The 72,089-nt window shown below is 33.1% G+C and overlaps 1 protein-coding gene across 1 annotated transcript; it reads left to right on the top strand.

Annotated features, from left to right (window-relative positions):
* The first annotated feature begins 19,416 nt into the window (after positions 1–19,416).
* Positions 19,417–59,457, top strand: LOC137924260 (5-hydroxytryptamine receptor 1A-alpha-like). Its single transcript, XM_068767641.1, has 2 exons — positions 19,417–19,725; positions 58,098–59,457. Exons 1-2 carry the CDS (start codon positions 19,547–19,549, stop codon positions 59,323–59,325), a joined length of 1,407 nt encoding a protein of 468 aa, XP_068623742.1. The 5' UTR covers positions 19,417–19,546; the 3' UTR covers positions 59,326–59,457.
* Positions 59,458–72,089: the final 12,632 nt, after the last annotated feature.

Raw genomic sequence — 72,089 nt, 5'->3', positions numbered from 1 at the left:
ATATTGTATTCACAATTTTCCATAACGTGAAATGTGTTTAATAGAACTAAATCTTCTAGTGATTAGAATTTATTTATTTTTGTCCGTAATGAAGTAAAATAATAAAAGATAAAAGATTTGGAACTGTATTACCAAAACGGTTGTTTTGAAAATCTACGGGGGAGGCCTAGGTCCATCAGAGGACGCACTATAGATGAAATGATGATGTAATCTGCAAGTCAGTTGTGTATGTGCCGACAGATGGAGGCAAGGATCTTAGAGTGAGAGCCACGTATAAGGTAAACTCGTGTAGGACCTTCTCCTCTCAGATGGACTAAGTGTAAAGGTTGGAGTTAATGACAGAAGAAAGAAGAGAAAGTCAATTAAGATTTTATGTTCCTCTTCTATATTTGCAGCAATTTATAAGAAAAAAATAGACAGCTAGCCACCTTTATTTTAATACAAAGAGAAAAAATAAGCTTGTAACAACCAGTTTTCGTTTACATAAAGTTCATTCGTCTATTTTGAGTAAGGCGATTGCTTTTGCATAAGAATCCTTTAAGCAATTTTACATTTAGTCGCAAAAAAATCCAAGTTTATGTTAAAGCAAGATTGACTAAAAAAATATATTATGTTATTGCTGATTATATAGGAGGTAAACGTGCCTGGAATTAATATTATGCTGATTTTCATGAAACAAATAGAAGATTCACGAACAAATTTTAAATATTACTTACTAATATTATACTACGTATAAAAGACTGTAGTGTGTGTGTGTGTGTAGAATGATATAATTAAATGCATTTAACGTGTTATATCATTTTAGGGTGCTTAGCAAAGCTTGAAAGAATTAACATATGTTTCATTGTTAGTTGTTTAATTTCGGACACGATCGAGTCACGCTCGAGTCTTATAAAGATTTGATAAAGGTAAGTTCGTTTCTGAAACGTGTGAAGTGTCTCGTTTAAAATTATTACAGTTTCGCAATGGTTAGGCATTCGCGCGTTTACCGTCGTAGAGATGCTTGCGAAACGCAAACGCCCGCACCTTGTGTGGCCAGGAAGCGCGTGTCGATACAAATGGTGTAAGTCAAGAGCGGAACGAGATAGATTTCTTATTTGTAAATAAATTTATTTTCATCATACTTCATATTAATCTAAAGTATATACATAAAATGTACTTAATATCATTGAGCATTCTTTTTTATGTACCATAGGCCTATGACAAATGTCATGTGGTACCATGAAAAAAAAATACAAAAATCAAAAATAAGAATAAAAGATGCAGATAGCTTGTTAGTTAATAAGTATAGAAATACATATTTTTAAACTTAATAAAAGTATGATTTATATTATGATCCCGAGAAAAAACATCAACCGTTAACTATATTTTTATCTTAATAAACTGTTACAATCTTACAGATTTGTGAATTATCTTTTATGATTTCATGACATGACTCATCTTTCTGTCTAGTCAATACTATTATATTACATAAGCCTGAGTTGGACCCGCTCAAGTTAGTCTTATTTAAATCTCCTTGTAGTTGGCCACTATAGGCTGAAAAGAAAAAGTCCTGAAGTCAATTTCAATTTGACAGACAAGTAATTTTTTAACAATGTCAACATTGGTCATCGTTATACATTTCACTTCTATGGTATTTTTCAGTTGATGACAATATCTTTATACTGTTGAAAAATTTTGCACGGTTCCGTATAAAAGAATCGTTTTACCTTTTAACGTAACACGGATGAGTATAATTTGAAAAAAAAAAACTCTGCAGTGATTCGTCCAAACATAGCCTAGTGTGCGTGGTCCAGGCATAAATTTCCAGTAAAATCTTACATTTATTTAAAAAAAAATCAGTTCATGTTGTATTTTCGTACTTATTAAAAAATCTATACATTACATGCAACAGAGTTTTAGTTTAAAACATGTTTTTAAACACGTTTTAAAAAGTATACTTTTCCAGCTATGCAGCATGTTTTGCTTTGTTTTTGTATTTTCATGTTTTTTGATTAAATATAAAATAAAAATGCTAGTTAATAATTCTGTTTGAAAATTACAGTAAATCGCTTACAACTTGGACCATCACGTCGGCCTTCTACAAAGATAATTACACACTTATTAACACATGCAACGCACGCCGCTTGTCTTTGTTTCTATAATCGTTACTACGTCCAGTTTAATGTTACTATTATACATAAAATGTTAATATTACACTATTAATTTGAATTAATTGGTTTGAATTGAATAATTCACACTTAGATTTATTAAGTCCTTGGTATACTTAGAAATACGAATATTTTAAATGCTGTTTTAAATAATAAAACAAATTCTGTGTTATTTTATGAATGCAATGAATGATCATCATAATCATTTCGGCCATTGGATATCTGTTCCGTAAGACTGGTTTTAAACTGCCTGTATCTAGTGTCTTCTGAAGACATTATCAAGATGGTTTCCAGGACAATAAGGCCCCATCAGTTCTGCGGTCTAAGAAGTCTGGCCACTGCTACTTTAACATATCAATCCGCTGGGCTGTATCGGTTTCTTTCATTTGCCTATGGATCTTATCATCACGATAAATTCCGAGCATAGTTCAACAAGCTCGTAGCAATGCTGCTGGGAGTGAGAAACCATGGTAAACAATAGCAATAGGGTATTAGTCTAATATAAAACGTAACCCCGTGAACGAATATTTAAAGCATAAACACAATTTTATCATTATGCTAATATAAAAACATCATCCCTGTGAACGAATACTTAAAACATATACAGTTTTACCCCTGTCCATTTTTTTTTATTTACGTTGTAATATTTCCATTGGTAACAAGTGCCTTCTATAGCAATATTCACACGGCTTGTGTGATATCTTCCTTGCTAAGAACAAAAGTAAGATTTAAAATAAAATCGGGTTACAAGAATTGTAAATAAAGAAAGCAAGTAAATATATGCTGCGAAATGAGAACCAATTTAATTAATAATGTAGACGAGGTAAAAAAGGCGATGAAAGAAGATCAGAATGTGAGGAAAAGAGATAAATAATTTGTGAGGAAAGAAAGAAGAAAGAACAAAAAATATGTACATCTGCATTGTAACGTCCCTGCCCCAAACAAAGTAAGAGGTATCTAAAAAAATGTCTTCCTTGTAAAGTAAAATTAGACATTATCGTATATGTTTACGAATAAATGTTATTTTCAATTAAATAACTATTACGTTATTGTTAAAAACAATTAATATGCATTATAATTTGTACACTGTTACCAAGGCTTAAGAATCTGCTCTATCAGCTGTCTATCGCTTGGTATAATATACTTTCAGTAATTAATAGAGTGATTTTTTACTGTTTCTTTTGCTAAACCTATATGGTGCTTATTAACGAACTAAGAAACACTCTTTATCGGGTTGATATCAGAAAGCTGAAGCCAAGATCACTTTAAAGTAACTTAGTCCGGGCTCAAGTGGTTATATATCATTTCTTTATTCACATTAATATTAGTTATAAGGATCAATTATAATGACTATTTTTGGACCTCATGACAATATAGTCCGAAATGAAGCAACTACTAAATTCAATTCTTCTATGATGCCGTCCATCAACTAAAGGGACGAGAATTCCAAACGTGTCCTGATCTAAGAACACTATTATTTAATATCAAATCATTGAAAACTAGAAATATTTGCCAATATTATCAGTTTCTAGTGCTAAAATAATAAATCAAAGCTCGAAAGAGTCTGTACAAAGTCTAGAATGTCGATATCGTTACTCACTTATCGACAAATTCCCAATAATTACCGTCTGAAGATTGTTATCGATCTTTAAGTAGGCATTGTAATTATCAGCGATAAGAAATTTTCTGTTTCGTTGTTTATGTCAATCCATCAAAAATTATTAAATTGTAGTTTAGTAATCGAATTAAAACGCAATACATAACAATGAGCATTTTTATACATAGTTTTTACTGCTAGAAGTTCGCATTCTATTAGAGAAAATAAATGAATGTGGAGAAAATATATAAATGAGGCGACTTTATTTATTGATAAATTTGTGATATAAATAATTAAAATTCGCAATCGATAAATACTGCCCGAGCTGTGGTAGTCTAGCGGCAGAGGACTGAGACTTCGGCCAATTTCCAGAATTCAATCTTATATAATTCACGCTGTCAAATACGTTTCAATGGTCATAATATTTGCTGAAAATTTTTAAATTTCTGCACAATATTCTTATTTTTCCCCCTAAGAATCTACTGCAAAGTATTTAAAAATTAATAAAAAAAATTATAGAATCGAGGGGAGCTTAATTTTCATTATATAGATTCATTATTTTTACTAGTTTGTAAGTTCTTGCATCTTATTTTTACGTCGCTTGTCGGCTAGTAAAATCGATAAGTAAAGAAGTAAAAAAAAAACGAAAACGTCACCTTAATAACTTCGTCGTCGGAATGACCGTGGGAATACACTGTACGGTCTTGTCAGCTTTTGATATATCTCTCTCTAAATGCCACGACGTCAACGATACTATATTTTTTTATTATTTTGAGTCGGCTATGCACTCTGTAAATTTAATTATGTAAAAATGTATTTATTTTATTTTCTGGTGGAGACCGGCTGTGTGCAGTGTAAGGACCTCCTTTCTCTAGGTAGACGATTTGATTCTAGATGTAGACTGTTTCCAACTGGTCTTACAGGAAATCTATGAGCGTCCAACGGCAGTTTTCAGTTCGAAGGTTTTCTGTCAGGTTTTCTCTCAGGTCATCTAGATAGGTTGCGTCTAAGCACCTTGCGTCTTTGTATGCCGTTAAACAATAGTGCGTAGGCATTATGGTATTTGTGTTTGAGGATGCAGTTATCGATATGTTTCTCAGATATAGGTGTAGGATTCTAATTCCAAAGTAAATGATGAGTATTAAGTTACATAAAAAATTTTGAATAACATCATAACTAATGTTCATGTTAAAATCTTTGCTCTTTATGTACTTTTTCAATATTCAACATCCTCAGCTTTTCAGGCTGTTTAAACATAATGACATTTATTTACTCGCGTCAAAAGTGGACTATGAAAGACAGTAATTTCATTGTAGTAATTTGTAATCCAACATTTGTACAGATTCAATTTTGTTTAAAAAATTATTTCGTTTGGTTAATTTTAAATCTTTAATGGAATCAGGCGTTACCTCGCGGAAGTCCATCCTTAGTAAGAAAAGGACCAATATTTAGCCACTTCCGCACATGCAGTGGTAGTCGTGCAATAAAATGCACCGCCCGCCAGCCCGCTGATAAATGCGTATGAGACAAACAATGCGAATCACACAACCGCCACCGCCAAATTACTCAACACGTGTTTCATCCCTCCACGGGGCATCTTCAAGAGTTACGTTACACCGATTAGTGCCAAACACAGAGTCAATATAATTTTAAATCAGCTTCATTATACATTCACTAGAGGGCGACTACATTCAATAGAGGGCGACTACAAGGCATAGGCCTTTCTTGAAATTCGCCACGATGACTGAAAAGGCGCTGATTATGTTGTCGGTCAACCTAGTGGAGGCCTATGAACTTTTCGGCCCCAACAGCAGTGATATACCCCGACCACTGCCACTACACACGAGCAATTCTTCGAGCTACGAAGCCTCATATTCAAAATAGTCACTTATAGAAAGTTCGATTTTCAATTTCTTTGAATCACGTGGTTAAGGATGTTATAACGAATCGTGTATGCATAACGTAAATGTTTAATAAACATCTGATATAATGATAACACGTGGGATATTTTCAATAACAAAAGAGTGTTCGTGTAACGGAAGAGAAGAATAACTCTATTGCATACAATAACTGGATTGTATAAAGTACGGTGTACACGTCGTCATGTTTCGGATAATATTTTTAATACACCTGCTGCCATATGACGATGTTCCGGTATGTCTGCGCTTTCAATATGGTTTAGCGAAGTTGGCAGATGTTCTGTGAAACTTTTTTCTTTAACTTTACGTAACTGGTAGCATCACAGATCGTGGAGTTGTTTATTTTTTTAAATTTGGAAAGCTTTAAAAAATCATAAGAAATTTTCCGAGGGACTTTGTTACTGTGAAAAGGCTAACCTTCAACAGTCTACTATCTCAAACGAGCAAAACCTGTAAATACAAATCAGCATTTGTAAATGACATTAAAAGTTACTGGCAACCGAGTATTTTTTTTGTAATCGTTTGTGCTAATTTCACAGATAACATATTATCTTAAAAATGTATTATGTTTTATCTGCAGCAATACAGACAGGGGCATCCCTGGCAATTTCATATTTTCACGATATCTATTTATATAACACATTAACTAAAAATGCTATTATTATTTATAATTGTATTTATTATGACATCCAGACATTAATTCATATGAAGGATTTTACAGGGTACATAATGAAGGTGACATCGACATTATGTCTTGAATAAAAACATGGAATATTCTTGGAAATATGTCTTCGCAATAAAATCATATTTCATTTATGAAATATTTATCTTAGTCTATTTTATATTACGTATAGCTCGTAGAAAAGTTTATCTAAACATTGTGCGATGAACGTGAAATCAAAAGTAAAAAAAAAATTACATTCACGTAGTGCTGTCGGAGATTTTTACCATGCCGAGGAAACCAGAGCATGAGTGCGGCAATTTAAGACTGTTTTAATTGATCAATTTATTTATAAATAATTAGCGAAAAGCAACAGTAATCTAGCAGTAGAGGCTTGCGATCATAGATCACGGGTTCGATTCTTGGGATACAATCTTATATAATTCACACTTTGTATATTAATTATTGCCACTGCTCATAAATAAATTTCCAGAGAATTGGCAGCAGCGTTGTCTGCGTACCTTAATACCACACTGCGATGGCCAACTCGCCTGCCACGCGTGGCGATTATGGTGTATTCCTCCATAGATATCTTCAGGAGAGGCCTGTGCCGTGTCATGGGCATCTAGCGGTTGAAACAAGGAAGTAGTCAAAACAGTCTTCTATAACTTAATAAAAACAACATTAATAATAATAAAAAAAACTAAAGGAAGTGAATAACTAGGAGCGACTTTTTTCTTCTCGACTTTGGATTCTTTTTAATTTTTTTCTCGCTGTACTGCGATTGTGATTGCTTCTTATACGGCTACCTAGGAAATGATTTTCAGCGATTATATAATTTTTGCAATAGGAATTTAAGTGTGTTTTAGGTTCTGGAGTAAAGACTAAGAAGCGGATAGCTCATGGTAGGAAGATCGTCCACCCATAAGGCGGACAGACTATCTAGTTAAGGTTCGTCACATGACACTGGATGCATTTAACTATTCCTTATTGAAATTAATGGAGGAGGCGTATCTTCAATTGTAGACGACATACGTCTGAAATTATGATGTGTTTATTGTTAATTTCTTTTTAATGTAAGCGGTGTAAACTAAACTTGGAAGCAATAGATGAAATAAAAGATGAATTCTTTTACGTCCGAAATCTAACGAATTTTTTTTAAATAAAAAAGTAGAGCTCAATTAAATAATAATATGTGATATAAAAGTAACGTATAAAACACCACATGGGTCAACTTTGGATTAACATAGTTACATTAATCCCCTGACATACATTTAAGACCCCGCAAGGATTACCCGGCCTGGATATAAAACCGAGAGCCGTGTACGGTTTATATTTTGAGGTTATCGTATCGGGTGTATGTTAATATTTCATCTCAAAACAGGTCGCCATTTGGTGAAAGCGATAAATTTTCCAGTGCGGACCCTCTCTAATGGGTAATAAGAATTTTTATAACGACAAGAGGGTTAAATATGTAGGTATATGGCCGCACGATATAAGACAAAGAATTTTAATTCGAAACTTCTAGAATTTATTTACTAGAATTCCGCATACATCACTTCAATCGCTATAGGAAAATTTACTGTCGCTCAACGAGCTATGGAGAAGGCTCGGGATTAAATGAGGATATCCTTAGACGAATGAAAGTAACCACATAACGCAACGGTTTTGCAAGTTGAAGTGACAATGGGCAGGTAGCATAGGGTGTAAAGTATATAGTTTTTCGAGTCTTAAAGTTCTGAAATTGAGACTAGAAAGTGCAGCAGGGTACGTCCACCTACAGGATGGACATACAACCTTGTTATGGTTGTTGGAAGATGCTGGATCCAAGACGCTTCGAACCGGTTCTTTAAGAAATCTATGGAGAGGTCTATGTCCAATGATAATCAAATAATGTATCGTGCGGGACATACAAATTGAGATTTTCATGAATTGTCATTTTTCGTATTGGCCATTTATTCCCATGTACGTTACTAACATATGTAATTTGAAAAAAGTAGTGACTGATAAATATTTCACTAACAATTCTCATGTATTTTTAGCTGTTAAATCCGTTAGCGGTACAGTAAAAAATATATTATCAAGTATATTTTTTTTTAATTGGTCACCATTATACACACATTTGACACACTTAGCGGCCTTAGAGAAGACAATGACCATTCATCATCATCATATCAACCGATAGATGTCCACTGGAAGGCTTATGCCTCTCTTAAAGACAGAACCGGTCTTGCGCTTTGCGTATCCAGGGACTTCTCTCGATCTATATCCTCGTTCTACCTAGTGGAGGGCTTCCTCACGCCGTGTCTAAAACGCAGCACTAGTTCACGCTATTTTGGTAATTAACGTTTTAATATGATAAATAAATCATGTTTTATTTAATATTATTGGTACGAAGATAAATTAATTAATAAAACTGGCCTCACGAATATTTGTTTTCATAAAAGTTTTGAATTAGTACGGGGGCGTGTTTACCTATGCCTTCGTTACATAGCAAGCGCGTAATAATTATTTATTAATTTCTAAAATGTTTACCCAATAACCCCCTTGAGCCTTCTCTCTATTCTCCGAACCGAGTTTTTAGTTAGAAAAATTGAATATAGCATCATTATGAAAATACTTTTATGTACAGTAATCTTAATGAGCTATGTAGAATGAAAGAGAGTGCGTCCTCAAATTCTTTAAGAAAGTTGCACAATATGCAATAGACAGGAACAAAACATAGGTGTATAAAACATAAAGTTATTAAAATAGATTCATTGATATTAAAAAAAAAAACAATTACAAAATAGATCCGTGATCAAATTGATGTACACGAGAAAATAATTAAACCAATTAAAACTGTGATACTGTAATAGAAATATATATAACTAAAGTGTTTGAGGATGTACGAAAGGAATAGAATGATTGAGAAAGGAAGATGGAATTGTAGAATGGTAGAAGGAGGAAAAAAGATATTGTGTATGGAATGAACTATGGAAGACGAGAACGAAAATAAAAATTCTAGTGAAAAAAAATATTAAGAAATACAAAACCTTGTTCCCAATTAAATAGGGGGTGGAAGGAGAGATCCCCAATAGCGGGGGCCATTAAAAAAAAGAAAAAAAAATGAGCTAGGTAGTAACGAAGGTGAACCATTTAGCCTGGGTTCATTAAAATAGAGCTAAGGCATCCTCTGACTGTCGTAAGAGGCGGGTAACAGTGCGGGAGCTTTCATCGTCCACTCAGAACGAAACCGAGAATAGCAGCAATGCCAAGTGGTCTCATCTTGCTGCGGCTCGGCGAGGATCCCGGGGAAGGCATAACTTCCTTCGGGGATGTATATTAGCATAATACTGAGGAGCACCTGTAAGTTACGTAAACGTTGGGCTGGTTCTCTCCATAGGTACCAAGGTTACCCACCAAGAGGAATTTAGAATAGGAATCTCCCCCAGAAACCAGGGTATATTGTGTCCATCCAGAAGATTTTCTCCTCTTAATAAAAAAAAAGAAGTAATGAAGGTCAACGATGTAACTCGAAGAATCGCTTGACTCATTGGCAGTGGTCGGAGTTCATCACTCGTGCAAACTACGGTCGTTGAAGCAGATATGTTCTCGTGTGACAACCGCGATCTTGTAGACGAGGCGTGGACAGGCCCTTCACTAGGTGAACCGAAGAAGAAGCCGCTGGTTGCGGGTGGCGCAAGATCAGTCTTCGTGACGATTTTTGGAGGAGGTCTACGCCTTCCAGCGGGCATCTAACGGCTGATACGATGATAATAAATCTTATTTACAATAAACTTAGTATTGTGAAATCACTGTCTATAGCATTTACTCGTCTAATAACCGCCATTCCATAACATAGTGGCAAATCCCCAGTCTAGACGTTTTTGTAGAAGAAAGAGAATTTCAAGTTATTTTCGTAAGTTAGTTGGAATTACCAGTGTCTAAGATATGTATTATATAATATAGTATTATAACCTATTTAAAACAGTAAAATAACAAATAGGTATATCACAGGAAAATTAATTTAATATGTAAAATAAGTAAAAATGTTTGAACAATGTGTGCATAAATGTGTGCAATGTGTGCATAATTAATATAATGTATGTAAGTATATATATTATAATAATATTATTAATAAAACGTATTTATATATTTATATATATATATATATATATATATATATATATATATATGAATTTCACGCGTTTGATAGTTTAGGTTCTGCAACTTTATATTGAGCTTCGGTGACAAAATTAATTTATTTATGTTATATTTAATCAATAAATAAAGTTAATCCATTAATGCACTTTTTCTACTGGAACGTGAATGTCTAATAAATTTTGATAGTATAAAGTCTGCCGGTACAGATAGTAACTAATAAAAATCTTTACTCACATTTTCGACACTACGCACTTCCGTGGCACGCCTTATCTGCGGAGAGTCATTAAAATGCCGCTGGCTCGATGCACTTTCGTCACAATTTTGGAATAGCTTAAAATGTTTTCGTTTCTCTTAACAGCATTTAAAATAAATGGGAATTGTCTCGACTACGAAATATTATCATTGCCCTCTCCAAAGAAATTTAAGTGAAAGATTTAATATAATAGTATATTTAGATTATGTTTGGTCATGAATGTCGATAATTTCAAGTCATGAATATACGATTTTGGTGATTGGCACGGGGCCAGTTTGCTTATTCAGTGCATTAGTTGTACGTAATGATAAAATCTCTATTGGTTTTGAGAAATTGTATGATTCTCTAGTGTGTTAAAATATTAAAATTTGCAATTATGTACATCTTAGCCAACTTTTTTATATTAATTAGGCTTTAGAACTCCCTCGGTGATCGCAGCTCGGGCCACCAATGTGGCTTAACGAACGCTTTGTGAAGTAACTGGACATAAAAACCTTGGAGAGAAACCTCCGCTTTACGCGTTTAGAATTCCTATTCGAACGTACCTAACGACAGTCGAATCACGGCTCAATCAATAGCTATTTTTGGATTGTAATTACTTACAATCTTAACATGGAGACCACTTCTGTCTACGCTATTTATTAGACATTAATTTATGTTGATATTGATATACGATTTTTTTGCAATAAACATTTGCATGTATTATGAGAAGAATACTCGGGGTGTCCATAGAAACCAGCATCAGATTGGTCTCCCTTATAAAGGCACCTCAAATTAAAGCTACGCAGATTTTAAATACGCCCTTTAAAAACATCCTTAATACATAATTAGAGTAATTAATTCACAAATTTTATTATTACTTTAAAATTCTTAACACCAAAAAAAAATTTTTGTATGTTTTTTGTTATAAATCCTTAAGTTTATTACACGATTATTCACAAATATTAAACAGAAATATAGCACAGAAGTTACCCACTTAAATTATTACGCATCGGTTTAACACTTCGTAATTTTACAAAAAAGGTTCTAATGTCGATTAATATTACAATATGCTAAATCCATATAATAGCCAATAAAGCGTTCAATTAATAAAATTAATGAAAGCATTTTGAATTTTTTCACTTCATATTTCTATTTACTTCATAACATATCGTTTGTTTTGTAATTTTGCTTTAAATTAATATCCATTATGTGTAATAAAGCTTTATTCACACCAATTAATAAACTCTGTCATATTGAAAATTACGAATTCTAAAAAAAAATATAAAGATTAAAAAATATTTGAATATCTATTTAAAAAAATGTAAGGCTAAATTTTAAGTTTCGTAAAAAGGTTTCATTCCAATGTCATGTTAGAAGGCCGAACACATTTATGAATAGAGAAAAGAAAAGTAAATAGCAGTTTCAAGGGAAAATCGTTTTGAAATTTCGCTTTTACGATTTTGTGAACATGCATGGTCATGTTGTCAATTATAATAATATAGTGAAAAGAATTTTAAAAATTCAAATAACTACATTTTAAAATTAATTATTGTTTACTATCTGTCCCTTTAGACTTTGTACAACCAAAAGTTATTTATCTGTCGTAATAAATTAGAAAAAAATAAAGTAACTTATTTCAGAGTCACTTTATACAGGGTGATTATGAATAGGTGTATAAGCTTGAAAGTTTTTGCTTAAAATTTAGCTATATATCCGCCCCTAATAAATAATAGAATGTTGACGTTCATCTAAATTATTTGTTTTATTATGATTTGAAAAATATATTTCTTGTTAATAACATTTATGAAACACAAAATATTCATATTTTTTCTCTCATATTCCCACAGGCATGCGGGCTCATGTTATTCAAGTATATCTTTGATATATAGCCACGTTGCTAATATTGGATGACCTGTTTTATATGCAACGTAAGTAGGTCGAACAAACCTGAGTACCGGACCGTCAATATACATAACGATTCGTATGGTAAATAAGAGCTCTGAAGACAATTGCTTCCAGAAAATCTTTCTCACACTCAAGACAAACAAGTTTACTATCCATATATTGTTAAGATACTATAATACAGGCATCCAATCATATATTATGTACACTTTTAACTTCAACGTACCGTCCAGTTTTCTATCGTATACTACAATGTTGCTAATTGTTCAACTCCTGAGAATTTGCGAAAATTGCATTCTTGCATTTAAACTTTCCATTTTAATTTGTTTTATTTCCGAACACGATCTTAAATTACGGTTGCGAGTATTAAATGCAAATCTTAATTATGCAAATACAAATTACTGGACCCCTTACTGAAAATCAGCGCTGTAAAACGGGTTTATCTATAATACACTACATAGCTGAGGAAGGGTCCCCATTGTCGGTACTCTTATGATAGTTTTAATTCGCATACAATTATTCCGAGTTACAATGAAGATATGAGAAACTCCTAAATAATTAAAAAAATGTATATTTATAAGGTCTTCATTGGCGTAAACTGAGAGGTCATTTAGTCGCTTCTTAATTAATGTTGCGACCGTAATCTTTAATCATAAAAAACTATGTCATGTGGCTTTCACAGAATAATGTACTGTGAAATATTTATTATGACGATACACAGTCGATACATATAAATAATGACAATCTGGTATATTTGCAGAAAAGATATATATATTTAAGTGAAATAGTGATGTACTAGACATAAATATAACCTTGTTATACGTTCTCTAGGCTTCATCGAATGTGTAACTCTTTTGTATGCAAATATGTACGGTATTACATTATTTCCCTCTGTCTTCTTCTTGTTTTCCGTCGATGGACGCCCACTGTAAGGCATAAGCCTTTACATAAGATCGTCACGATGACCAATCCTGCTCTCTCTTTAGGAATGGACTTTTCGCGATCTTATTTGTGTCATCGGTCTCCTGTGTAGAGGGACTATCCACGCCGCGTCTATCGGTTTGTGGCCACCACTCGAAAACCTTTCGACCCCAAAGGCAATCGGTTACACGAGCAATGTGTCTCGTCCACTGCCATTTTAGACGGGCAATTCTTCGAGTTACGTAGGTGATCTAGGTTCTCCTGCGGATTTTTTTATTCCGGATTCGATCTACTCCTATCTAAAGTCTTTAAATAACAAGTTTATCGCACAATAATTTGTAAAAAAATTCTTTTACAATGTAAAGCTTAGTAATGAAATATACAAATACTGTATTAATCTAGTTGTTGATTGTTCTCAGATCATGGCTCGGTTTGAACTTTCGTATATTTAACTTGCAGGATCCCTTAAAAGGGATTTCAATATGATTCTAGTTTGAATCAAATTGACCACTTCGGGTATTTTTATCGTATTCAGCTTGCCACTGTAAATGATCCTGTGTGAATAATTTATCATATCTTAATTGCGTCATGCCTCCTCTGATATGTTTATATTTTTAGGTATTTTTTTAGCCAAGCATGTACGTGTATCATCGTAAACTTCGACATCGCTTAACATCAGAAGTGACATAGGTCAAATGTTTAGCCTTTGAATAATAAAAAAAATAATACCATCATCATTAACACATGTTGTAAATACTATATAGCCTATTATGAGAGCGACCTATATGAGTCTAAACATCGAATATATTTTAAGCAGTAAAACATAACATCAATCTAATTCAAACAAATTTGAATCTTATCGAACGACCGCCGTTAGTTCTAAAACAATATCGTTCAATGCAAAACTACAGAACAATGATTAAAGTTCAAAATCGCACATCGGTTCGTATCTACATTACACGTGGTAGTGGCATGTCATTGAAGCGGCGTTTTCAGTTCCACGAGGTAGAAAGATAAACATTATTTTAATTAAAAGAAACATGTATAAAAACGTGTATAAAAGAAAGTACATCACGCTTTCTTTGAGTGACGATGAATGTCATACGCATTTACTTATAGCGTTGTAAACTTAGAGGTTGACTGCGACATTAGGTCGAAGGCTGCGAGTTCGAATCCCTACCGTTGGAATTCTACAGGACGACATATAAAGGTAAAATATTAAGGGGTAAATGTATAGCTCATGTATCAGCAAAAGGCTTTAATGCTTTACACCTATTTTCATTCATCCTGTATTTAATAATAATTCTGAAATATAATAAATTATTTTTTTTTCCTTAAGAATGCGACAGAAGACTTGTCTAATCCTTTACAAGCCTTAGGCCTTCCATAAACATATCTATGGGATGATGCACTTATAATCGACAAGCTTGGCAGGCGCGTTGGTGATCGCAGTGCGGTATTATGGTACGCAGAGGACGCTGTTACCCATCATCTGGAAACTTGTTTCTGAGCAGTGGCAATCGTATATAATTAAAGCACAAAGTGTGAATTGTATAAGATCGTATCCCGTAAATCAAACCCCCACATGCGATCACAAGTCTCAGTCCTCTGTCGCTGGGCTATTACTGATCCAATAATAAACAATCAATTTAATTTCAATAATTAATAATTAGAATCTTGAAAACTATTTTTTTCATTACATTATTTATTACGGCAGTCTCCTCGGGTGCTCTTGAATCGGAAAGCTAAACACGTATTGATAGTCATCCCAATCTGAGGTTTGCTTTCGAATGTCCTTGCGCTGAAGCCTCTATCAAGCGATCTTAAATCTCGGCGGTTGGTAATATTGCATGTGACATAGCGGTCCGAGCCGCGATCCTGAAGTAAACTGTCAGATAAGTTACATAAATGAGGTTTAGGTTAAGTTTCTTCTGCGATCTGTCTCCCCAAAGTCCACGGTATCTGCAAACGTCAATAGCCAATAATCTAGATTTAGACCGTAAAAAAATCCTATGTATGAATATTAAAAATAAATAAATAAATATTGATATTTAATATATTCAATCCTAAGCAAAGTCTTTTTCCTATGAATGATTTTGCCAAACGGATTGTCACTATCCAAATGGCATTTGCAGATACCGTGGGATTGTAATAGCAGCGCACAGATAGCATCTAGCCTGAGACCTCTTTTACAGTAGTGAAGATCAAAGCCTCTGTGTAAAGCCTTCGTTCGGGTCGCCACATACTACTACTTCATCGGATTGGGAAGACATCGAGCCTGACTTGGGTAGATGCTTCATGCAGTAACTAGGTAGCCTAGATCCCCCACGAGGGAACCTCGGCTTGGGCTATATTTTGTTCATAATATCCGTTTAGCATTTCAACACAAGCGCCCGAAAGAGTCTAATCTCGGCTTAGTCGGCTACTATTGCCTGGCTAATATCACTACAACCTCTTTGGAAAGCGTGAGAACTGTGAGAAATAGCAGAAGAAACTCCACAACGCTTCTACCTAGTATGACCGAGGGTTGTCGTTCCCTGTTATATACTAACGGACTTCGATTCCAAGAAGATCGGTTGGCTATCGAATGGCGTATGTGAGTGAACAAGAAAACGGAAGGAATGTAGTAGTGTTTATAAATTGTATTTGTTTTTTAAGATTCGAACTCGCGATTTTTGTAGTTCACTAATCTATCACTGCTCTAAAAGAAGTTTACATGATAAAACTTCTAATTAGTAGTTATTACATGTCTAAATATTTACTCTGTGGTATGTGGTATGGCGTACGGTTTTAAAACGCTAGGCGATAACCGCTGCATGAGATCATACTTTTAGTACGATCAGTCTTTTGACCAGCATTTGTCATCGTCCTCATTACACCTACGTATGTTAAAGACGAGTATATTTATCTATAAATTACACTTACAAATTTATATATGCGATATCAAAGGAACTTAAAAAATATATATATATTATAATTTTTTACTACGTATATAAATACTACGGGTAATGACAACCATTAGCATTTCTGCAAGAAAAATTTGATTAGTAAAAACTTTCAATTTTAACATCGAATCGGCACAAATAACTTGGAGTGATGAAAGTGAATTCGAAATCCGAGTCCGAATCCGAAAAAAAGAATGAGAGTAATTTCTGGCAGTGATAAAGGATAATAAAACACCTTTGGTTTTATTGTTGGTTCTTCTGTTTAATGTGTTGTAATTAAATAAAAAAAAAGTGTTTCCGTAATATATTAAATATTTTAACTTGTCAATGCATTTTATTTTTATTTCTGTGTACACCTAAAAAAATTGAAAAAAATCACAACTGTTAAATATCAAAATTATGCATTTTCTGCAAGCTTTTCGATTTACACGGTTTTGTCTTGAAAATTTTTAATTTTCGATTTACACGATTTTCTCAGGAACGTATCTACCGTGTAAATCGGGGGACAGGTGTATATGGAAATGTTAACCAAAAAAATATACTGAAAAAATTGAAAAATTCGCCGTGTAGACGTCAGTTCAATAAAAAACATAACATCACGTTGCAGCAACGTGTCGTTTCAACGCATCAACGTTCACCGCAAGACAAAGGTCTCCTACGAAATATATCTAAGTGGTGATATACTACAATCGCCTCACTTGGCAAGCGGGTTTGCGATTGCAGTGTGGTATTATGGTACGCCGAGAACGCTGTTTCCCATACTCTTGAAACTTGTTAGTGGCAACCCTATATAATTGTCTGTGAATTATGTAAGATTCTGTTTCGAGTATAATTTTTAATTCTACTGTTATATGATAATTAATATTTTTTTTATTGTTCCATTAAACATTGTCTGTTTTAAGATATATTCAATCTATAGTTAATTAAATAAAGTATAACTGTCTGCTAATTTATGTATGTAATTATTATTATTTTTAAGTTTTAAGTCTTATAATTACAAAATCTAATTAATTTGCATAACATTAAATACGCATGGATTATAATTTATTTATCTATTTAAAGTACTTGACATTTAAATGAAAAAGTAATTTATTATTTAACGATCTATTATTACGAAAAATAATTATTTATTATAATTGCCGATTTAGTACGTGTAAAAGAAATGCTAAGTTAAGATTGACATTTATTTTGAAACAGATATATTCTGTGTTATACACCATTTTAAAGTACATGGGAACGGATCATCTATTTAAGGGCTTTATTTATCACCTGCCAGTATTTACGTTTGACAGCTGACTCTTGTGATAGATGAACGCATTATAAAATGTCGAATGAACTGTGCATTGTTTGACCATATGTTATTTAAAATGGACAAATTAAATAGAATGATAAAATAATTTTGGTTAAATTAACACTGACCACTAGAAGGTCCTTATTTATTATTTTTATTTATATTATTCACATAAAATAATTTACAGTGACCACTTGTATACGTCCTGAGAAAAAACCTATAAGAGCACTATTTGATAAAAAAAAAAACTATAATCAAATTGAGATCCTATATAATGATCCTATATATCACGCCCTGATCAGAGAAACAATAAACTCAGATGTGTTTTTTTGGTAGTCAATTTTATAGTTTCCTTAATACAGTAGTAAATCAATTCATTTTCAAGCTTTTTTATCACATAAAAATTGTATACACTGTTACAGAAGTTTGTTAAAAAAATATTTTAAATGTAATATACAATAATTCTTATATATGTATTGTTATATTGTACACGGCTCCTACAAAACAGAAACTAATTTGATAAAACGTAGAGAAAGGTATTACAAGTTTATCTTTATTTATAATGCCGACATTACGTATACTCCCTTTGTTCGAACTAATTGTAGTAAGCAAAGTTTATTGTAAAACACCTAGAGTTCGTTAAAAACCCCAGAAAATTTTTAACTGTCAAAGAATTTATGGGAATTCCAGCTACGCACGCTCTACAATAGGCGGAAGACGTGGTGTAGGGCGGCGTGGAAGCAGCTCGTCAGTTTCGTAACCAAGGCTTACCTCACCTGGTACTTACTGTATGTCGCGTGCCAGTCGTAACCGGAAGTAATAAAGAAGACCAAAAGAAATAGGATCAGTCCAATATAAACAATAAAGAAATAACACGTACGATAGTAAACAATGGCTTCCAAAAATATATTTTTTAATTCGCACACTGTAAGACTCACGTAGTAAAGTGATTTCTCCGTCATAAGGTTTTAAAGTACATATTGTTTGGGTATGATTAACGCCAAATCTTTGACAGGATAAAATTTTTCTGTGGTATATACGGGAAAAGAAAGCTTTGTAAAAAAACTTTTTCTCGACAAATTTATGTATTTTTTTTTTTCATAAGAACCTTCCTAGTATTATAACAAAGATGTGAAAAATTTGCCAAATATATTTATTTATTTAGAAATATAATAATAAAGACAGCTTATAGACTAATAACAAAACATAAAAATAATTAAATCGCTTAGTTAAATAATTAATTACAAGCCTCGATTGATAAATAATTGGTAAAGTTTCTCCCGAGCTTAACAACACGATTGACGTTTCATTATTATTCATATAGATATCTGTATTATTAAGTATAAACACAAATCCGCAGGAAGTAGTTGAGTAGGTTTCCATGGACACAGGAATACCGTAAGCGTTTCGTGTGTAACGAACGGCGGTCAATTTCGTTTCGTATGTCGTCAAGTGAGAGTGGCAATGTGACAAGGGAAGTTTGCGTTCGCAGCGTTCGTAAGTCGGTTGTGCGATGGCTGGGGTTGCCTCAGCTCGGCAGCGTTGCTCGTCGGCAGACGACCGGCGGCAAAGTGGGGACGACGGCCACGCTTCCAGCGAGCCAGCGCCGCGGCTCACAGTAATCAGTTGTCACTCGACAGCGCTACGAGAAAGACGCGGCCTATCCGACCGGCGTGTTCTCAAAACTTTACGCGAACTAAACTGCAGTTGGACAATAACGAACTGAGAGTGTTAGATTGCGTGCGAAGTGTTTTCGAGTGGTACAGTGATGACTTTTGAATGGAACAGTCGGCCTTCTTGTCTCCTGGACGCGCGTTGATGTCAGAGGGGATGGAAGCAAAGGACCGACTCGTCGAGGAGATCGTACTCCTCGCCTTATTTCTGGTGTCGACAGCCGCCAACTCCCTGGCGCTGCTGGTATTCTGTAGGCGGCCGGGCCTGAGGACTATTTCCAATCGGTGAGTTAACTTTTACAACTTGTTCTTATTCGATCTGATAACTTTTAACCGTATTTATTATAAGGTCGCGTGCAGGATATGGAAGTGGAGCCGTCGCTACCAAGGCGAACGGGCTTCTAAATTCGATGCGAAATTTTATTGTAGAATCATCTGTCTGTTCGATGTGTTACAAGTGAGAGGATCGAGTCTAACGGGGGCCGATTAAGTTAACGATAATCTAGACGCGTGCAAGTAAAAATCAATTTTATTGGAAAAGTGTTAAAGTTTAAGATCGATATATTGTTATTTGCTTAAGCCGCACTTTCGTTAAATAAAGCAACGGCTGGTGGAAAAGCACAGCACTATTAATAGCCATTTGTCCGCTGCTCATTAGTGAAAATGTATGTATAGAAAAGCGAAATATTGGAAGATGACGACAAAAGCGATATTTGTTTCTCAATTTTTTACTGAAGTACATACACAGTTCGGGCTGGGAGCCAATACTAGTATTATTATTAGAGCATTAGTGTCGGACAGTCCATCTACCTGGTACACTTGCGTCAATTTTTTTTTTGTTCTATTGATTATACCTAAAAAGAAATTACATCCATAATCCATCATGATCTGTGTAAAATAAGCATAAATAATTAAAATAAAATCAGGAAATACCAAAAAATAGTCCTTTATGTTGTTCGATTACAAAAACAACAGACTCGAACTAGACTCTAATGTCTAGTGAACTGTAAGAAATTTAGAATAAACCACAATTATTCAGGGATACGAAATAATAAAATCGCTTGCTCATATAACGGTATTATACTACGTGTGTGATAAGACCAAAAAAGGATTTCCTTTTGCAAATCGACGCATTACCAAGTCGATAAAACGAAAAAAAAGGAAATTTGTTAAAATGAAAAAAAAAACCAAAACTGGTTATTATACTCATAAACTCATAAGTCGTCATGACCAGGTAATTATTGCATTTCAAAAATTGTAATACAATATTTTTATCAGAGTTTGTAATAAATAGATACTGCGTTAACTATACTCTAGATCCTCTACATGTACAGAATGCATAGTCATCCGGTAATTTGAGAAAATTACTTAATAACTTTGATAATAAAGTCGAGAATTCATATAAAACCTTAAAATATATATTGAGCAATCAAAAGATATCACTTCTTTAGAGAACTTTTAGCATTTTAATGGTCGTAACATTTTTAGTGTTATTTTAATTACAGTTTACACTTGGATGTTGCACTTAAAGCGCTTACACGTGTCTGCATTATATATAATTATATATACATATATATTTTCATATGAATCACCCACTTTGAAACCTAAAAAATTTTAACACTCAACATTATTTATTTTTAAAAATTAAAAAGTGAGGTTATAAAAATAGATTAAAGTTAGCTTCCACTATTGATATCTACTTGAACAATAAAATAATATTGTAGAATTTAATTGCCATTTGGAATGAACTCATTAACAGTTTGGGAGCCATTGAATCTCTTATTTATTTATATTTTGTTGTGATAACAAATTTGATATTTATTGTTATTAATTTACCAACACATTATTTGAAATTGCTTGTAACTTTTTCATCATTATTTTAAATATTATAGAAGTAATACTTAATATATGTATATAATTAAAGATAACGTACAAATAATTATAATGCTCAATTTTATTATTGTGTGCAAAAATAATTTTTAAATGAAGTTTAATCAAATTTTTAATTAACATTATTTTGTAAAAAAAATTGTCGTCTTCATCCATGCTATGAAACATTTCTGAGTTCTAGAATCGAATACCTAAGAAGGAAAACAGAAATTGGCTTAAATGTTGTTTTTAATTGACAAACATTATTAGTTTTTTTTTTTTGTTGAAATCAGCTTAGACATTTTTAAGGGTGACTTCCTCTGCGCTATCACAGTCATCTTCGTCCTTACTCAGAACAGAATTATTACTTCATGACCCGCAAATAATCGTTCGCTAATCGCAGTATGATCGTCCACTACAAACACATCGCACTGTTTATCTTAATTGTGAATACCGCGCATATTTGTAAACACTTCACCGGAGAATTGCTAATTTCACCAATCCTCAGCGACATCTGTCGTCGCTACGTAAACTTATACATACAAAATTGAATATTCCAGAATGCAAATTAAAGATGATATCTCTGTTTTATACGAGACCGAATCGATATTATCTCGTATATTTGTAATAAACAATATTGTACGTGAGGTTTTGGAAGACGAAAGATTTACTTGAGACGGGTCTGTTTTGTCTGAGGCCGTCAACATTTTCCGTCTAGTCACTGACATCGATAGATTCATCGTCGAAAAGACTATTTGGCTATTGTTCATAAGTAATATTTAATTATTTTTAACTCTATCGCATCAAATATATTGTGAGATTAATCACAAAAAAAAACCTGTCTTAGTTTGATATGGACTCATCTCAGTCCAGGGCGCCTTTGAAACCCTCGTAGCTTATTGAAGGACGTCATTATAAGAAAGCATAATTTGATTCTGGTTTCTATTAATTGGATTTTTATAACATTCTTCTAACAACGCATATAAGTGATCAGAAAAATGATCATTTGTTGATAATAATATGAAAGAAAAATAAATTTAATGATTAATTAAAAAACTCTCAAAGCTAATCAGTGTAACTGTAATAAACAAGGATATAATTGTCCGTTGTCAATGACAAAAGAGAACGATCGATGATAAGTCCTTCTGCCAAATGTCAATAGGCCTAATTCCTTTCGGTAATATGTTTGGCCGTGCCAAGCATATAATCTATTATAGAAGATATTGATACGTTTTGGTTACTTTTACTATTTTTGATTACAAGACTACCATAGTCTCAAAATTAGATCCGTCAGTTTTTATTTAATATTTCATGGGGTAGCATAATTCGATCGACTACCATCAGGTGGAGGTGCGCGCTTCTCGCCTCGTCATTTTTTTTAAATTAAGAGTTCATTGAACCCAGTACTTCAACAGTTGCTAAGCGCGAAAATAACCACGTCAAAATGTCACAGTTGTTTGTAACAAGCACTGTAAACCAATATCTACAAAAGATATCACAACTAGTGCAAACTGTGCCACCGAAGCATCTGTCCCCTATGATCTAATTGCATTATCACATAATACGTAAGCATTATCATAAACACACAGTTCACTTTCTACGCTAGCGAGTTCGCTGACCTACTGGCTAAACGCACTAATGTTTACATTGAATAGGCCTGCTCTGTTACCTCAGCTAGTAAATCATTGCATTCTAAGCCTATGAGTCAGATTCCCGACCCTAAACCATTGGTACTCGGCCAATTGGAAATGGTAACTGTCTCTGGCATATATTTATGCGTGTTTTAAATCTGTCATCCGGTACTAGCCCTGTAACTAGATCTGACACTACATTATATACTCTACAGTCTTAGTAATAAGGTCGAAAGTAACAAAGACGTTAGGTACTAATTCCGTTGGAAAAACCTCATAGGCTTTTAGTGTCATTAACATTGAAAAATTTGTATCGACCGAAATTATTTTTAATAAAGTAAAAAATAAAAACACGTATAAAATATTTTGATTGACGTAGGTCAGTCGTTATTAGTGCCATTATAAAGAGCATTAATTGACGGAAACAATAAAAAATTACCAAGAAAACCATCTATTAAAAATGCATATCTGATCGCTGCATGTATACATCTGTTTCTATATGAGACGTATTATATGTGTCGTAGAAAGGAATTTAAACCAAGAATATATAATAATGCAACAGCCCCAATTGAAGCTCCTGAAAAAGCCTTCAAATATTGCTATACTGCTACCAAAACCGCTATATCGGCCGCTTCATTCTGAGCATAAGCGCCTCCGCTTTTAACGCTCGCAGCGGCGGCCCCATCATGACGAATTTCCCTAAGGCGCAGTACTACGGTTTCGGAACCATTGCATCAAAAACGAGGCAAAGGTTACTCATTTTCTACATCCTAGTCGCTAAAACCTGCGGAAATTTAATACCAATTACGTAACTGTGACCATTCATCACAAAAAAGATACTGGAGTGAAAATAAATTTTTAGAGATTAATTTTTTTTTTAAATAAACTGTCTTAAATAAACACAATGTTACACATTATGAAGTAATAATTATTTTACAAATAAAAATATTGGTAATCCTTGTTTACGTTAAACGGGTAAAAAAATTGTCTTTTTTTAAATGTGGCCAGTTATGTCGGCATTTACTTTATATGATTTTTAGTAACCCTGTTACTTGCAGCTATTACGTCTTACTTTGGTACAACGTGGAGAATTCCCGTTCACCTTTTATTAGATGTTGCAACATCGATTGTGTTGTTTCCTTTATTTATGACGCGAAACAACACGTTTATAGTTTCGGCAATTCCGAATTTGAATCTTGTTTAAATGGTTACGTGAATATTATTTTGCAAAGATAATTAATCAAAATAACCGATAATTATAATTAATTAAAACATTTAAATTTTTTTTGTATTAAATTCGAATAAATCATTGTTTCCCAACGCGAGGCCCACGCCCCACAGGGAGGTAATTTGGTTGTTAAGGGAGCTATCGAAAGTGGACTCTACACGAGTTAAACTCTTTCGTTGTTTGTTATAGTGTATGTTAAATTGTTTTAAAATTAAAATTTTCAGACAATTTCGTTACTAATATTTTAATTTGCACTTAGGAAAGTGCAAACATACAGCAACGATAGGAATCGTAATATGAAATAAATTACTATCATAATATAAGAAATCACACTTTCAAGAGGCAATGCGAATAATCTCAAGGGGGCGGGGGACGGCTAGTATATATAAGATTCATACTTAGGATAATTAAAAAAGTTCAAATTTTTTAAGCTTTAGTTATGAGAGCTGAGCTGGGTTCTGTACCACAGTTCTGCAACCAAATACAGATTAGCAATAGTTTGACATTGACATCTCAAGTAAAAAAAAGAGAGTCGTAAAAAATAATTTGTAGAGAGACGTTGTAGTTGTAGTTGAAATATTAATTTTGATTATTTTCTTTAACGTAGGAGCGTGTTAAAACTATCCAATCGAAAACATGCGAAGGTTACATGAGGTAAAACGAATGTTCGCCACCGATACGAAGAAAAATGTGTAGAATATAACAGACAAACAGGGGCGCGCCTTCACCAATGACAATAAGAGTAACTTTCCTTTCACCGACAAATTCTAGATTAGATATTAACTTATTACGTGTATTCATCGCAATAGACATGATGAAATATGATCAAAACGTGTGCTTTGTAAATTATACCCACCGGCCTGTCTATTGAAACTGTTTAGCAACTAAACAACACTTAATGAAAATGTTGCTAAACAATTCAGTTGCACACGAATTAAAAACAATTAGACGTGATAGTAATGCTTGCCTAATATCTCGATCACATTCTATTAATTTTAAAGGCAAACGTATTACAAGGATAGAGCCTGATGATGAAATAGAAAAAGAAATGATTAATTTTTGCACAGATTAAATACAAATAAAAAACATTTATACTATCACCATCAGGACGCGGGCCCATCCCATATATTTCCAATAGCACCGGTTGGAGGCGACCAGCATCCCGGGTCTTTCGTCAGCGTATTATATATATGTTGAATATTAACAACACATGAAATTCAGAAAAAATCGGGCAACTTGGCGTACACGATGATCAAAAATAAAAAAAACAAATGATATTATTTCGTTATGTTATCTACTCTTACAAACAATTCTCTTGTGAACCGAAATAAATAATAGGTAGAGGTTTATAAATTCAGTATAAATAATTATTTTGTAGAGTAAATGTCAGGTAAGTTCTTAGGATATAGATTTTATCTTAGGTTCTCAAGATTATATGTAATTCCGCCTGCAAGGAGGCAGGGGAGGCATACCATAAGTACACAAAATACTACAGTGAAAATAAAATAAATAATGTGAAATTTAGGTTGATATTAAAATAAAGGTTTTTGCGTCACGGGTACTGTTTGCACATTATTAATCATTCCATAAATGGCACCCGGTTCGACCGGTCGCATAACATATCCCCGTAAAGGAACTCCCAGGCATTGACCCGGTAACATGTTCAAACACTCGAAATAATGTTACTTCGTAAACAATAAGAGTCCTTGTGTAAAGAGGACGAAATGGTCGTAAATCGATTGCGGGCGAGCTTGGTTATCGGAATTATAAATCATTTTGTTTATAATCAGCTAACCCTGATTTAATTGAATGGAAGAAACCACTCTAACAACTAGCCTTGTTCTGAGATGCATATGATTCGGTACGTAACTATGTACTTGCGGTTTCGATGTTTATTACCATAGAGCAGATATTCCTCATAAATTCCGGTGGCCCTCCTGCTAGCTACCACCGTCATATCATCTAATTGTAAAAATTTGCGTTGTGGTTGAGTTCCAAAAACGAATTAATAATTGTTGAAAAAAGTGAGAATTAAATGGTTATTAATTGATTGATTTTGCTGTGAGTGGATTTCAAAATAGTAAAGTTGGCTTATGAAAGAACTGACTTCATCCATCATTATTTTTTAACATCTCACAGCATAGGGAACCAATTAATTCTCACTTATATTTAAACATCTGCCTAAACACTTTACTTTAGTTCTAAGTTAATGAGGACCCCACTAAACGAATTATAAACCCCTTTTTTGTCATACCGATGTAGACCCCCGTGGAGTCTCCTATGAAACCCTGGGAGTCTGTCTCTATATTACTCTACTGAACATTACGAAATAACTTTAATTTTGATAAAAAGTCACATGTTTTCCCGTGATAAGAATATATATTAATTTCATAATCAAATGGCTTTTTAATCCCTATTATCCATCTTTTCGCGTAACATGTCTAAAATCTGAAAAAAAATGTTAACAGCTGTGAAGTATTAAAACAAACATTCCACACACTTTTATGATCATTAACGTCACATTAACGACTTGCGATCGATTATCGAAATTATTGAAACGATATCGATATTGTGGCATTAGTGGAATATCTGCATGATTAATTAACGGAATATTTTTTTGATATGCTGGGGATTCCTATATTAATTGATACAATATAGAGTGATTGTAAATAGGTATAAAAGTTTTTAATTGCAATCTTGTTTTTCCTGATATTAACTGCGCTTCAAAATTTAATACATAAGAATATTGGTTACTTTAAGAAATGTGTCGAAATACATTACATATTGTAAAATTGAAATTTTCTCATGCTTAAATTACGAAGAATTAAAAAAAATCAGACGTTTTTATTATCCAGAGATCGGTGCGTCAAGATCAATCGGGTTTCATCAACTAATTTGATTATTTAATGTTCGTAGGTCGTGCCAAAATGGGGTCGATAGATTGTCAGCCAATAACAAACATCTGAGATACTAAAGCCCGTTTATACCTTGACAGAGACATTGCACAGGCCCGGGAAAAACAACTATATGTGTGTCAATAACTAGAAACATTTCCACTTGAGATTATGCCTAGACTCATCGAACCATTACAGGCGTGAGATAAATAGAGAGGCGAAGATCTAGATCCAGAAAATTCGTGCTGGATTGCGTTTATATTTGGAATGTTTCGAGTAGTTCCGTCATTCCTTGAATATCCCCTTTTAGATTTGCTAAGGTCTAGTGGCTTATATAAAGCCATAATGAACTCAACAGATGCACGTGTATGAAGTCTTCACATAATATAAACATGTTGTTTATATCAAAATTGAATTATAATATATTGCAGTTTTTTTCTGTCCCGATCTCCATTTTTTTATTTCATATCCATGCACATACCTTCGTACTGTTAGATTGTATATACTTTATTTTCATAAACAATTTTTGTATAAATTTACATTATTAACAAAAAAATTATTCAAATTTTATGATTATCTTTAATTATCGTAAAAAAATGCTACTTAAATTGTTCAACTGTACTGTCATCATTAGGTAAGTCTGTATAGATATTAAATATTTTTTTTAACTTTTGCAAAATATTACCATTGTTTCGGAACGATATTTTTTGCATAACAGAGACTATTCGTATAAAGTTGACGAAACAATGTTTCATTAACATTATTCGACACCGATATAATGTATCTTTTCTATTGTTCTAATACAAATTTTCCATCGCCTTTGACCGTCGCACGGGTCATTGTATATCTGCCGGTTTTATATTTTTTAAATATCATAAATTTATCATTCATTGATCAGTAGTAGTACGCCGGTAGAGAACAGAGACATGCGATTGTAAGTAGCAGGTTCGATTCCGAGGATGCAATCTTATCATTGTGAATTAATTATCTAGGGTTGCCACTGATCTCAAATGAGTTTCAAGAGGATGGGGGCAGTGGCGTCCTTTGCAATCCATAATACTACACTGCAATCGCCAACCCGCCTGCCAAGTGTGGCGATTATGATATATCTCTCCATAGATATTTATGGGACTTTTTTTGGAAATTCCCGGGTATATAAACAACTAATTGGATTTTATTATACTCGCTACAGTTATACATTATGTATTATGTATATTTTGCATATTGATACTGCTTTTTTAATGTGATTTTTAATTCTTTTATGTTTAATCTCTTTTATGATATACCGATTATACCACCTTCATTAAATTATGACTGGTAAAAAATGATATAGGTATTAAATTCGTCGTTGTAATTAGTATTACTATAGTCAGATTATAACTAAATAAATAAAATGAATTTATTCAATGTATTCTATTCTTCACTTCTGTAGCCAATAATGAATATGGCAATTGGCGTTGTCTAAAAAGATTGTATGTTAAATTTAAGTAATGTTTACATTTACAGAATATATCAATAAAAAAAACTATTATTTTTGAGTTTAAATGGTATAAGGCGTTGACTTTCTAAAAGCAGTAAACATTTTCACATTACAGCATTTTTAAATTACAGGAGCTACAGTCTATAAGCTGTTTTTATTATGATTTAATATTTATTGAAACATATCTTTAGCACATAGCATGTTATTTCAGAATTAATAAATAGGAGAAATGAGAAGTTATATGTAATTACATTTGGATATAAGTAATAAATGAACACAAGCTCGGTCTGGACACGGGTGTTTCAACTTTTAGAGTATTTATAGACGCTGAACTAATAGTAACAGACACTCTTCCTTGTTGTTACATAAGTTCCGTGTACCATATAGGTGGCAGGGGTCGGTTAGATAACCTCAAGAGTTTTTATAACGACTTAACTTCGAAGGGATAACGCTATTTGTAACATTTGTTACACATTTAGTGAACAGTGGCTGAGATGTAAGGTTTTGTCATGTAGTTATGGGGTCGAAGATTCCATTTACATTTCGCTCTTTGCTATTATATCATGTATATTTAACCAAGGCGAAATGTAGATCTCTTTTTTTCCTATTTAAACTACGTGTCATATACATATATATAAATGCTATGTTACTTTTAATTTTGTATCGGTAGATTCCCTAACCGATCTATTACGAACATTTCATTGTTTATTTTATTTGATAACCATTGTAATTAATGTTCCAGTTTAACTTTATGTATTGAGCACACAAATGTGAAATTTGTTTTTTATTATTAGAGAATGACGTTATCGCTGACGTACACATGACGTTTTTAACAGATTAAAAACCATCGCTTGTTGACAGCAATCGATTTTGACTTAGCATGGAGATTAAACTATTTATTTGAACGGCAATTACAAATTGCAGTGTCAATGTTACGTTAAATGAAATATGTATTTAAGAGCGACAGGATAGCGTATTTGAACTTTAAATTTTATATATTGATTAAAATTTTGGAACAATAAAACTGAATGCGTTTTCAGCTCTCGTGATTATCGATTATTACAAATACATCGTACGTGGTACGAAAAACGCGAGTATGATAGAAACGCAAGTGTTATTCGTGCATACAAGCTGAAGCTATTTTTAATTTGATTGATAGATTGTTGTAGCTTTCTATGCAATACAAAACGTATCGGCGACTTTCGTTCGCGCATTCCTCAACCCGAAACACTATCTCGATTGTAGAGAAGACACGAATCAAATATTTATTCTGTCAATATAAATCTATGATATATTACGAAACAAAAATTCCATAGGCCATAATAAAATCGGCTGCTTTCTCTGTTAATAAAAAACGGTAAGATTTTTTTTTCATTAATGACTTGTTATATTAATGCGTTAAATCTAATATAGCCCGCAATATTATTAAATAATTCAAGAAAATAATTGATAATATTATATGTCCAAAAGACCGTTACAAACGGCGATATCATGCTTAAAGAAGGAAAATTGTAAAAAATCGACCCGCAGCCATGTTTGAAAGAAGTCACATTATTAATGCAAACACGCACAACGAAACTATCACGCTTGGTAGTGTCCCAATGAAATATATAAATAAATCTGGATTAAAATATTTATTCTAATTTAGATATGTCAATTTAGCATATTTCAATTTATGATATGTACAGGGTGATTGGTAATAGATGTGTAAAAGCTTTAAAAATGAAAATATATCGATCATTTGTCAGCAAAACGCTTTAATGATTTTACAGCTATTTCCAAACACCTGTATAATGCGGTCCTCGAGTGACCTAATGGAATGCAACGGGTTAGTAACTAATAAAGTACAAAAAAGTCTGCAAGGACGGATAGTATACAATAATTTTAATATGCAGTAATCCGAATTTTATAAACGCTATTTATTTTATTATTAATAGGTAATTTACTACATCTGAAACGATTGATTTTTGAATAGAGTTTACCATACATTATTTGACAGCAAACCAATCAATCTTGTCCATTTCAATAAATGAATGAATATAACGCATTTGAGAGCGATAACCATATTTATTAATTAAATATCTTTATAATAAAAAACGGTTAATTGCAAAAATAGTTTACTTATTTCACATTCCTCAAGAATAGTAATACACTGATTATATCCATTAAAATGTTTTACGGTATACTGTTTTTGTCGTATATTCCAACAAGCCTTTTTCGTTTTTAAAGACGTGAATTTTTTAACAGCTAGTGATAGATATTTCAATTTACTCTGAGGTTTGTATGGGAAAATAGAATAGAGTAATAATTAAATTATATACAAACGTTTATTTTTTTTTTAGTATAAGAGAATAGCGGATTAATACATGCTACTGAAAATAGCAGAGTGTGATTTTTAGTTATATTTCTTTGTGTAATTTTACGGACATTTTGATGTTTAGTCCTGTATTATCCGTGTGATTTGGTCACACTAGTCAACAGCGTAAGTACGAGTTCAATCGGCGATTGTGCCAATTTGCATTTCTAATTTCACTGACATTCGACTTATTGCATACCAGTCGGTAACGAGCTCTTTAGAACGACACTAGTTCGTCGACACGGTTTCACCCGGAATTAATTCAAAGTTTTACGACGTAACATTTCTGCAATATTTGAATTTCACATTCCATATTAATAAGAATAATTGACAAATGCATAGCTAATATCAAAACTCGACATTTATGAGTGATAACAATGAAAAAATTAATAGAAATGCAGTAAAATGTTTCTCCTCCTTTACATAAAACAATTGTCAAAAATTTTACGTCACTTTAAAAGACGTATCTAAGACGTCACCATCGGTTCGCCAGAGTACATCCACAGTTTAATATAAGGTTTATCTTGAGATTTTGAATAGGAATCATTAAAAACCTGTCCATTTTGTGGGCAGACATTTAGGACATAATAAAACAAATATATTATGTAACAGTGAATATATGTGTACGAAATAGAAAAAAAAATTCCACAAAATATTGTCCATAATAATTTTTTTTGATTGCGATAAGCCAATATATTTGACAGTATTCTGTTGCGGCAGCCAGCTACTAATTTTTTTTTACATTTTGTAGTACTTGCAGCACATAACAGTAACTAAATTAAGTTATTGTAACATCCGTTATAATGTTTGAAGTTGCAATCGTATACAAAAAATTTTCCTGTGATTATCTCACATTATTATATATACTGTTTTGATATTTCAAACGAATAATCATTATGGAATAAAAATACGATAATAATTAACATATATAACACATAATTAACCTTTTAAGTTAAACTTGATAATGTAACGAGACAGCCAATGGTATATATATCTTATAATGGAAAATTTAATAGTAACACTATCTTACTCTAACGGTATATATTAAAAGTAATATAACTAGAAACATATACAGGTTGATTGATTAAAGGTTCTTTAAACGTGTAAAAGTATATAGCTGATTTTCTGTCAATTAATTTTTAGTACGATCTGTTTAAAAATCAATGGTTTCAAAAAAGAATAATGTTAATGTTGTAAAAAAAATAATTTTTGAAATTTGAATTACTACGTGTTAAAATTGATAATTGTTTACTTACTGGTAGATGTTATTGGCATGTTCTACAGAAAAAAATAATGTAACTTTTTTCAGAATTATTACTTTAAGTAGGGTGATAGATGTAAAAGTTTTAAAGGTATTTGTTCACAAATAAACTATATATTCACCCCTAAACCAATCATCATATTTTAAATTTTCCGTTTGATTTTTTTGTTCGCGCCATTTTTAAAATTGCTTCGTAGTTTATATTTAACCTTACATGACATTCGTGTTTGTCATTTTTTACCTCTAGTCTAAGAACATGACTGGACGACCCGTATTCTACAGTTATATTACATAACTGTAATATTGAATTGCCTTCATCTTGATGAACTGTTCCATTACTTATTCTTCATTCACTCTCCGCATTAAAGATACTTGAAGATATTAATCATTAATTATTCCATAATTCAATTATATATCGCCTATTTTAAATTATTTAAAACCTATTTAATTTTAATATTGACATATTTATTTCCTTGATACAGAAACCTAAACTTTTTCTCTTAACAAACAAGTTTTTTAACTATATACAAACAGATAAAATAAACAAAACTTCTGAACGTCAGTAAAGGTTTTATCAGCTTATTTTTTTTCTGAACACAATGACACTAATTGTGGATGCAAAACTTTGCGACGATTGTCATCTGGACCCGCGTGTGTTTTCGGTTATTTTATTTTTATTTCCACGCGCCAATTCACATGCATATCGCACCGGAAATATGTTAACGAATTTCATTTTTTAGATGGTTATCACTTCACCGAAACGGTTGATCAGCTATATGTATTATGTAAATAGTTTATTATTAGGTTTTGTCTGCGACTTCCATCGCAAATGTTTTGGTTTCGTTAAGCGTGAGGTAACAAGCTGTCGCGACTAAGTTTTATTTTCAATGCGACGCGTAAAAAGGCCGGATTAAATTTTACAACGTGGCAACACTGCTATAAAACTCTGATAACATTTCTCGGAATTATACTCGTTGCTTCCATTGCGACTTACAAAAATTATTATTTATGTGATGTTTTGAACATATAGATGTTATTTATCCTGATGAAGTTCGTAAATATTTTATTCGTACGCAAGACTATTGGTGGTCGCAATGTATACTCAGCACATCTTTCCAAAATGACTCAAAATGGATTCAACGAGTTCTTTTAAAAATCTATGTTCACAAAAATACATTTTATATGGGGAGGCTTGCGGCTTGCTATACAACTTACGGCTGAAATGTTGATGATATAAAGGCAAAGTAATTTCAATTCATGGCTGCTCTATAAAGAAATAGTTCTTAATTTGAATATGAATCATTTACTTTTTATGCAGCAAAGTTGCGGATAAATCCTATAGCGCTTTATTAATTTTATTAAACATTCGACTTTGATAAAAAAATCTGAACAATTCTACTTTGTTAATATTTACGCATTAATCACAACAGTCAATATTGCATTTTAATTTTGTTTCGTAAACAGTGACGGGAAATGCGACGAAGGGTAAACTATAAGGTTGTTCAATAACCAATTAAAACAATTATTCACCAGCCAGTATTTTATTTAATTACATTGCTTTAATCACTAAGACTTGATTATAAAAAGGATGATTTTTACTTTTATTCACACTAAAGTGCTACTACTACACTAAGGCTTGCATCTAGCGTCTTCCGATGATCTTAACCAGGTCTCTGTCGACCTGTGATATCCTTTCCAGAACCTTAAGGTCTCGATGGCTATTTGTCCTGCAGGTTACGTGGCTTGCCCACTTCAACTTCCACTTACCAATCCGCAGGGTTATATTATAAACGAAGGTGAACAGCTAAAAATAATAAAGATTATTTTTGTGCGATTTTTTTAATATTTTTGATAATGCATTAAGCGTGCGGAAGCTGTTGATGTATGATCCGAAACAAATTAAATTAAAGGATTTTAAAGAATAATTACGACCGGTAAATATTGTGTTAATTGAGCGAACGGAAACATTCTTTCTTCCCACTTGGTCATTCGTTTCGCTCCTTTATCGATTTATAATAAAGACGTCAATTATATCTAATACACACATACTTACACTTTTAGTTAATAAATACTTACAGATAACAAAAAAACTTTAATTTTTTTACTAACAATATATAATAATTATTTCGCTTTAATAATGTTTTATACACGTTTAGTATAATTTTCAATAATTTGTTATAACTACTAACAATATACACAAATATGTATAAGATATTAATGAAATTTTATTGCTAATAAATCGTTAGCATTGAATTTTAACTAACTTAAATAATAAAAAGCCATATGACGACCAGGCCGTCCACCATCTACTTAAAGCGAATTTTTGGTTACTTCGACCACATAGCTCGGAGGCAACCAGAGAGTCTATATAGAAATAAAAGACAAATATTTAAAGTTTCCGTAAAGTTTTAACAGATATGTCCGAAGATATATAATTATCATATTTAGTAACTTAGATATAACATTTGATAACCGTTTCTTGATAGTGCAATTTGAGAACTAGATAATAACTGTATGATTAATATCATTTTCTAAAAAAAAATATTTACTGAAAAACATTCATTTCTTTTAGTTTTATTTTGTAACAGTAAAGGAAGCAATTAATCCGCAAAAAGTACTAGTATGATTAAACTTTCAGATATATATTTTGTCGACTTTCTCCCAAAGCATCTCAAAATGACAATGAAATTTTCCCAAATCAATAACAGGAAAATCTGTTGAGAAATATTGCATTAAAAAAGTTTCTGTTAATTAAAAAGTAAGCTTGGCGTAAGAGTCGGGGAAAAAAATGATCGCGGAGAGTTTCTGCACGAGGCGGCATAAATTAATGTCAATTGCAGTGGAGAGACGTGAATGATGTTCGCGGTCAAGGTGAAGAATGACTGAGACAAGTTTTTATCTGAATGGCGGTGTGTAATTCAAAATGCACAATTTTTTTTTATATTAGAACTGAATAGAGGAGAAGAGCGGTAGGCTTATATAAAGTTTTCTGCACACTGTACCTCTCTGTTGGAAATACCTGTATCTTATATATTAAAAAGCAAGTTATAATAGCAGAGCACAGGCCAAATAGCGCGTAGAATGGATGGCCGCCGAGGTCTTCAAGTTCTGGAGTAGAGACCGGTGCTGCGTAGAACGCACTCCCACAAGGTGAACGCTTGGCTTGTTCCAACCAGTCCTATTGTAAATCTATGGGGGAGGCAGATTTCTAATTGTGGATGTCCAACAGTTGATATGATGATAATATTAAACCTAGCAGAGTTGTAAATTTAAGTTACTCAATCACAACATAAAAATAATAAAACGGAAGAAATGATTGTAATTGAACGTATTTGTTTGTCTTAATGAATACATCCCTACCATGACAGGATGCTATAATATCCTGCGGGTCCACATCTGCGTTTACCTTGATACAGGACATGGGTTAATAAGATGAGTTAGCCCAATTTCACGAGATACCTAGGAGCGAGGATACAGTAACACTTATGTACCGATGCGGCCACACACTTGTGACAAAAGATTCTAACTATTAAAAAGTTTAGTCAAGCATACATTCAAGATATTAAAAATAACTGAGCACCACAGAAAAAATAATATCGTACTTCATGTAGCTAGTATAATAACAAGAATCATTATCTAACCTATTGGAAATCTGTGGGGGATGTCCAGCGGTGGAAGTCCTATGGCTGAAACTATGCTGATATAATATACTCTTACTGTATATAGAAATAATGGTTTATCAGTTCAACCCAATTACTGCAAACTACGCATTAAGCTGATTCATCTATTTGTCGCAAATCTGCTAAACAATCTACGACGCGGTTTACAACCACTGTCAATAAACATTATTTACTTAAACCTCAGTGATATTCGGCATTGCGGCAATCCTAAGAAATGTGCTATTTATAAACAATGAGTAATTTTATTACTCAACGTTCCGTGGAATTAGATTCACCGGTTAAAATTTGTTTTTCGATTATCTGCAATGAACAAATATTTTGACATTTAGATTTTTAATCTATGCCATAAACGATTTACCGGTTAAATAATTTATTTAATGATTAATCACTAATTTATTAATATATGCGAAAAACTGGACATTTTTGAGTACCAAAAAAAAAACAAAATGTTATTACTATTTATTAATATAAGCGATAACATTTAAATTTAAGATCGTTAAAGGGACGAGTTATGAATGATATATACTGCTAGATAGAAACAACGACATCATTTGTCTCTGTCACACTGGTAGACATAGCACTTCGATGACTATTTCCAAATTATCGTTCTCTGTTTGTCAAGCCACATGGGTGCGAATGTGTCATCTATAGTTTTGCAAAGTCATAGCATGTAAATCCCATTAATAATTCTAAACAGATTTTACTTTACATCATAACGTATGCGTTATTAATGGATCGAAAGATTAAGATTTGTTAGTGAATGGATCAATTTATTAAAGACTTGAAGCGATTAATATCTGTTCGCCAGCGAGTTGGCGGTCATCTGGAAGGAGTATATACAGGGACACATTGCCAAAAAAAGTATGGATAGTCAGCTGGATGTTCACAGTGCCAAATTACGAATGACGTAAATACTTAAAGTGGGCATTGATCTTGAAACTATGGTAGAGTTGTATTGTCTTGTTTTAACACTCATTTGTTCATTGTTATTTGCCTAAATTAATAAATCTCTATGAACTATACATGTAGGTAAAACAGAAATTAAAACATCATATATTTACCCAAAGGAAATATGTCATTATCATTATAACGTGGAAACACGTGTTCGTACGTAGAACTGTCTAGAATTCAGATATGCTGTGTAATGTGTAATAAATAATGTAAATAAATAAAATGTAATAAATAATGCAATTTAAAGTCACAAAACTATTAATTTAACATTTTTTTTAAATTTTAATTTTTTTTCATTAACATTGTTTTAAATCTCATTACGTCATGTTCTTCGTTTAAAAGATATCATACATTTTTCACATTTCGATAATAATGTATAGTATTTTATTATTAGTTTTCTAAAAACAATAAAAATAATTATAGATCAACATTAAAAACATAGTATAAACTGATTAAATTACGAAGACACTGCAAGTGTCGCATAAAAAAGGTATTAGAAACTTTCAATTAGACAAAACCTAATATTTACGGCCCTATACTATAAAATATATATATATATATCTAATTTTACATTGCATGGCCACCTTTTTAAAGATCTTTTATACATTTAAATGTAAAATCTTCAACGATGCGGTCAATGGATTGTGTAATATCTATGTTGCCTTTGCAACATTTATTTACGTTTTGCATGTAATTCTTATCCGAGTTAATTTTAAATAGATAGTAAATTATATTACATTTATTGTTTTGAGTAATTTTTCATGAAACAATGACTTCAACATATAATTTCTAAAATAAATAATACCTTACATTTATTTAGCAAATGCAACCGACAGATTGGTCTATATTTATATACAAGCGTTACATTTTAAGGGCTAGCCTAGCTAGTGGAGTTACTGGAACAACAATGTTAATTAAAAGTGAAGTGACAATCATTAAAAATATCGGTTTTTATTATAAATCGGAACTTCGCATTTTAAAACAACGCAAGTAAATTAATAAAGTAAAAATAAATTTAATTGTTGCAATGAAATCACAATTATCGTAATCTTATATCTAACCATTATACCTTCGTCTGATAAACCACGGTTCAATGTTACCGTACTTAACTAAAACAACTTCCACGTGATTATGAACTAGACAACGTTAAGAAATGAAACCCTGAAGAAGTATCTCTAGGAAGTTTGTCCATCTGTTCAAATAAATAATTGTCAATCATTTTGACCTCCGTAATGTCTGAATAAACGTGTTATTACTAGGCATATTTTTATTCTTTTTATTCAATGACTTATTTATCACAATTCATACTTATTCATCAAAGAAAATTAGAAATTAGGATAAGGTCTTATGTAGAAATAAATATAGAAATCTTAAAGTTAATGGTACAAAATAAAAAGTTGTTTCATAAAAAAATCTTTCAAAGTGGACTTTTATACTCTGTGCCAATGGTATTAGTGCATAAAAAAACTATAAACTACCGTCTTCAAGTCAATATTAGGTAGAAACGTTGCTAGAGTTTCTTACATCACTTCTTATCTCTGCTTTCCGAAGTGGTCGATCGATCAAGACAAGGTTCAGCCCCTTCATCTGCCCTTGTATCCTCAGTTTCTTCAGCATCTTCAGCTTCCTAACCCGATAAAATGGTAGTATGCAGCGGCCGGAGCGGAGGCTTAAAAAAAAACATTACACTATTTATAAAATTCACAAATTAAACTACGTATTACGTTATTTTACGAAGTATTTTTTATTTAAATCATATTGTAGCTAATGTAAGCTTTGCCAAAGGCATTGTATATTTGATGAACTACATTAGTTCAGTTTCCAGTTATGAGGACTGTTCGCATTCTATCGTAATAACATCATTATTACACAGACAACCCTAATTGCTGGGAACATTTGATACGCCACTAAACGTTTCGTGCATTACGTTTTTAAAAACAAACAAATATTTAAGTTAAGTTAGTTAAACAACATAATGGTATGTGAGATTATATTTAAAACCTAACTTCTGCCTCGGTTTTATATGATTTAGTTTTTTAATCAAATTTATACTTTAAGTTATTTTTTACTATAAATGGAAAAAATAACCAGCAAGGACGTTCACATAAATTTAAAATCGACATTATTATAATTATCTTGATTATTCATTACTATAGTCAGCCAAAATTTAAATACCGTAACGGAATTCGTTTTTAATTATCTGCTACCAATTGTTTCGTTTTCAAGAATTGGGTTACAAAACTGTTATCTGTAAGCGGATGCGACGAATTTATTTTCTTGCTGTCAAATTCTTTTCTTTTTACAATTTCCCTCGCAAACTACTATAACATTCCATGAAAAGTATACCAATTAGCAAATTTTATGTTCACACAAAAATATATCTACATCTTGTTCATTATCTTTTCTTAATGGAAAATTTAGTAATGATATACTATATATTTTCAATTTATTTTATATTTAAGATTTCCTATAACGATTAGACAAGTAATAATTACAAGTCATCGAAAATGCGATACCAAACAATTTATATCTTAAATCTAAGGAGATACAGCATGTATGACGTAATATAAAATAATCAGCAAATATATTATGAAATATTATTTAATATAAAGTAAGTTATAAAAATAATCTTTTAACACAAACCAAAACAAAATCAGGCAATGACACTTGACGAACACTACTCTGCAACATTTACGTTTTATATTTAGGTATTTTACATTTTATAATGAAATGTTTAAATTTTGATACAATTTTACTGAAACTGCTAAATTCGAAACAAAATATTGTTTCTTTTGATTGATTCTGAATACAAAATGTCAAATATTTTAACGATCGTTTGTGAATAACAATATGGTAATGGTGTACAGTTTGCAAACACTAGTGCTTTCGCATCACACCATGTGAAATCTAGGTTTTGCCTCGATGCGAATGCATTTAGTGCTTCCATTGACCTATTTTATTATACCAGCGCATTAGTGTTCGTCGCGATCAGTAAATAAAAGGAGCGGAAAAATTGCCACTTTCACATGCCAGTCGTCTTTGAAGCGTCTTTATAGGTTATTTTTTATTACAATTTCTTTTTAAATCATTTACAGAGCTTTCCTTTGCCTTTTTCATGACAATATTTAGAAGCATAACAATGATGTAACAACTAAACTTTTTTCTCGAAACGATTATTTAATGTTTGACGTTCATGTTAAGATACTATTGTTTGCTTATACGATTAACATTAAAATATCAAAACTGTTTTGTATAGACAACGCATATTAGCGGTAACATACAAATAAATTTCTATAAATAAATCGACATATGCATATAATTACATGAATTTTGATAATACGTTTTTACTTTAATTGTATAGCAGCGAAACATTTAGCAGGAATAATTTAGTACATTCAGAAATACAAATTATACTTATTTTGTAATTTATGGGCAAGAGAATCGTCGTATTATTGCGAATTATATAATTATATATATTTATTTATCATGCATAAGTGTAATAAATAATATTTCACTTAATTTTATTATTTCTTTAACTTTTAGGCATCTGCTTTCTACTTATCTCTGTACTAGAGTTGTTTGGTAGAATACTTAAAAGGTATTATGTTCGTCTTGCCACAAGTTGTAGCTTTTCAAGTCGTATTTTTTAATAAATTAGTAATATTGGCATTAAAAATGTCAGAAATGACCAAAAAAAAAAGATTGCTTGTTGTATTTTATTGTCAAAACAATAAAAGCCACGCTGTTTTCTTTAACAAAAAACAAATATCATGTCAATATGTTATGTGTTACAATTCGGTTTTATTACGACACAATATTATGTACATTAGCGTCCAAGGTTACCTTATATATGAAATGTACACATGCATCATTTCTCTAACAAGTTTTGCACGCTTAAAAAGAAATAAATCAAAGAGACACATTACGATTTTCGCGGCTTTTTCAACACTAACGAGAGATATTTGGCAACGCACAATTCTCATAAATTATCGTACTATTCAACAGAAATTATACAATCGTCATAATTCTAACAAATTACATTTTATTATTATTCGCGAACGACTACTTGGAATATAGGCCGTAGCGGTCAAAACAAAGAAAAATAATTGTGACACGCAAATTTTTTAAAAGACATTATTAGAATCGCCAAAGGAACTATTTACAACCGTCGCAAGTAGGGCATGATTATAAAAGAGAATAAATTAAACGTCTTCGGTAAAATAGGTCACTATAATATTTATATAATTTGGTTCATAAATCATATTTATTTATGTAAACGATGTCAATTGATCTACATGTCGCCGAGAAGTCATTTTTTTATAGAATTATTTAAGTAGGTTCTAGATTATTGTGACAATAGTAAAATTTTTAATCTGTAGTGAAATATACGTTTAATTAAAAATAAATAGCAGTCACAACGAAGTTTATATATATCATTACACTGTTCCGATTAGAAGCAATTATGCTCAGGTGAAATTAGGTCAACACTGATGATACGCCGGCATTCACGTTTCCAGGTGAAGGTCATTGCATCCAGCGCTAGCTTACATATGGCGGGGGAGCGTTAACGTGCTTTCAGCTTGTTTACCGGACGCTCATTTCGGACGTATCACTTAGGGAAAGCGCCGGTAGCTTAGTGGTTAAGGAGGCGACATATGTCTCGGATTCGATTCATACACTCAGACACTCATAAACTGTAAAAATGTAAAAAAATAGAAACAATAATAAGTTTAAAAGAATTTATATATTATTTAGTACACAAGAACTTTTAACACCTATTTACAATCACTCTATAAAAAGTGGTCACTCTGAAATATTATGCAAGACTCACTCCTGGAGATAGGCCTCTCCCGTAGATTTCCAATAGGACCGGTTGAAACGTACCTGCATCCGGTGTCTTCCGACGACCATAACAAAGTCCTCTCCACCTTATGTATGCGTATCCCATTCTGCGTTTGCCAGTCTGTGGTCTTCAGAACCCAAAGGCCCCTGCGGCCATCTGTTCTGTGAGCTAGGTGTCCGACTCACTCCCACTTCTAATTGCCAATTCGCTTTGTCCACTCCTTTAGGAATTTCCTCATATCTATTCCAATCTCGAAGAGAAATCTCGGTCACAACCAAAGCCATGCTATGCCAGCCATGGCTCCAAATACAACTTTTATTATAAGCTTTAATTTAAGAACATTTAAAAAATCAATGAATTATAATTCGTGTTAAACATCCATTGGCGATAATTTAACCTTGATTTAACACGCATTGAGTTTGTGATATTTACATTTAATGTGACGTTTTATTTTAAACCAACTGACCAAATAATTAATGTAAGTGAAGAACTCATGTTTCAATCATGTTTTAATATTTTTAAACGTATATTTTGCCTTTTCTACAAAATATACTGCTTTCATCCGTTTTAGTTAGCGGCCAAGGAAAACTATATACTTATAAGAATTCGTTGAAAACATTAGCGAAGACGGTATTTCTTTGGAACACGTGGCGATATATCAGCGGGGCCGTGTTTCAATGAGAATCCACTTCAACAAGTCGAGTGATACATAAAACGTGTTACAGCTTTAGTATTTTTAATTTTAAATCGTGAACATTTATCGATGCTTATTATCTCCTTGTTCTTACTTCGAATTTTACCTTTTTTCATCCGCCATCTTGGCAGACGTGTCTCGCCAAACAATGGAGTCGCTTCCTCCACCGTAAAGCCGGTTGTTTTGCCGACGTTTGCACTCCTTCACAAAACTGGAATTTGCATTCCAAAAGGCGAAGGCGAAAGAAAGGAAAGATCTGGAACTTTTTGGCATGGATAAGGAGTGGTGGAAATAAATGGTTTTTACTTTTGAGTATTGTGACATTGCATGATAGACCCGCAGAAAAAGCAAGGTCATCGACGTAGCTCGAAAAAAAGGCTTGTTTAAGGTGGCAGTGGGCGGATACATCGCTGATGCGAACGGTCGTTAAGGCCGAAAGGTTTTCGAGTGACGATTAAGAGACGTGGAGTAGATAGGCCTCCACTATGTGGATTGATGACATAGTAAATGTCATCCTAGCGGTCTTTGGGATAGGCTTTTGCCTTGCAATGGGCATATATCCGTTGAAATGTCGTTGATAAGTCGTAACATGGCACAATACGGGTCGGCAGATCTGTTGGTGTGATTCAAATAGTACGAAATAGCATATGTACTTGCTATCCGAAATCCAATCTTTATTCAAGCGACCTTCGTCGCAGGCCTGCGATGAATACAACGCACTGGGCCGTAACTCAAACAAAGACTTTTACAAACGCGCCGTACATATTCAACAGTCCATGGATGTACTTATATATCTGCTGCCTTATATAACAACTGGACACAGCATATGTTAAAAATGCGCGCGCATAAAAATAAAACGATGATATTATACTCGTCAAAATAAGTACGCAACTAAAAAAATCTTCTTGACCCCTAATACGTTAAATTATATTAAAATCATTTTTTAATTAAATTTAATAGTATCATTACCATAATTAACAAATATTACACCGCGCTTTCACCCAGTTTTTGGTTCTTATGTACAACTAACTATACTGGTGTTGTACACCCTATTTTGACTCATTTAAACCATAACATTAATGATAAATCTTTAAAGTTTTTCCAATTCTTTAAATATAATATTGTTAAATCCATAATTTAATAAACTTGTTAAAAAATTGTTTATTTTTTACGTTTAATAAAGTATACGAAATAAATATTTTGCCTTTAATTCTAATTTAAAACAGTTCAGTTCTTCAATAAATAAACGATTTATCTTTTAAAAAAAGCAGAAAGTAAAGGAATTACGTTTATTAAATGAACGAATATTAGAACAATTGTTCAGCAATAAATGTAACAGTTTTCTTGTTTATTCTCGTACAATAGACGGCAACAGGTTTCTGCGAGCGCTGGTATAAGAGTCAGCTGGTCGGGGTGAAAGCCCTCGTTATGTTTTCCACTCTTTTCTTTATTCCCGCCCCACTGTCGCGCTAGCAGTGCTCGCTTTTAATAAGTCCGTCCAAACGGGTCGATGAACCTTTGTTTATGTTTAGCTTAAGGGTAGCACGTGACTGGTCAAATCTTTTACGCTCCAATTTGCACCTGATTGATTATATGTGTGTTTCACTCTATGTATCTTCGTTATCCCACGTATTTGGCTTTTGACACATTTTTTGTAAACACTAGATTATTAAAAAGTAATTGTTGAGTTGATTTGTTATTCTTATTGGTGGATATAAATAATTACATAGAAAGAAGAGTTGTTACTTAAACCGCCGGAGCGTTCAGATCTTCCAAGACATCGTTACATTGATAGTCCAATAATCTCCGAAACTGTATTGTATTTAAAATATGTTCTAATCACCAAAGTTATGTCCGCGATATCGACAACACTGAAATTACTTTGTTTTAGAACACCACTAAGACTATTTCTCTGTCTATATTGTACAGGTGGAAGATCGTCTTCCGTTAAATAATAAGGATTTCCCCGCTCGATCAAGTATGTGTTTTTATATAACTAGAAAAATACATTTTTGAAACTAAATATATGAGCAGGAGGTTTTCGTGTATAGTAGCAACAGATCCTCTCTATGCTAACAATGTAAATGTAATTACGAAAAACTTTCTTCTTTGCAACTGTTATTAAATAGTGGAGGAAACTGGCTTAGAACTGGTTCGAAGATCTAAAAGTTAGAGGAAGTATGCATCAGAACAATGGTTTTACAATGTTAACATCAAGGACGGCTATAATATTTATAAGTGCAGCACGCAAAAAGCAATTCATGCGACCATTTACCTCTATTTAATTTTTTTTCCTTTATCACCTAGACACTTATGATTCGCGTGTTCGGGTTCTAACATTAACGACGTGTTTATTTATTATCTATTAGAGGCCACGAGAATTATATTGTCTGTTACATTCCATAACACAGTATCTACTGGATTAAACATATCTTCAGTTTCAAGTACTACTTGTTTAACATCAGTTATAAACTTCTTCAACATGATATACTGTTTACCGCCTTAACGAACGCTCCCCTCAACCCCTTTGGCGGTGATTACTAAAATTCGTTCTTCACTGACTTTTACTCGATAAAAGGAATGTTAGTACCAAATCTCTAATCTCTAAGCCTTATAGTTGCAGACATATCGCGATGACGTAGTACATACGTGAAAATCTCGTATAAATGTAAATAAACAAACCTCTTTTTCCTTGATAATAACTTTATTGATTTGTTTCACAGTTTTTTATGAGTTTTATAAAACAGTGTCGAATGTTCTTATGGAAAAAAAAATGAAAATGACAAAGTTTTGATAAACTATTGAAACTTCACATTTGACAGTTCGTAATGAACTTCGCGCGCTTGGCATTTCGCTTTGAAGTTCGTAGGTAAAACAGGACAATGTCTGTCGGATAAGATAGTTATTAATAAAATTTGATCTGATTGTACGTAATTGTAAGTATAAATAAATGAAGGTCGATGCAAACAAATCTAATCGTTGCAATTATATAAATCGTTGGTCTTGTTAAATTTTAGCTTGGCAACTTATTTCGAGCACTTACTGACAATATTATTTAAACCAAGGCTATCAGTTTTTGCAGTGAGTTGTAAAGAATCAATTTTCGTCATCTTGAATCAATTGATGATATAATAATTGATTATGTTATAATTGTCGCTGTGGAAATCAGTAAAAACATCGCTGAGGATTTATTCATTCGAAATAACAATTTAGATAATACCTTTATGATAGAATTATAAATCAAACCTAAAACCTCTTTGATAAATGAGGGTAAAACTTAAATTGAGAAGTGTTCGATTATAAATTCTGATGAATTATTTTGGCAAACAGAAAACTGAAAAATAAAATGTATGAAATATACAATTTAGCTATGACCTAATATCATCTTAGAGCTTACCACGGATATTAGTAATGCGAATCTCTTGCACTTTTACAAAATGCAATCCATAATTCTTTGGAACCTGTGAAAACAAGGTTTTGCATTCAAATCTTAAAGCAGTTCAAGCGCCTGACGTAAGCCACGCGAAACCTGTTTTCGTTCCTACGAACTAGAAAGGATAGCTCTCTCTCTCCATCGCTTAATGTTACGCCAAGCCCCTTGATCATGTTTGCAATTTTTAAAATAATACAAAAAATATTTCATTTATGATAGTGTTTATATATAATACATATTTTTATTCTGCGTGTTTTTAAGAAACGAAATAACTTAAATAGTAACAGATGTATTCGAGTTTTAACGAACTAAATAGCTATAATATATTTCTGATATATATTGTAGATCGAATTAGGAATGAGTAGATCCGTAGTGAAACTAACCGACAAAATTCAGCGATTTTTTTTTTACTGATCTTCGTTTTTCGATGCCTCTCGTTCCCTCTGCTTTGAGTGGGATAGGGACGTTACAAATTCGGGTAAAATGAATTTTCAATTTTTATTCTACATTCTCTCTCTTCCTTCAAATTATCTTCTATTCGCTCCTTTTACGCTTCACATGATCTGTCATTCTTCGCCTGTAGATCTTCTTTCTTCATTTACATTCCTAGATTACGTTTATCCTTTAATTATCGTGGATTAAGACAAGCTAATTGGTAAGTTGAAATAGTAGTAGGCTGGCTACATAACGCGCAGAAAACCGCGAGGGCCTTAAGGTTTTGTCCCACGTACCGGCAATGGTAGCGTAGAATATCCATCCACAAGATAGAGCAGCTTCCAACCGATCCCATTGGAAACTTATAGGAGAGGCATAGCATTTGCAGTGGGTGCCTTACGGCTGTAGAATAGATAACAATTTATATTTATATTTTAATATTGCTACGCTACACATGATGAGAATCAAACTTGCAATATGAAAAAAAATAACAACTCATAACCACAAATAAATTTAACCTCAATTATACTACAAGAAAGGAAACGTAAATCGTGAACGAAATACCATTGTAACGTTTTTATGAACCGCAAGCATATATCTAAAAATTAGTGAATTTTGCCAACAGGTTTCTTCCACAACGTAGGTGCGATACAATATATTTGCTTTCCGTTATTAATCAAGTTTTATTATTAAGACATATGGTTTATTTTTGATGCAACAAAAGTGACTACTATATTTTTCTATTAATTTTACTTTCTCTTTCTTTATATTCACTCATCACGAAAACCAGCCATTCTCTTTTATATTTTTCAAGGGGCGAAACTTTTTTTGTCAAAATTGCATAGAATAAATACAATCAAAACCTTTCTAAATGCATTTAAAATAAATTTATTTTTAAATAGTTATTCGCAAATACATACTAACTAACATTTTATATTAACGCCCTTGTATGTATATGAAGTATAGTGTTACAGTTTTACATATTGTTTTTCTTTATTTTGTATGAAATCAAAATGCCTTACAACCAATAATTACATCTTCTTCCTATCTTTTTACGCATATCATTTTCTTTAATGTATTCTTGTATTACAATATTTAATGTTCCGTACATTAAATATTTTTATCTGGTCAAAGCATTTCATTCTTAAACATATTAAACATTGTTAGTTAATTATAGATTATTGTTCTTTTGTGTTCTTATAATTTAAATTGTATTGCCATAATTTATAAAATGGTCTACCTGTTAGATACGCAATCTGATTATGAAAAGATAATAAAAATCGGTAAGTCTCGGAAAAATAGTTTAGTCCCACGTCCCCTATACATAAATAATGTATTAAGCAATTCTGTTCCGATTTCAAGCATTATTCAGAGCGAAACAAATCGTATTGTTTTATCGGAATGATGTACACGGTTTTATGATATGTAAGACAAAGAATATTGCTAATTTTTAAAGGTATTACAAGATCATTAATAAATGTTACAGAGAAAAATTAAAGTCAATTACACGAATATTATAACATCTAATACAAAAGAAGTCATTTTTGTTCAGAACGAAAATAAATTATTATTTATTAGTTCACATATAGCACCACGCGACTAGGATATGAACACATTTTTGATTGTATAATGGAACTTCTCAGAACTGTTTGTATAAAATGTGTAGGCATTAAAATAGGTGAGAATATTCCATTGGGGAATCCCCGATAACGTTGATATTTGATTTATATCAGATTTTATGTTATCGGTACACCTTCACAAATTGTTTTACAACAATTATCGTATCGATTGTACCGTATCACCGTAGTGTTACTAATGTCTATTCACCATATTCGTTGAACATTAACATGTGATCAATTTCTATTTCTATTCTATTCTATTTCTAGTTGTAATTATAATCGTATATACATATTGTAAAATGTTGATATGAAATTTATGTTTCACTTTGACATATTTCCAAAATTTATTACACTTGTAGAGTATTTAGTTTGTCGAATTTGTTAAACCGATTTGCACACAAAAGACGTATGCAATAAGTTCCAAATTGAATCATATTAAATAAAAAATTTCTATGTTAACATTTGAAATATTTCTAATGCACATAGTATATATTGATCACAGCTTACTGTATAATACTTAGAGTCGTCGTACAGGTGGAATGGATAGCCATGCTCCTAGATAGCCGGAGTAATTTTTCAAAATTTTAAATTTTAGCTTGCTACAGTTTTTTTTTAACTACAAAATATATGTATTGAATCTAAGTATTAAAAATTAAACACATTTATTTTACTTCTCTTTATAATTCCTTACTATTTAGTCAATAATTGATGACGACTCTTTTCTATAATTCTTACAGATGCTGGTTACTTAATATTGGTGTACGAATATCACAAATTTATAAGTGGAATTAAATATTTCACATAAGTACATTGTCATCGCAAATGTAAATAATTTGACAAATAATCAAAACTTAAAATAAACGACCAAAGGGCCGCAAGTTGGCTACCCCTGATATAAAGTATAAATAGATTTGACTACGCTTTTTACATGTAAATTTCTTGACTTGGAATCATATCATTGCCATTACCAAGGACAACTGTTTAACCTAGATTTGCCAATTTTCACCGTCGTCGACCAGTGTACGATGCACTAATTACCCTTTCTATGATCGACGCGACGTCACTAATTGCGTGACGTCACGGCCTCAATCTATATGATATCTGAAACCGATAGGCGAGTTATCTTTTTGTAAATTACACTTCGATTTTGTTATTAACGTTCCGATTACGTCATCGTTCTTTTGTTGCGAATCTGTTACGCCAATAGACATTCTAAAAATGAATTTAGAAGTCAAATGAATGTAAAATATAAACGTACACAAAAGATTTTTTTTTCATTAAAGATTCTATTAGGGGGACTGGAAAGTAAAGTCGTTTCTGTCCACATGTTTTACAGAAATAGCGATTGATTTTTACCGCTTCGGCATTGAAAATTTGTATACTAGATGGCAAAAGATTGTTGATAACGAAGATGAGTAAATGTTGTCTAGAAATAAAAAAATTGTTAAAAATGTAGTCTGTGTGAATTTAACATAAGAAAGCTACATTACTTTCCGGTCCCCCTAATAAAAACTTCGTTGAAGACGTATTGCCAAAATGATATGTATATCGCCTTAATAACATCATTGATTATTTTGTTTTATCTTAAAAAATCATTTCTTAATATACGGCTTTCTTCACAGGATGATTTATAGTGTAAAACCTTCAAGGTAATGAATGTATAACTCATTTGTAAACAAGAAGCTTTAACCCTTTCACGACCACGGGGACGCCGGTGTCCCAAGCAAAAATCATGGATTAATTAAATATTTACGTAACCATTGTAAATTATTTTTTTGTTTTAATATTTCGGAAAGTACCTTTTTATTATTTTTTACTAGCAATATAGGATAACTAACACCGTTTGTTGTTTATCGTCATCAGAACGTTAGAGTTCTTTTGGCGCGAATGATCTGCTGTTTGGAATAAATAATTGATATTGTAAAAGTACTTTTCAAGTTTTTACAGTGTCAAATTATCATTACCTGGTAAGTAAATTGTTATCCTAAATATTCAGTAGTAATGTATTTATGTTGTTTTCTGTGATAAATCGTTATAAAGATTATGGGACACGGATGTCCCTGTCGGCGTAAAGGGATACTTTTTATACGGAATTTCTTAACTTTTGGCCTGGTGATATACCAAAATGCTATCATTTTCTTATTCACATTTTTCTCAGAATATGTTTCGTAAGGGACGTGGAGTTTTTGAACTTCGAAAAAGTAAAATTCTTCAAATTTTTGTGGGCGACAATAGCGATAAGGAAGATGACTTAGTGCTTGATGACGAAGACCAAAGACTTCTAGTACAGGATGATGACCAAAGGGTATTTGATGTCGATGTTGAAGAGACGACGACTCTTCAACGGCAAGAATCACCTGAACCTTCAACGTCTCAAAAAAACAATCCATCTAATCACTAACCAATCATCTAACAACAGGAATTGTTTCGCCGAGTACCACAAATAACTTGCCCTATTATATTTATATTATTCATAAACAAGTAAAAAAAAGTACACTAAGTAACAAATGTACATTATTTACAACAAAACAGACTTACCAACAAGTAAACCAAAATTTTGAGTTTAAGTAGAAAGTAATCCTTAGCGACCATAGGGACATATTTGTCCCATAAATTTACAAAAAAACTGTAAAACTTTTTTGAATTTTTAGTATAAATTATGTTTTTAGGATGCCTATTAATTCATTACATCTAGCTAAATTAATTAAATAAGGTACCGTAACCTTATGGTCCTGAAAGGGTTAAAACGTTTATACCTTTTTTCCATCACCATTTATAAAGAGATTACTCAGTAATATTATTTTTTCTACTATTTGAAATCGATAAGCTTCTGGAGGTACAAAGTTTGCCGGTACAAATAGTAAACTATAATTAATTTAATATATAGTAATAATAATCCGAATTTTGATATTATTATTTGTAACTTTATTTATTATTTCTAAAACCAGTGATTTTTGGATAATGATTTAGATACGATTGACAGCAAATATATCCAAGTTGTGTAGCAAAGTATTTTACACTTCGTAAAGCCCTTTATCAGCGTATATTTAGATGGTAATAGCCCGGAAATTTACACAATTGTACGTAAATATTTTGATCGCACTAAATAACACGTAAGACATCTTATAAAACGAATGTGTGTTTTTATTCAGCCCTTCGATTTTGGCAGAACTTACGACTTTGATTTCAACAGGCATATATATCTCAGAATCTCTTCCTGTATCATCTATTCACGTTTGCTTTGAATATTTTTGTAGATAATTACGAATTGGTACCGTATGTTTTACACGTATTACGTATCTGTTACAGTATTGGTATAAATGGTTCGGAACTACCTTTCCTTAATCTGGAACGCGTGGGGAGATACAGTATTGAAGAGAGCATAGCAACAAGGAATAGTTTTTCTGTACGTTGTATCAGTAATAAGAATACAATTCTTATGATTCCAAATTTAAATTTACTTATGAATTTTCTTTTTTTTTTCTAACCTTAATAGTTTTTTGAGAGTCTACTGTTGTACTATACAATACTACAATTTGTTGGCTTGCCTCAATTCAATCGCCGTTTTAATTTCAGCCGTAGATTGTCTATTTCTGCACGTATTTATCCCTTTTGGATTTTAAATAGGACTGGTTGAAAGCAGCTGGCCAACTACCTTAATCTTCTATAGAAAAAATCTTTTTGTAGAAAAAATAAGTAATTTGTTTTTTAAATTATAATTATTACTGGTGAACGACAATATGAATTTTCAGCGTGAACTATCAGACGCGCCAAGTGAGTAGCTATTATTTTTGCAATAACTAAGGTTTTAATGCAATTTTCAATCATTTTTCCTCAAAGTCCATTTGCAGAGTTGCAAAAAAATAAGTGACCATGGGAAATAGTGGAGCGAAAGTTTCACACTTCTGTTTACTTTTAATTAAAAGCTGTGCTATAATGTCGAATAGAAATTTATTCGTGTATCCAATCTGCATTCTCAACGTTGCCCTACATTTCAAATAATTTTGATAGATTGTTATGATCGTATTTGAGAAAGTATCAAAACATTGGAATTTTTTTAGTGGTAAACCTTGTCGATGTTTAACATGCGAACGATATTTTTATGTACTATAAAATTTTAAATTTACTACGCCGATTTTAAACTATACAAACATCTCTATTAAAGTAGAAGTCTATTTGACATACTTGTAGGACTGTACGCGTCGGCGGATATTTATGAGTGTATTAAATTACGTCATTCGCGCGTTTCGGTTTTTTTTTTTCACGCGAAGGTCTTTAGGTGTAAACGGAATTAAATACTTCCTTAAGAAATTCTTATATTATGTAGATGTCAAAGTGACAAGTTCGCGAGTATTTTATAAACATCATTTACATTCGTAATATTGAAACTTAATATAATTAATGAATAATAACATGACTTTTAACTATCGAAAAGTTTAACTGTTTATTTATAAATTGTAAATTATTTATAAAAGTTAATACCTACTTTATAAAACATCATATAATATTGTCCACTAAGAAAAATAATTTTGTGAATTAAAAAAAAAGATTTATTAAAAATTGGTCAAGTTACTGGCCACGTGCAAAACGATCACTGACCATGGTCGCATTGCAAAAACTAATGACATCGATGGAATTGAACATTCATTGTATAATGGTAAATTGTTAATTATTATAATAACGTCATACTTTTTATGGTTCGATCCATTTCTGATCTACTTAATCTTTAATAGGAGAGCAAGGCCGTCCGTTCTGTAGGCGGCTTAAATGTCTCACTCTGTCGCTTTGCTTTATGAACAATGGTTGTATTACAAACACTATTACACCACTTTGAATAAAGAACGCGATGGTGAGCTATGAATAGATGTTTAAATTCGCTGCAACACGACACCAAACATGTCTTTTTGTGTATAAATAAATTCACTTGTTTTTATCCTGTAGTATAATTATATATCTTAATACAAACTATGTGTCTAAAATTTAGGTAATTACAACGATAACTTTTTACAATATAATCGTGTCGCTATATGTCACATAAATATAAGTAAATCGTCCAGTAGTTAATTCAGGTAGTTTTTTATCATATAATCGTAAAGGAATGTAATATTAACGAGGTGCATTGTATAATCAAAACTTTCTTTTAAACTACAAAATTAATAAAAAAAATCTATACTTAGCTTAATAAATTAGGGAAACCGACAATTTTCTTATCTATATAAAACATAGAATAAAATATCTTCGAACATCTTGGCAGGTAGGTTGGCGATCGCAGCGTGGTACCATGGTACGCAGAAGACGCTGCTGCCCATCTCCTGGAAACTAGTTTATGGCAATGCTATTGGCAATGCTATATAATTAATGCACAAGTGTGAATTATATATAAGACTCCTTCCTGGAATTCGAACCCGTGACCTACGATCGCAAGATTCAGTCCTTTATTGCTATACCTACCACATCTGCAATATGATATTATATATGAACTTTATTACCCAAATGTAAAAGTTGTATGTTGCTGGATGTAACTTTATAAAATCTTTCTTCGATTCAATTTAATATATTATATTAAATTTCACGAAATCAATGGTTAAATACTGTGATTTCTTAACTTAGCAGGAAAATGTATTTGAACTAACGGTTATGTAATTACCATAGTTTGTTTTAACCGCCATGTTTTCTTGGAAAATATGCGATAACGAATATCTATAGACAAAGAATGTATTAAAACAAACATATATTTTTAACAAAAAAAATGTGTTGTCATGCACATATTCGATGTGAATTCAACGGAAAAAGTGTGTGATCAGTTTCATAGAAAATCCTGTTTTACATATTTTGTTTCAATAAGTCGTAGAATAAATGAAATGTTAGGTATTTCTTTTTAATTATGACATTTATTTATTACATTAATTTTGTATTTTGGTTCTTTTTTTAAAATAATGACTGTCTAGTGCAGAAATAATTAAGGTTCATTTTATTTTATTTAAACTAATACATGTTTCAAATACTTCAAATATAGATCAAAAGTGTTTATAGGTTATTTGGTTATATATGTAAAAGCTTTGTAGGGGTGAAATATCTATCTGTATATCAGTCAAATAATGTATAATATAGTATTAAAAAGGCTTTTCAAAATTCGGATTACTACATAGTCAAATTAATTGTTGTTTACAATCTGTCTGTCGCATTCCAATAAAATAATAAATTGATATAACATATTTCAGAGTGATCACTTTATAAATAATTGGATATAGGTGTTAAAGTTTTAAAGTTTTTGTTGCAAAATGAGCTATGTTTTCACTTATTTAAAGTTTTAATCAATTTAACCATTCAGCCCGAATATGACGTGGTTTATTGTAAATGTATATAAACAGTATCAAAGTTATAAATTCTAATTCCTCGTCCGTTTTGTAACTTATTGTATTTCAGTTTCCATGTTCAATCGTTGTTTTTTCATTTATCCGTGGAGGATACAAGGGGATCGGATTATCTCATCCATAACGAATCGATGAATAATTGTCGATACATATCTCAAGAACGATTCCGCCTGTCTTATATGTTTATATGCAACACGCATAAATGCTAGTTATAATACACGATTTGGTTTTCAAATACGACAGTCCGAAGGTTGAGTCCGCCAATGTCACAGCATCGTCCACAAGGGCGGCCTATTGCATATGCAGGGATGAGAAACATCTGGACGATGTTGCATAACGAGAATGAGTTGCTAAGTGCATTTAATTTTTATTTTTATTTTATTTAAAGATCGATCGCAGAAACAAGCTCTAAAAACACACATAGTCCGAATTAAATTTATATGTGAAATTTATTCTGTACTGTTAAGAGCGATTTGTAATCGCAGTCCAATATAATAAACAATTAAATAAATCACCTGTAAGAGCAATAACTTTTTTTATTTGAGGTCTTAACAATTGATAACGATTATTGACAAAAATAAAACTATCATTTCTTACAGTGATACACTAGTAATATACAATTATATTTTCGTTGTCATAAAAAGTTTATTTTTACCATCTTCTAGAAACTTCATTGTTTTTCTCCATAGGCATCATCTTAGAATCTTGAGGAAAATATGACGAGTTGATTAAGACGTTCTTGAGTTTAGACAACAAATAGTGTAAAGATTTTTCTTATATATTATAACACAAAAATTTTGTGAAAATAAATTATAGGAAACCGCCTTTACTTAACCGACAAAGGGTCTGTGATGGATTTTATTTATTCTCAGTATTACTAAGTATTAGTTTTATATTTATTGAAAAATAAATTATAATTTGACTTAGTGTTTAAAAATTCATCCTAGGCAATTAATGAAACCAATTCTAAATATCTCTTCTTCTAAACTCTCTGAAAGAGCTTCTCTTTAGAACAGTGGTAACCCAACTGTAAAGGACTGATTTTCAATCGTAGGTCGCGGATACAATTTCTGGGATGCAATGTTGTATAATTTCTACTTTATGCATTAAATACTGGATTGCCATTACTCACAAAGAAGTTTCCAGAAGATGGGTAGCAGCGTTCTCTGTGTACTATAATACCACACTGCGATCACCAGCCCGCCTGCCAGGCGTGGCGATTATGGTACATTCCTCTATAAATATTTTTGGGAGTCTTAGCGCTGAAATGACGATACTCTGCGACACTCTACGGTTTTCGAAGTCATCATAAATTTCTATTACTTTACCCATTTATTTTACTTATGCTTTATAGTCACATATAACTTCTTATCGTTGTTTTCACATGTCGCTTATTTCAATAGAATCCATTCCTAAAAACTTAAAATATTCACTGCCTGTATTCACTTCAATATAAGTTGTACATTTTTTTAAATAATTTATTGTCTTATATTACAGCACCAAAAAACTTTAGTTTACTATATTGTGCACTAAATTTGTTAAATTTAAATTCGTGTCATCTGTATAAATAAAAATTTCCCGCCATCGTACCACAGATTATTACTACCAACACAGTAATGTTATTATAATCTGTCTTAAATAAACGTATTCCATTTTTTAAATTTAGAACTTTTTGATCTTGACCACGGCTTATTTATTACTTACCGTGTTTGCGGTTAAACAAATAACCTGTTTTATTCCCTTTATCTCTGAGTAAAATGTAACGATATATTCCTATTTATCTATATTTATTTTAAATGAGTTATTTGTCAATCCACACCGTTGAGGTTAAGTTTGTTTGCACGAAGCTCTATCGTGGCGTAACCTTCCCTTGAAAAAAAATTTTATGGACAATAAATAGTTGTACGATATATATTCGTCGATTGATATAATTGAAAAAGACACGTACATTGGTACACGGAAAAGTTTTAAAACAAATCTCATTCTATTGATTTGATATAATGAATTTTAAATGGCGGAAGAGAAAACATTCGTCCAATTTGGCCTTGATGCTATTAAATTTGAAAAGAGAAATAAAATGTTAACGGGAAAGGCATTTGTGACGTATTTCGTGAACTGTCTAATTGTTTCAACTAATGGCGTGTTTTCATGTGCTCTTATACGAATTATTTTAGATGATATCTCGAAAACTATTAAACATTGTTAATTCCGGTTAGCTATTTTCGGATTCAAAGATCATATGAATTGGGTCATAAAAATATTGAAAAAAAAAAACAATGAGTCGATCATATCGGTCAGGTTTTGCGAAAGTCCTTGTATAGTCGAACATTATTTTTAATCTACTATCACATCTAATTGTTGCAAGAACCATATTGAATTGCATTATTATTCTTGTGAAACCATATCGGATATATTTGTGCGGCGAGTCTTTTTAAAGAGACAACAAGTAACAAATTATTCATTTTTTAATCAATAGATTGATATCGTTTCAGTATCAGTAATATGAATTTGACCGATTTCCGAGGTATTTTAATCGTATTGGTGACACTATTAATTAGTGTTTATATTCCTGATATATGGACGTGAGACTATTTCTTGTATATTTAAGTTAGTGTAGAGGGTGATTTGAAATAACTGTAAAAGCTTTAAACTTTGAATCTATAGCTTATTGGTCAGCAAAAAGATTCATTCCGTATAAAGCGATCACTCTGCGACAGGCCAATAAATTCAGTCAATCCAATTAGGTAATAAATGAGCTATACATTCACTCCTTTAAACCGGTTACATTTTTTAAATTATATAACTTTTGGTTTGTCTAAGTGAAAATAGCTACATATTCCCGATGGTTTGTTAATGCTGGCTCTATTGTTTACATTTCCATGTTTATATTCCTGCTGTATGGGGTCATAGGGAATTATTTCCGTTGTTATGTTAACACTCGCGGGGTCGGGCGAACTGTTTATAAACCAGCGTTCACATTGACATGTATCTGGATTCTGAGATTAATTTTCACCGCTTCGCATGCTATGGTATTTAACTGTCAAACCAGTGGTGATTATTCGTGCACTTTACTGCCCGTGTTTTGAGATTTATGAGGTCGCTGAATGTTTATAACTTTTTGTTGTGTTGAAGTTCGACGACAAGGCTTAAGTCATAAGACATTCGCGTACGCTTATCGAGACCTTAAAGAAACGAACCATCACCATTATGTCAGCTGTTAGACGTGCACTGTATGGTATAACCTCCCCACCCCCAAAAAATCGCCATGATGATCAGCTTTCCACTGCCAGCGATTTCCCACGACCTTAACTATAAAGCCTGGAACTTGACGACTAAGCAACGGATATATATGATTAATACTTTATTAAAACAAACTTTAGACTGTCTTCCATTGTTTTCTGACATATTATTTTTCGCAAAAAATTTGTAGCGTAAGCTCATACGCTACAAATTTTTTACAAATTTCTCAGGACTGTTCAAATGCTAAAGTCACATTCTTTTGCCTCTAATATCTCTGTATATACATACATATCTGAAATATGTTCCAGAATGATGACTTGTGACATTAAAATATGGTCATTCTGGGCCTCATTGGGAAGCTCACGGTCGCTCGATGAACTCTAGGAATGAGGAGATCCGTAGACGAATTGGCTTGGCCCATCCGCTTTGCAAGTAGAAGTAGCAGCGGACAGGCCTCTGGAAAGTTGATTGCTTGTTTTGTAGTAGAAACATCGGAAACTTACATTTACAATGTGTTTAGATGACCTTGTAAAGTTCGTCGGGAGACGCTGGAAACAGCCTTTCTACCGGTCTTATTGAAAATTTACTAGGGATTCCAATGTGCAACAATGAATTTTCTACGACTGAAATTACAATAACGTTACTGATGAATGATTTTTATTGTTACAGATTCGTCATAAACCTACTGGCTACGAATCTATTGACGACCTCCCTGCTTGCGCCCGCGTTGTTCGGCGAGCACTCTGCGAGGGAGACGGCGGGCTGGGTGGAGGGGGGCGACGCCACGGCGGCTGCGTGCAGCTTGGCTGCGCTGCTCGCTGTCATGCTGATAGCGCTGGACCAGCACCATGCGGTGACTGACCCGCTGCGCTGCCACACGCGCCTGTTGCAGCGTCGCCCCGTTGCGCTCTGCGCTGCCACCTGGATAGCTGCTGCCATTGCAGCCGCCGCTCGCGCCGGGATCGCAGTAACACGTCGCTTTACCTCACCACCTCTCGCACAACGACTAGAACTTGCCTACTACCTAGTGTATCTAGTGTTTGGAGTGATCGTTCCTATAACTGTAGTGTGTGTCATGTACTCGAGAATATATCGCGCAGCTCGCTCCTCAGGGTTGAGGGCACGAGCACACGGCGCCAGCGCGCTGCAACTAACCGAACCCCCAGTGAATTTACCAGACCTGGTGGAGGAAGATGGACTGACGTTAAAGATAGACGTGCCTGACAGCGGCGCTGAAAGCAAGTTCGGACCGTTCTTGCTACCGCCGGAGCGTCCGGTTCGATGCCCTTCTGTCGCCAGTTTGCGTAACGCTAGAAAAGAGGGGAAATCTAACGAGGATCTCAGGAGACTACCGGCGGTGAGCTCCGCGCCGTCGCTGGCGGCACCGCTGCTAGCTGCACAGCCGCAGCCACCTGTCAATTGTTCGCGCATAACATCAATCCGATGCAGGATTTCGAATGCATCATTATTCCGTTATCGCGAAGAATCTCGTGCGGCAAGAGTGGGACTGCTTACGGGGGCGCTGGTGATGTTGCATGTACCACATGCGTTGTCTGCGCTGGCAGTGGCGGCGGGCGTGGGAGAGGTGGCTCGCACTCCGGCTCTGGCACTTTTACTGTTGGCGTCGGCAGCGTCGCCGTTTCTCTTCGCGTTACGCTCGCGACGTGTACAGCGTGAGGCTCGACGACTTTTGCTGCCTGAGAAGAGCGCTTGGGATCGTGCTGGCGCGGCTACAGCTGCAGCAGCCGATGGGCACCGCGCGCGAGCTGCTCTTGAGCTGCTACGGACGCTCTCCCCAGGCGACGGCGGCGAAGGGAGCGTAGTGACGAGCGGAGCTGAGCGCAGCTCGTTCAGCTCTGGAGGCAGCACGCAGCTGTCGTCCGCGTCGGACGAGTGACCGTTCGCACAGCGGGCCAGCCGCCCGCGCGTGCACTTCGCCCCTCGGCCCACCGCCCTACTCATCTGTGATACTAGGTTAAATCGAACCGCGACGGTCAGACTGATTTAGTTACTAAGCTAATTTATTGTGTCCATGTACCTTTCCGCTCAGCGGACGAATTTTTATTACATGAATATGAATGTCTTAAATATTAAATTCGTATTGATGATATACCGACGTTTTATTTATCCGCAAATCGTTGTACACGCCGACAGTGAAGGCCACTGCGTTACGAAAATGAGCGTTTCGTACTTATTGCACGGCGTACTATCCTCTAATGCAACGACGTTCAAACGTCTGTGCGATTACGAAACCACCCGAACAATAACCTGTAAAGAACCGCCGCTAATAAGATTGTACATAATAATACTAAAGTATTGATACTGCTCAATTAAACGAATGATAAATACAAATTTAAAAACTCTTTAATCTATATATGATGGAATACATCTCTGTACTTGAGTCTACCTGTTCGGATAAAATTCCTCAGATCTGAGAAGAACGGCTGAACGAAATTCAACAGGACTGCGTGTTTTTAACAAAAATTAAAATTACATTATTGAAACAGTCTGTAGGTAAACATCATTCAGGGGGTGTTCTATCTTCTTAAGTAATCTGTAGTGAAATGACAGAACACAAACGTTCGATGAAATTTTTATTTAAATCAAATAATGGAGGCTTTCTTAACAAAATATCATCATTACAATTTCAGCCTTAGTACCTTGTATAACCGACTGTTTGTAACAAACTTAAACTCAAAAATTTATAAACATATGTTAAGAATGAACGAGAAACGTGTGTTGAGAAACGAAAAGTCAATTTAAAATTAGAAACTAAAAGAATTAAAATAATGGACGATAATAAAATTAATAATGACTAAAGGATTTTTTTACACATTAAGTAATTGATTGGTTAGTTTTGCGAAATTAAGCCTTCGCCTTTGACCAGTTGCGTATTATGAGTCGACAAATCAACCAATAGCCAAGTCAATAGGGCAACAGTGAGTATCTCGCACAAAAAATAGTTTATTATCTTCATGGTATATAGCCAAATTCAAAATAATGTTTAAGAGTACCCATTTACTCAATTTTTATTTACTCGGTACTTTTTAATCGTTATTTAATTTTAACCTATCAAAAGGTAAAGGAAATGCGTTTAGCAAGTCACCACCAAGCTCGAAATGTTGATTCGCTGAAAAGAGCCGGCCAGAAACTCAACTGTTTGCACTTTTTAAATAATTTTTTAATGAGTCAACAATCCGAATTCAACACATTTCGACCAACTATAAAACTAATGAACGAATTTAATATTTACAACTGATATGAGTGAGGTCTAATCTTATATATCTTGTAGAACATTATTATACATGCTGATACGCATACCAGACCTATTAATAATTTGTTGACTTTTTGAAGACGAAATTTAGGCGATTCAAGTCTATTTCTGATACATATCTTGTGTGTACCAGTATTTTAAAAAAGGTATTTAAATTTTGGCTTATTAATAATAATTACTTAATACATACTGAGAAGAATTTATTCCATGTCTAAAGTGAACGTATAAATTAGACCTAACAATAATCAAGTACATTCTTCTTATCGTATTCCGCAATTTCTTACAAAATACCTTTGGATTGAATGAAAAAGATTTGTACTCGACTAGAGGATTGTAGACATATATAAATTAGCAAATACGAATAAGTATATAATATTAACTAATAATAATATAAATATATATATATACATAAAAATACTTAACAACAATTTAATATTTGTTTACGATACACTAAATTTTCAATATAATGAAATGAGCACGTAAGTCTAAAGAGTTTATTACAATAATATTTGATATTTGCCAATTTACATATTGTGTAAATAAACATTTTTACACAATATTTGTTCTGTCCTCTATATGCTATATCTGGGTCTTTACCAGTAAATGAATATTAAAAATGTAAAAAAATTAAGAAATATACCTTTACAAGAATTAAATGAGCAGTAAACAAATGTACAAGTAAATATAGCAAGAAAAAAATTTAATCTGCTCCATTGGTAAGGGCAAAACTAGTTGCCCTTCCACTCGAAAAACAAAAACAAATTAAACCGATAAATGTAACCGAGCGAAGGATCTGCCCACTTATCATTATTATTTCAGCTGTAGAATGTCCACAGCTTGACGGCTTGGAAGCAGCTAGTATCCAGTATCTTCTAACGACCCTAATAAGGTGTGCCTACTTCGCCGTGGTCTCCTCGTGGTCCACTCCAGAACCTTAAGGATCCATCTGTTCTGCTCGCTATCTATAAATATCCACGGCGCTATATAGGTTAGTTTCTATAGTCTATAGACCCCAACATTCCTGATTCAATCTCGTAGAGAAATTCCAAGCTTAGTCCTCTCCATGGCATGTTGATCAAGTATCATCGTCTAGAGCTTACTTAGGAGGCTTGCTTGAGATAAGAGACTTCTGCGCTATATACACACAACACTAATTTATTGTTATCATAACCATATACCTAGCTATTAGTACAGTTAAATCATGAGTGTTTATATATAAAAATATAAAAACAATTGCTGAACAAAACAATATAGAACGAAGGCCGTTACTAGGAAATTCTATAGTGCTAAAAGACTCACACATCATGAACACGAATACAATAGGCAAGGAATTATACGCTGAACTGAATATTTTTAAACTGTAAATGTCCTGGCATATCGTATTTAAAAATAGAACACGGAAGCATATTTAAAACCATTGTTGTAATATTATTGTATATAGGACTTTAGCTGCTGTATGGAATAATATCTAGAATGAAATTTTAATAATACCAGTTATACTAATAAGCAGTGTAACTATTCCTAAGCCCCGCCTAGTAGTCGGTTATGCCTTAAAAGAAGGATTGATTTGAAATATACTTTGTACATTTATAAATTTTATTACATAGTTCACAAACCGCTTCGCTCAAGGGAACAACAGATTCCGCCCCCGCATACGCGCACAGAGAAGTCGCCTTCTGAGTCAGGACCTGTATTCCACCTTCGATCGAGTACTCCTCGTTTTCATCTATCATCATACACTTAGGTTCGTTCGTTCAACTGAAGAAGTTGGGCTAGTTTCATTTTGTTAGACTCGGTGTTTGGCACTGGTCGGTGTAAATTTACCCCTGAGGATGCCCCGTGGACGGGTGAAACACGTGTTGAGTGAATTGGCGGTGGTAGTTGTGTAATTCGAGTTGTTTGCCGCGTGCGCATTTATCAGCGGGTTAGCGGGCGGTGTACTTCATTGCACGACTACTGCTGCATAGCGGAAGTAGCTATATATTAGCCACTTTCTCATTTTGTTAAGTTCTTGTACCTTATAGATCCGTAAACTCTGTTCCGAAGAAGCTGAAAAAGCCTCCGGGTTAGCAGCATTAACATCAACAGATACAATATATATGCCTGTCAATTTTTTTTCAACTGTAATGTTACTTTTTCTCCGTAAACAGTATTCAGGGGCGTATTCCTTTTTTAAACGGACTGGAATCGACCGGAATAACTGATTTACGTCATCACATCCGTTGGAATGCAGCGTGGAATTGGAAACAGGAAAAAGTAAATGAAGTTTTAAATTAAAAAGATTGTCATTTGTGTAAGATATTGTAAACATAATTTTATCTTACATTTGATTGATGCATACATTATACTTATTGTAAAGTGAGAATAAATGATAAAAGTCATTAACAATACAGTAATGAGCATAAAAATATGCAAATAATTGTTTGTATTGAACTAAATGTTTAGTAATTTATTTACGAATCCCCCATCTGTTGTTAAATATTATTAAAACTATGGCTGTATTCGAAAGTTGATGGGCGCTGTTAGCCGTTTTGGCTTTTACAGCTTCATCGGACTCAGGGCTCGCGGATCCGAAATCCGCGAGCTAATAAACTAAAAAAAAACAATCTGAGACTTCTACCTATTTATATATCTGGAATACTTCAGCCGACACAGTCTACTGCAACGCACAGGACTCCCTCAAATATGTCTATGTGTATATACATATTCGCCACGCTTGGCAGGCGAGTTGGCGATCGCAATGTGGTATATGGAACATTGCTGTCCACGCTTTGAAAACTAGTTAGCAGTGGCAACCCTTTGTAGTGAATGTACAAAATTTTAATTATATAGAATTGCATCCTGAGAATTGAACCCGCGACCTAAGATTGCTAGCCTCAGTTCCCGCATCTTTTGAATGTGAAATAATAAAATAGTTACTATACCGTAAATAACTTTATACATGATAGCACACCAATATATTCGCGTCCTGGCAATTTCAATGTTAATTAAATATATAATTTGATATTAATTTAAAAATATACAGCCCCATGAATTTCTGCCACACGTTATTATTAAGTCTGAGGTATTTATTATTCGGTCAGATGGTAACCTAGCAAATTTTAAAAAAAGGATTTTTGAAAAAGGAACTGAATTTATAATAGTAAAAAATAAATATAAGAGACAAATAACGTAGAAACATTTGGAACGCTGTTACTATACAAATTACTATAAAAATTACATATATTCTCTTCTCCATTACGGCTTCGAAAAGTACATAAAGACCTTTCGAGAAATACTAAAATAAAAAAAAGTCTTTTTAATTCAGCTACGACTCACAAATGTGGTCTACATTTGTGAGTCGTTGAAGATTGTTTGCTTGTTTTCGAGATGTCGTGCTAGAGAAATATGTTGCAAATTGCCTGAAGCGCATATCGAAGTAGTGAATTTATTCTGCGCGATCTAATCAAAACCGTGCTTTTAGTCAAATTCCTGCACGAATTACCTGAATTTTTCAGTCATATTGCCTGTAAGGATAACAAAAGCCACGAACAGCTAACGGCGATTGGAAAAACAAATGTCCGAGAGGTCGTAGTTCTATTAGATGGTCGTAATAAATCCGTTTGTCAATTGTGACTAATCTTCATACTGCGCTTTGCGATACTAAAGACAGGAACAGGTTGCGCAGCATAAGAATGACCATTACTTCGTGTCCACAGGATAGCCGTACCTGAGCAGTGTAGACAACGAAGCGATGAAGAGTCCGCTCTTAAAAATCATCAAATACGGACTCCAAAGTTCGACAGTATATCCAATGAGGACCGGATATGTACAGAATATCCCGCTGTTCACAAAACGCATGGTCACACAGTTAATATTATCATTTATTTGTCGCTTTGCTTAAAGTCATTGGGTCTGTATGTTTTTCGGTCAGCCTGGGTGTCTCATTTCTGTTATCAACAGAATACGGTAACAACGTATAAGCGGTAATCATATTTTATGTTACCATGCCAACTAAAATGGTAACGCATGCATAACAGATAATGCAATCTGAAACAATGAAATATGACCGTATGTGGTCTTCGATAATTGTGACAGAAATTACACCACAAAAGGTGCGAAACCTATTTAATGTTCTTTGTTATATTTATGTGTAATTTTATCAATTATTTATATATTTAAAATTTTTTGACATGTACATGAATTATCAAGAATCACGACAGAAAAAAAAGAAGTACCAAGGCGGTGTTACGAAAGAAAAAATAGAGTGAACGGTGATCATCTGATATAAGGATGTACCGACTATTCTACTTAATGATTTATATATTTTACGAACAAAAGGATCAAAATTCCACACGCTCTCTTGAAGATCCTTGAAAACACGTCTTGAGTGACTGCTCAAGCCAAGGCTCGTTCAATGTGATAAAAATAAATAATGTACAGGCACATGTTGATAATTTCAAAGGAGAGGTAGAATGTTTGGAGTTAGGTCAGCCTGGCCAGGATGACCACAAACTTAGTTTTTTAACTTTTTTTTAATTAACTTAAATAAAAACTTTTAAGTCTATAGATGTAAGCGAACCTTTAATATATAGAACTGCAACTAATAACTGATATGTGACAGTCTAATGTTTGACGAAGCCATTTGATTTACAAAACAACATTAATAAACCGTTCAGCTTTGAAAAACGTGTAGGTTGGGGCACTCAAACCATGAGAACTTCACTTCTTAATACTAATACGTAAATATGATTTTACAATGACAATAAAAAATTAATTACTTAGAACTGTGTAGAATGTACAATTCGACTAAAGTTAAAACAAAGACAATTAATATAATTAATTACTATATTCATTTATTTATCATCACAGTAGGTATCGTGTTGTATAAACATAATCTATTTGTTATATAAACAGTACATACAGTACTAGTCTTTGTTAATGGCTTCTTTTGTTACAATTAATTAATGTTAAATCAAAACATAATATTCATTATCGCTATGCTGTCTTGGTTTAAAAATAAGAGATCAGTTTTTATTCATCCGTTAAAGAAAGCATGGGTGTCCTTTACGAAATTGACTACGAGAGTAGACGAACGAAATGAACCGACATATACTAGCGGAATGACAAGTTGAAATAGCAGTATGCAGAGCAGATATCGCGTAAATGACTGCAGAAGCCTTAAGGTTCTAAAGTGTAGACTACGCATCCATGTAGGCAGCGTTGGACGTCAACCTACCATGTTGAAAGAGGACCTAGTTCTCTAACTCCCCTAACTAGGAAACGTCTGCAGATGCAAGATACAACCCATTTCCAGACGCTCCTGTTTAAAATCTTTGGAAGAGTCCTAGGCGTATATCGTTTACTTCGTCTATGCCCGGCTGTGGTGGTCTTGTATCCGAAATGATAGTAATGTTTTAAAAAAGCACTAAGAAAATTACTCCAGTAATACCGTTGTCATGTTAGGTAGGTTATTAATATTTCTCTTTTCACTATAGATAAGAAGGTGGTGATTATCCAGAAGAATTTACATTGGGTCACTGGACCTCACGGATAAAACTTGTCCCGCGTTATACGTATACATAATTTGGATTGGAGAATGACATACATATGTCGAATTTTCGGGTCAAAAACATACGAGTTTTTATTCGATGTTTATCTATATCACCTTAGATTTACAAATAAGTCAAGGACATTGATCACTATGTTACCAAAGCTGAAATAGAATATTCTTGTATGTAATTAATATGTCCAAAATATAGTAGTAATATTTATAGTACTATTATTTTAGAAATTCTTTGACACATTTTAAAATAAAAGAATTTTTTACGCGAGATAATGTATTTTGTCTTCGACTACCGAAACTTTCGTATGCAAACGTATGTGAAAGTGATCACAAAAATCGGCGCCGAGTTTGGTCTTGCATTTACTAAGTTCAGCGCGCGTTTGGAACTCGCGTAGTTTCATTTTAAGTTTAAAGATATCGTTGTAGAAAAGCACAATTTGATTTTAGTTTTCATTAAATCTCCTCCGGTATTCTTCTGTTGATAGTTGTACACAATGATCACTGTATATACATATATGATGCCAACAAAATAATTATTATAAACAGTTCATTGGTCCAATAAAATATTGGTCATTTGGAAACATTAGCATATATTAATTTATCAATGAAGATAATATAATATTATTATAGATAATGAGAAATTATACAATTAAGACCTTTCGAGACTCTTGACCCTGAAGAGTGTAACCGAGCGTACACTCGCTGACAACAAAACGTGCCAAAACACGGGTGAGAGCGAATTCTCTTTCATGTTATGTAAACACTGGGGACGTTCTAATTGTGGAACAATACGCATTGTGAAGTTTCACAGGCGTCGCGTTAAGGGCATTGAGTTAGATACTGATACACACTGCAATTAAAAATACGCTTTTTAACGCTTATCAGAATTCTTAGATGCCAATTGTTGACCTCGAAGTCTTTAGATACCTCATCATACTAGCCCTAAGATGTTCACAGCTGCAGCAACATTGGCTTCTCCCATATATTTTGAATAAGATCGTTATTTTTCATGAGGCTCGCCTTTTTCGAGAAATCTCGATCCTCCCTTACTTACGTTACAATTCGGGTATACTATTTTTTATTTCACTCATTTAATTAACTTTCTCCTTCCATACTTCGAAAACTCTTATATTACAATTTCTGTCTGGCCTTCACAATCTATATCCTTCTTCACAACTAAATCATTCCCCGTTCACCTTCCTTGCCTCGTCTTCGCTCCTAAAACACAGTTTGTTACATTATCACGAATAAGACCGGTTAGAAATTGACTACGTTAAGCCTCTTCTTCAGACAACATTAGCAAACGCAATTGTCCAATTTATATGTGGATACGAGGGTACGCTTGCCGATCGGTGGTTTCCGTACCAGACCCTTAAAGTTCCAACGTCAATCTGTCCTGCGCACTTCGTGTCCTGGCTATCTTTTTGCTCTCTTTTATACTCTAATATATAATGTAAATGAGCAGATAAATACATTCATTAATAAAATTTGAATTCAACATTCCTGTCTAATATACCAGTATCACAACGTAATAAAACCGTTAACCTTTTACATAATGATATAATAATAAATCGCTAAATATGTTGCTATGCAAAAAACTCGAGACCGGCTCGTCAAATTCGGTCAATTGATATTTCATATTTATGTTATGGAAATTTCTAATGTAGATAAAGGGTTAAAGAATTGACAGGAAAGTAATAAAACAACGCTTAATATTCACACCACGAATAAAAAAATTGTCTCAAAGATATAATCAAACAAAATATATAGTACACTGTAAAGTTTTGTAATGAATGTATAATGTCATTGCTAGTCTTTTAGTCTTTAAAATAGAAAGCTTTATCTATTTGAATGTAATCCTTGTTTATTATTAAGACATTAAATCAATAAATAAAGTTATGACACAAAAGCCCGTTATATTTATTTACAAATTATATTATTAATATATCCCAGTAACAATTGATATACTACTAGAGGTAACTTTTAACTAATTCTGTCTAAATGCCAAAATAAAATAGAAATCAGTTTAAAAGTGCAATATCTGAACTAACATGACATATGTGCAGACCTTTGCGCAGTGCTCAATAATAATTAAAAAAAAATATAGTATACTTCTTATACTGTAGTTAATGCTTACGTTTTGATAGTTCTACGCGATGACGTGAGAGTTCACGATAAATAATACAAAGTGTATTTCTATTGAAATCATTGTTTAGCAATAGTTGAACAATGGGGACTCTGCAAGGTAGGTTACAACACAGCCGTGACACACGGAAGCGTCAAATGCAGTTTCATTACTCGTCGTACTGAGCATTGCAGTGAATGCTCATTAACAAAAACGCGGTGCGAAATTATGTAAGATATTCACGCTCACGAATGATACGCGGGATATAACGCCGTTCCAATTTCTATGGTCAGATAATAAAACAACACGGAGCTGAAACAATGAAAGTAGAACTAGTGTATGCATTTTCATTAGGGTAAAACATCCCAGATTATATAATGCAAAATTGAAAATAAAATATATTTAAAAGACAATAATACGGAGCAAAGTTTGGATTTTGTACTAACACTAACTAAAATCTATGGTCTTCTACTTCATTATCATCTTAATTTCTGCCATAGGATATCGACTATTGGACACGAGACTTCCCGAAGGTCTACAGCGGTTCAAATTTCAGTACCTCTTTCTCATACGCCTAGACGCCAGAAGGAGAGACAAAAACTCCTTGGATGGAATATAAAATCACTTCATCACATAATTTTAGTCTCCGCTCAAAATTTATTTAATGGAGATGAGGCCTACAACTCGCCTTATGCAAAATTGATTACATATTTTTACCCGACATTCATTACCTCGAACATAAACACTATCTTACAAGTATCCAAAAACATTTATTTTATATTCATGCATCACAAACTGATGTCTCGTAACGATTAGGGATCATAAATACAAATAACCTTAAGGTCTTATTGGAGATCTCTGCGAGGGGGATGGTCTTTTTTGGTTTCGGGGCGGAAATCTTCCGGACATTCAAGATGCCCCGCCTCTGGAGGGAGGACAGGGGTATGTGGGATTCCTGCCCACTAAAACCCCCCCGGTGATTGCCCTCTGCGCTATACGGGGGACCGCGGTATCTCCCGGTCAGGGATCGCCACGCGGTATTCCCCCGCGCAGTGCCGTTTTCGATAGCCCGTCTCTGGGTATGCGTGTATACGCAACCCCGGAAACCCTCGTGGTGCTATCACGATGGTTCGAGACCTCGTCGTACCATCGTCCGCCTCAGAGACGGGGGACGGGATGCTTAGCCTAACCTGGACGGCAATTGCTTGAACAGATCACTTCTTGTTCATATTTTCAATAAACCGGCTTGAAGCGGGCTGTAGCCAGCATCTTTCGTCGACCAGAACAAGATCGTATGTCTACCTCGTGGAACTTCCTCCTCTACTCCAGAACCTCAAGGTCCCTAATGATACTTCAACCTGTCAATCCTGGGCCATGTCGTTTACTTTCTTTCATCTATGGATCAGTTCGTTGAGCGACTCTGAGGTGTGCCAATGAGGCCCCTAAGTGAGCGTTTTGTTAGCACATTTAAAACGATCGAAATATGCACGCTGGTTTTTCCGGTTACTCTAATTCGTGGGTTTAAATTCAATAACCGATACTTAAATAATCGTTTTAAAATTATATTACGCGTGCAGCGGGCAGGGCAAGCGACAGGAGATAGGCCTGCGGTCGCTGACCGGCGCCATATCTCGCCCGAGATATCTACATTACACTCGAGTACTTTTCCTTCTCGGGGTTGCACTTTGATTTAATTTAGTGCATCCAGATGTACTACCGCTACCTTTATTACTGATTCATTTTAGAATGTTGTATACTAAAATAGTTGACATATTTCGTAAGTGGGTATAAGATATTGGTTTTAATAACTGGAATACATACTGAAATATATTATTCTAATTCACAAGAAGAAATAAATCCTGGTCTCTGGTCCCTAATCTCCGGAGTTTAATCCCGGTCTTCTGTTTCCAGTGTTAAATGACAGTTAATGACTGACCCTCGTTCTTGAATTTTTAGTCTTTGATCTCCATTTTACTAAAAAACATAATTTAATTATCTACTACTTAAAGTGGGGTCTTTCCTTGTTCTAAAATTAATGAAGCAGATAATACATATAGGCGACAGCAATCATTAAAAGATAGCGAAATCTACGCGACATCGACGTTCGTGCAATAAACATGTTTACTCTGTTTCTCTAACGTGATATATCATTCGCGGGGCTGTTAGCGCCACTTCGCGCCGGAGTAATCACAAACTGATACATCGGGATTGTCACGGATTATTTGATATCTGGAAATACCACAAGTGCGAGTTTAAACTGCGCGCAATTTTTAACATATTGGCAGATAAAACATCAATCATTTCAACAGATCTGATTTTACGTGATAATTTTTCATAACATACCTTGACCTCTTTGTGCAAGTTTATCATATTGTGTTCTCCTTAACTTCATCAATATCGTCATCATTTCAACTATAGAACGTCCACTGCTGGGAAACCAAACATGGACGTCCTAGGTTGCACTTGCCGGACTGTGGTCTCTACCTCAGGAATTAAGGCTTCAGCAGTCTTTCTGTTCGTTATTTTCATCTGTCTACGGATTTCCTCATCGATCTCGTAAAGAAATCTCAAGAATAGACCTCAATGGTCCATTAAGCGACTGTAAGCTTATTAGCAAATCCTGTAAGTAAGCGTTGCAAGTCATGATTGGTATCATACATTACTATTAACTAAGAGAAACCAATGGTTAATAAAGAAGTTGCTGTCTAAGCCGCGATGAGACCAGACTTTGTACCTAATTTTATGCCAACTTCAGCTGATTTCTTACTATGTTCCATTATTGTCGTACAATTCGTTCATAGAATGTCCTAGCTGTCAAAACTCTTAACTGATAATTCTATTTCCACTTCAATTATAGCACCACATATAACCTTTTTAATGTATTTCATTTTTAATAAATCTTTTTAGTATTTTTACCGCTTTCTTAAATACTTTGAATTGACTTCCATTTCCTTTTAATAACTGTCTATTTTCATTAATAGCTTGGTAACATAGATACAATTCTCTTTAATAGCATGCAACCTATAAATATATATTTTTCAATGTCTAAACATTTTATTTTGTATTTTTAGTTTTCAAGGATATTCGTATAACAGTTAGAAGTGTAAGTTGAATTTCGATCAAAAATATCTTTAATCATATGCATTAAAAATAAGCAAATTTATATATAATATATATTTCATTAATACAAATATCATTTTCGTACCGGTTTGTAAAGTCTGTACTTCAGAAAAAGACTCTTCAGTTTCTGGAAAAGTACTTTATAACTCATTATACTACAGAGATAAGAAAAATTACACACATAAATATGTATCTTATGTTTACTACAAAGAGAGATATGCACCGGAGTTTCTTTACGTATTAACGGTTCTATATTTATAATTGATATCAATTGACTGACCCATAAAAATATTGTCCGTTCCACGGACCGTTTTATATTAGGTTTGTTTCATCATTCGGTATATTTTTAATTGACGCACTTAAGTGAAAATATAACAAAAGAAGATCCAAAAAGTAACGCGTAGTTAGAAATATTTACTAGAAAAACAAGTGTCATGTTATAATTCAGAGGCGGTCACGTTTATTGAGAGTCCGACATATTTTTAAAACTTTGAAAATTTTTGCGGATAGCAATTTTAAAAGGTACGCAAAAAGATAGTTTGAATAAATGATTACGGACATTATATTAGTTTAAAATAAAATATGCATATTGTATTG

This window comes from Battus philenor, unplaced genomic scaffold (genome assembly GCF_028537555.1).
Source record: "Battus philenor isolate CCGP_79_NKW_IND1 unplaced genomic scaffold, ilBatPhil1.0.hap1 SCAF_23, whole genome shotgun sequence".
Classification (NCBI taxonomy): domain Eukaryota; kingdom Metazoa; phylum Arthropoda; class Insecta; order Lepidoptera; family Papilionidae; genus Battus; species Battus philenor.
This window is presented reverse-complemented; position numbering and strand designations above follow the sequence as displayed.

Excerpts from the sequence above, each read along its gene's own strand:
- LOC137924260 (XM_068767641.1), top strand. The coding sequence starts at position 19,547 with ATGGAACAGTCGGCCTTCTTGTCTCCTGGACGCGCGTTGATGTCAGAG. Across the intron at positions 19,726-58,097 it reads CTGAGGACTATTTCCAATCG|ATTCGTCATAAACCTACTGG; the intron begins GTGAGTTAACTT and ends TTATTGTTACAG.